General features: G+C 45.3%; 2 protein-coding genes across 2 annotated transcripts in view; one reads left to right on the top strand and one right to left on the bottom strand.

Moving 5' to 3' along the window:
- The window catches only part of LOC130127321 (transient receptor potential cation channel subfamily V member 1-like), an 18,757-nt gene extending 16,984 nt beyond the window's left edge, over positions 1-1,773 (bottom strand). Inside the window, exons 1-2 of the mRNA XM_056296926.1 lie at positions 1,658-1,773; positions 1-186 (exon numbers count right to left, since the gene is read on the bottom strand). The exon at positions 1-186 is cut by the window's left edge and continues 50 nt beyond it. Coding sequence (XP_056152901.1) covers positions 1-186; positions 1,658-1,660 — 189 coding nt within the window. The 5' untranslated portion in view covers positions 1,661-1,773. The remainder of the gene's footprint in view (positions 187-1,657) is intronic.
- A 21,081-nt stretch (positions 1,774-22,854) lies between these two features.
- LOC130127943 (phytanoyl-CoA hydroxylase-interacting protein-like) lies at positions 22,855-70,334 on the top strand. Its single transcript, XM_056297657.1, has 6 exons — positions 22,855-22,951; positions 57,655-57,851; positions 59,507-59,681; positions 65,944-66,061; positions 68,381-68,543; positions 69,960-70,334. Exons 1-6 carry the CDS (start codon positions 22,855-22,857, stop codon positions 70,332-70,334), a joined length of 1,125 nt encoding a protein of 374 aa, XP_056153632.1.
- The last annotated feature ends 1,755 nt before the right edge of the window (positions 70,335-72,089 follow it).

Raw genomic sequence — 72,089 nt, 5'->3', positions numbered from 1 at the left:
TTCCTGGTTGTTGGAGTCCATGGGTGCTTTTTGCCCCCTGAGGAGGCCACAGGTCATGGTAGACAACAGAGAGTCTCTCCTCGCCTTCTTCCTCGCTAACCGATCCCGATCTCTCTCCTCTGGCTGTCTGGGATCACACTCCATACGCCACTTACTTGGCATCGACTTGGTCCCTCTCAATCTCCTCTACAAACCGTGGCACATGAGGCAGCATGTTAAAGCAATACGGGAAAATTGAGAATTTTTCCAATCAGTCATGGCATACGTGTTTGTTACCGTGGGCTACATTGACTGTTCCAATTGCACAATTTACTCACTTTTAGGAGGTTGCTTGTATCTTACGCTCTAAAATATTTGTTGAGTTGGTCATTACATTTTTTTTGTTTATTTTATAATTGTCAGTTGTACCCGTCCAATTACCCCACTCCTCCGAGCCATCCCAGTCGCTGCTCCACCCCCTCTGCCAATCCAAGGAGGGCTGCAGACTACCACATGCCTCCTCCGATACATGTGGAGTCGCCAGCCGCTTCTTTTCACCTCACAGTGAGGAGTTTCGCCAGGGGGACGTAGCGCATGGGAGGATCACGCTATTCCCCCCAGTCCCCCCCGAACAGGCGCCCTGACCGATCAGAGGAGGCACTAGTGCAGCGACCAGGACACATACCCACATCCGGCTTCCCACCCACAGACGCGGACAATTGTGTCTGTAGGGACGCCCGACCAAGCCGGAGGTAACATGGGGATTCGAACTGGCGATCCCCATGTTGGTAGGCAATTGAATAGACCGCCACGCCACCCGGATGCCCTATTTTGACTATTATTGATGTCATTTATCTTGTGTTGATGTGGTACTGGGTGGCTATATTGTAATGGAGGAGACATGAATGTTACTGATTGGACATTGGTTTGGATCCAAAGCAAAATAGGAGAAAATATGGGCAAGTAAACTGGCAAGGCCTCTCCTATCCCCCAGTTGCTCTAGTGAAGTCAGTCTACGTGCAGTAAAGGTGCAGTTGCAAAAAGCGTACCCTAGTCGCCAGTGTGTGTAACTTGATGTGGTGTGTGAGGCAGGCATATTGAAAGCAACTGCTCCAGCCCTAATTGACTGCAGGAGAGAAGGGCTTTGACAAGGGCTGAGCTTACATGTGGCTCAATTCACAATATGTTCGCAACAATCTTGTGAACATCCAGCCTCGGTTAGTTCAACAAGCCATCTAGTGTGTGATAAACAGGAACTCTGTTTGTTGCTCCTATCAGCGTGATTTTTTTTCATTTTTTATTCCTATCCATTTCACACTCCTTTAAAAGGAAGATTTTAGACAGCACACTGACTTTAAATTGTTATGGAGGCAAGAACACCAACAATGGCATTCGTCACTGTGACCACACTTAAGTACTTTGTGGTAAAACAGTCAGCACTGGTTTCAAATACCTCGGAACAAGCTCCATCAGCATCTTATGTCATCTATCACAGAAAAGAGCTGCCTCTCTGCTATAATGAGTATGATAACAATAATAATATAATAATCAGCAGCAACAGCAAATGTCAGTCCGAACATTTCATACTATAGAGTGTTTAGTCGCACTTTGGCATACCACAGATAGTCAAACACTTGATGGATGCACAACTGACTAAAAAGTACTTTGGGATACTCACCATTTTACTTGTTACTCTTATCACCCTGTTTGCGCAGTCCGATTAAACTGATAATCAGACATATATGGGGTTTGTTGTGCTTCCTTAATTTCCCTATCTCTTCCTTTTGTTCTTTAGATGGACAGTCTGCGCTGAAGTGGCTGGTGACTGCAGTATCTCTGACAGATGTGTTGTGCCGCGTGTGTGCATGCAGAAATGGGGGCAGGCACAAACCGATGTAAGTGTGTGTCTATGTTAACTTATCTGCGTCAGTGCATCAAGCGGTCTTTCTGTACAACAGAAGTTAGCAAAAGCACTCTGAAGGGTTTCCAAAGAGCATCCTGGCACCACCCATCTTCAGATAAAGTTTTTTTTTTCCCATTATACACTAATGGGGGGAGATTGTGCAAGATAATGCAGTGGATGACTATATCAAAAGCCATCAAATTACTCTGATACAAGGCCCATTAAAGTAATGCATTGCATTCGAGTGCTGAATCATGGAAACAAAACCCTACACGGTTTTAGAAACTCTTCTGCGATTCGTTCTCTGAGTCCAGGGCCTAGAAATCTCGTTCAAAACCAATTGAAATCGTTTGAAACATGTGCGGTTGTCTAGATATAAATGATATTTGCTTTGAAAAGAGCTTTTTTTTAGATTAGAAATAAATAAGAGATCATTTTTTTTTAATCCCATCTCAATAATACCGACGTTACTTCCCCCTTCGTTGTTTCTATCCATTAAAACTGATTGTAAGCCATGTTTTCACCTGCCATTCATGGGTGTCCTGAGATCATTTGATGTTTGTTTTTCACTTTGGATGGCCAGAATGATTTTGGCTGAGCTTATTAATTACAGAGATGAATGCTGTTTGCACACCTCACAGAACTCCTGTTTTCTTAAGGTTTTCTCCTTTGTTCTGAACCTTTCTCCCTTGCTATCATTTATTAAATTAATTTGCATTTGGCCTACATCACACTCAGTAACTGTCATTGTTACATAGTGTTTCTGAGCTATCCTAATAATCCTGAGAAACAGGATTATTATGTTGATTTCAACATTTTCCGAACATTTTAACATACAAGCAGTCTGTTGATTAAGATGAGTTTGGTTATCAAGTTAGCTAAGTTGTGTTGTTAATACACAGCCCAGGTACATGTGTCCAAGGTTGTGGGGTGACAAGATTACTGACCCCTGACGGCTTTGTTTATCTTTTGAGCCTTTTCAAATTCCAGTTAGGAGGCTAGCAAGCCACGTTTAACCATATATAGGTGCTTTTGGTGCGCTACATTGTTTTGTAAGTGATGATAATGAAAAAATCATTAAAAAATCAGAACAATCTGCTTGTTTATGTTTTTCATTTCCTTACATGAATTATGAAATAAATAAACAAGGTGGTATGAGGCAGACCCGAACGCAGACACACACAGTGGAATTAAGTAATGTAAAAGGGGTTTAATTACAGCAATAAAGGGGAATGAGGATGGCAGGGAGCGGTACGGTGGCACAGTGGTTAGTGTGGTTGCCTCACAGCAAGAAGGTCCTGGGTTCGAGCCCCAGGGTAGTCCAACCTTGGGGGTCATCCCAGGTCATCCTCTGTGTGGCGTTTGCAGGTTCTCCCCGTGTCTGCGCGGGTTTCCTCCAGGTGCTCCGGTTTCCTCCCACAGTCCAAAGACATGTAGGTCAGTTGAATCGGCCATACCAAATTGTCCCTAGGTGTGAATGTGTCAGCCCTGTGATGGACTGGCGGCCTGTCCAGGGTGTCTCGCCGCCTGCCACCCAATGACTGCTGGGATAGGCTCCAGCATCCCGCGACCCCAATTAGGATAAGCGGCTTGGATAATGGATGGATGGAGAATGGCAGGCAAGGCAGGAAGTAGAGAGGCGATGGAGGATGGCAGAGCTGGACTGAGCTGAATGGTGGATAGCAAAGCTGAGCTTAGCAGGGCAGACGAATGAGGAAGTGAGTGTGGCTGGCAGAAGATAAGCGAGCAGACAAGGCAGAGGAACCGGGGAGTAGTGATCCTGGAAGCACAAGGAGACAACGACACGAGGAATAACTCTGAAAATACAATTGCAGAGTGGCGGCGGAGAACGAGCCACTACCACAGTGGTTGAAACAACAATCTGTGGCACTGAATGGATGGAAGTAGATATACTGTTGAGTTGATGAGTTGATGGAAGGCAGGTGTGCAGTCTGGGCAGGTAAGGTGAATGAGCTGCAAATCAGCAGAGAGCATGACATATTGGCCTTTGTGTGTTGTTGCTGGTATGATATGTTGCATATAGAATTGTTTTTCACCTAGAGTGGCAGAAGTGCGTGCACTTTGCATGACTCTGCTTGAACTGCTGATATTTATACACAAAAGGGAGCTCTCAGAAATTTATCCAGATTTGTGGACAGCTCTCAGAATTTCTCTTGCTCTTCCAGTGACCATAGATGAAGCAGGAAGGAGCTTTTCAAAGCTGCAGCTAATCAAATCCTACGTAAGGTCCACCATGTCACAGGAACGCCTTAGTGGCATTACTGTCATTTGTGTTTACCATGCAGTTGCTGGGTCGATTTCTTGTGATGATGACTTTGCATCAAGGAAGGCAAGAAAGGTTTCTTGTTTGAAGTGGAATAATGTATTAATCAGGGTCTCTTCTTTATAAGTGTATTATTCTATTTTTGTATTTGTACAATATAGGATTTGTGCACTTTAGTTGTTTTTTTGTAAACAATAGGGTAATAGTGTAATCAATTGATTCTCTTTTTATTTGTATTTATATACTATTTGCATCCATTTGTCTTTGTTACTTCTTTTTGATATTTATGAGTCTTATATTTTTACATTTATATAGTTTTATATGTTATGATTATTTATTTGAGTTGCTCCAAATGTCTGAATAAAAGTGACAGGCTCATCTGGTAGACTGCATACCACATAAGGCTGAGTCCTTACCACAGCGGCGTGGGTTTGAATCTGGCCCGGGCCCTTTGCTGCGTGTCATCCCCTCTCTCTCCCCTACCTTTCCTGTCTCTCTCTATTATCGCTGTCAGATAAAGTCGGAAAATGCCAAAAAAATAAATTACAGTTAGTGCAGAATGGTGCTTTCTTTGGGGTGGGGGGGTTGAATGAGGGTTCGCCTAGGGCACCATACAAACTAGAACCGCCACTGCCACATACACATATACACACGGAGACAGACGGGTCAAAACGGGAGACACCGACCGACCGGGGAAAAGGGAAACAGAAACGCAAGGGAAACAACTGGAGACACGGCCGGTGTAGGAATCTCCCACTCCCCTGCAGAATCTGACTTCCGGTGGGATGAGGTTAGCCTAACCCTAACCCCGCTAACCCCGCTAACCCCACCCCAAATCCTAACCGCAACCCGTTCACGCCCAGGGGAGTTCTGCGGGGGAATCGGACATTTCTGTAACAGTCCGGTTTTGACGGGGACACTCCGCTGGCGCGTGCTCTCACTTCTTTTTCTCTCTCTTTTTTATTTTATTTTTTATTTTTGGTTTGCCGTGGTGACGTCATTGTTTTCTCAGCCGCGTACCGCGCTGAACTGCTGCGTTTCATTTCTCTCTCTCTCTCTCTCTCTATCGCTCTCTCTCTCTTTCTCTCTCTCTCTCTCTATCGCTCTCTCTCTCTCTCCCTGGTTTTTTCTGCAGAGCTTGGATAAAAGGGGTCTTACATGTTTTATATTTTTTTGAGTTGTTGTTGAATGATTGTTTTTTGGGATTGTTAAAAGTTGCTTATTGAGTGTTTGTACTTTGACAAATATTGTTTATGTTTAGAAAGATTTCAAGTCTGTTTAAAATTAAATTCTCTATGCTCTATCTCTCTCTCTCTCTCTCTCTCTCTATCGCTCTCTCTCTCTCTCTCTCTCTCTCTCTCTCTCTCTCTATCGCTCTCTCTATCCTCTCTCTCTCTCTCTATCTCTATCTCTCTCTCTCTCCCTATCTCTCCCTCTCTCTCTCTATCGCTCTCTCTCTCTATCGCGCTCTCTCTCTCTCTCTCTCTCTCTCTCTCTCTCTCTCTCTCTCTCTCTCTTGCGGCGCGAATGTAGAAAACAAACATAGAAGACATGAGTACATCCGGAGTCACCGCAGGTTAGCGTATGGAAGCAGGCGGATAGAGGCGTGTGGTTTGCATGAGTGCACAGGATGTGCACCTGTTTCTCCACTCTTGGTTTTATCGACCTCGCCCAGGGCGCACATGGTGTAAAACACGCGCCGCCTCGCAGAGCTCTGTGCCACCCCATCATATCTCAGAGATGCAAGTGATATTTAGATATTTCAGTCATATTTGGCACATAGATTTTTTTTTTGCTTTTCCGTTTTTACAGATGTTGGATGCTCCGTCGTCTACTTTAAAACGTTGGTTCATGTGCTTGTGTCTCTCATGTCAAATATTTGACTTCAGTGTAAATTCCTAGTCAGTACAACATTACTGTTAATAAACTTGTCAATGAACTTGAACTTGATGAGATCTACCACAGCAGCAGCACATTAAATCAAAAAGAGCAGATGTCATTCTTTTTCCAAATATATAACTTAATTTATATAGAATTATATATAATACAGTTGAATTTTTGATTGTCGTGCCTCTGTTAGCAATCACGTGTTTCTGAATTTTTGAATGTGCACCTCTCCCTTGTCCATATATATATATATATATAGCGTTTTTTCCAAAACCGTCAATGGTGTTGTGAGTGCTCAACTAATGAGGAGCAGAATATCAACATATATATATGCAAACCACACGCTGTATGTGCTTTTTTTCATATGCTAACCTACAGTGACTCCGGATGTACTCATGTTTTCTACATTTTTTTTCTACATTCGTGCCGCAAGAGAGAGAGAGAATGAAACCACTCGAGTGGTTTCATTGACAGCTGATGATTGCTTATAGCATGAAACAGGCTTGTACTGTCTCATAGAGAATTTACTTGACTAACTGGATTATTTTGCTCCTTATTTGTTGAGCACTATCCCTACCGTTGAGTGTTTCTTTTAACAAAGTTATACATGTATATATATATTTATATATCCATTCATTGTCTGAACCACTTATCCTGCTCTCAGGGTCGCGGGGATACTGGAGCCTATCCCAGCAGTCATTGGGCAGCAGGCGGGGAGACATATACAAATCAATATAAATCAATGTAAATATCAGTATAAATATATATAAATTGGGATTTAATGCAAACATGCACAGCTCAGTGTACAAGTTATACCAAATTTGCGAATAATCTTTTTAAATTTACTCATCAGAATCAGAAGTATCAGAATCATTTTTAATGGCCAAGTATGCTTATGCATACTAGGAATTTGACACCAGTTTACAGTGACTTCTTGTACTGATATATATATCACTCAAAAGAAGAAAACAACAACAAAAAACAAAAACAAAGGAAATAAATAGGAGGGATAATAGAATACTGGAGGTAAGTATGCATCCACACCAATGTATGTCACAGCTCTACAGCGTGTTGTTATGGCTGAATAATTTATAACCAGTTGTATGTGTATTTACAACTGTACGTTTGTATTGCACATCAGATTTAAAAAGAGAACTGCACTTCAGAGGTATGTTAGTGGGAGGAGACAGTCAGTCTCCTGGTACTGGGCTGACTGGGTTTACTGGGCTGACTGGGCTATCTTCACACACAAGTGTACATTATAGTCTACATATTTACAAAGTGTCATATGTACATAACCAGTGTACATTATTGGTTAGTGTACATTATTGGTCCCCACAGGCCGTCTCTCTCCATGAGAGAGATGGCCTGTGGGGAAAAACTGGTCATGTGTCTGGTGGTTTCGGTGCACATTGCTCTGCAGCACTTGCCAGAGGGTAGGAGTTCAAACAGACTGTGACCTGGGTGTGGTGAGGGCTAGGATAGAGGACTGTGTTGGGATTGGGATCCCGCGGGACGTAAATGTCGTGAGAGCGGGCAGTTCTAACTTTGCTGCCGATGGGAGCGGGCCTTCAAAAAACAAACTGCGGGTCCCAGGATTTAGCTAGCGCTAACCAGAAAATTGGAGTCAACAAATGAAGTTGAAAAGAAGGTCAAAGCAGGTCATTATAATACTACAGCGTGCGGGAGGTGACATGGACGTAAGTTTTTAACTCACGCCCCCACTGCGGGCAAAACACGTAATTTTGCTATGTTACTACGGACAGGTATGCATCTCTAGTTTTACTACTACTACTACTACTACTTTTGGCTGCTCCCGTTAGGGGTCGCCACGGTGGATCATCTGTTTCCATCTCTTCCTGTCCTCTGCATCTTCCTCTGTCATAACAGCCACCTGTATGTCCTCTCTCACCACGTCCATAAACCTCCTCTTTGGCCTTCCTCTTTTCCTCTTCCCTGGCAGCTCCATATTCAGCATCCTTCACCCAATATACCCAGCATCTCTCCTCCACACATGTCCAAACCATCTCAATCTTGCCTCTCTTGCTTTGTCTCCAAACCGTCCAACCTGAGCTGTCCCTCTGTTAAACTTCTTCCTCGTTCCCGTCTTTTCATCAGTGCCTCTGTCTCCAGACCATATAACATAGCTGGTCTCACAACCTTCCCTTTAAGTCTTGCTGGTACCCTTCTGTCGCAAATCACTCCGGACACTCTTCTCCACCCACTCCATTCTGCCTGCACTCTCTTCTTCACCTCTCTTCTGCACTCCCCGTTACTTTGAATAGTTGACCCCAAGTATTTAAACTCCTATGCCTCTACTCCTTGCATCCTCACATTCCACTGTCCTCTCTTTCATTCACGCATACACTACCGTTCAAAAGTTTGGGATCACATTGAAATGTCCATATTTTTGAAGGAAAAGCACTGTACTTTTCAATGAAGATAACTTTAAACTAGTCTTAACTTTAAAGAAATACACTCTATACATTGCTAATGTGGTAAATGACTATTCTAGCTGCAAATGTCTGGTTTTTGGTGCAATATCTACATAGGTGTATAGAGGCCCATTTCAAGCAACTATCACTCCAGTGTTCTAATGGTACAATGTGTTTGCTCATTGGCTCAGAAGGCTAATTGATGATTAGAAAACCCTTGTGCAATCATGTTCACACATCTGAAAACAGTTTAGCTCGTTACAGAAGCTACAAAACTGACCTTCCTTTGAGCAGATTGAGTTTCTGGAGCATCACATTTGTGGGGTCAATTAAACGCTCAAAATGGCCAGAAAAAGAGAACTTTCATCTGAAACTCGACAGTCTATTCTTGTTCTTAGAAATGAAGGCTATTCCATGCGAGAAATTGCTAAGAAATTGAAGATTTCCTACACCGGTGTGTACTACTCCCTTCAGAGGACAGCACAAACAGGCTCTAACCAGAGTAGAAAAAGAAGTGGGAGGCCGCGTTGCACAACTGAGCAAGAAGATAAGTACATTAGAGTCTCTAGTTTGAGAAACAGACGCCTCACAGGTCCCCAACTGGCATCTTCATTAAATAGTACCCGCAAAACACCAGTGTCAACATCTACAGTGAAGAGGCGGCTGCGGGATTCTGGGCTTCAGAGCAGAGTGGCAAAGAAAAAGCCATATCTGAGACTGACCAATAAAAGAAAAAGATTAAGATGGGCAAAAGAACACAGACATTGGACAGAGGAAGACTGGAAAAAAGTGTTGTGGATGGATGAATCCAAGTTTGAGGTGTTTGGATCACAAAGAAGAACGTTTGTGAGACGCAGAACAAATGAAAAGATGCTGGAAGAATGCCTGATGCCATCTGTTAAGCATGGTGGAGGTAATGTGATGGTCTGGGGTTGCTTTGGTGCTGGTAAGGTGGGAGATTTGTACAGGGTAAAAGGGATTCTGAATAAGGAAGGCTATCACTCCATTTTGCAACGCCATGCCATACCCAGTGGACAGCGCTTGATTGGAGCCAATTTCATCCTACAACAGGACAATGACCCTAAACACACCTCCAAATTGTGCAAGAACTATTTAGAGCAGAAGCAGGCAGCTGGTATTCTATCGGTAATGGAGTGGCCAGCGCAGTCACCAGATCTGAACCCCATTGAGCTGTTGTGGGAGCAGCTTGACCGTATGGTACGCAAGATTGGATCCAACCAATCCAACTTGTGGGAGCTGCTTCTGGAAGCGTGGGCTGCAATTTCTCCAGATTACCTCAACAAATTAACAGCTAGAATGCCAAAGGTCTGCAATGCTGTAATTGCTGCAAATGGAGGATTCTTTGACGAAAGCAAAGTTTGATGAAAAAAAAATCTTATTTCAAATACAAATCATTATTTCTAACCTTGTCAATGTCTTGACTCTATTTTCTATTCATTTCACAACATATGGTGGTGAATAAGTGTGACTTTTCATGGAAAACACAAAATTGTTTGGGTGATCCCAAACTTTTGAACGGTAGTGTATGTATTCCATCTTGCTCCTGCTGACTTTTATTCCTCATCTCTCCAGTACATACCTCCACCTCTCCGGGCTCTCCTCAACCTGCACCCTACTCTCGCTATACAGACCACAATGTCATCTGCAAACATCATAGACCACGGAGACTCCTGCCTGATCTCGTCAGTCAACCTGTCCATCACCATTGCAAACAAGAAAGGGCTCAGAGCTGATCCTTGATGTAGTCCCACCTCCACTTTGAACTCATCTGTCATTCCAACTGCACACCTCACCACGATCTCTAGTAATACGACACAGTAAAATAACGTTTTTCCCTGCGGGACGGGAGAAGACACAAAATCAATGGAACCCTATTGTGCGGGCATGAATGGTCAGAATGTTTGCAGGTACGGGCGAGAGTTTAACACACATTGCGGGAGCGACCGGTAATGGTCAGAAATCCTGCGGGAGCGGGCGGGAACGGGATTAAGAAAACCGTCCCGCGCAGGGCTCTAGTCTGGGGCTCTAGAGGTGTACAAGTCCTGCAGGGAGGGCAAGGGAGCACCAATGATTTTTTTTCCGCTGTGCTTACTGTTCGTGGTATTTACAAGATTAAAATTGAATGAAGCATTGTAAAATGACTCGGGCACTTTGAGGAGGGACACACCTTTAGCAAAGCATTCTTATGCAATGTGCAAGATCGCCATCATTGTCAGGATCAATGGCCCGTCTGCCTGGAGAACCACAGAGAAGAAGAGAAGCAGAGAGACAGCTGATCGTTCCTCTGTCAAGTCATTATCGGTACATGACGAACATAATGATGCATACACCGACTGATTGCACAACCTATCATCTTGCCGCTGTGCACATTGACTTCAGATGGTTGGATGTTGATCTGGGCCCTCGACCTTGGGCAGGCCAGCACCGTTTCTTCTCCTCCATCCTCGCCCCATTGTTCACTTATCAAAGCATACAAGAAAAACACTGACATTTGCCTGTGATCTTTTCCTCTGCAAAATCAGTTGCAAGACTGCTGCTGCAGGTCTTGTGTTCTGAGCTGTGCTCAGAGAGGTGCCGCTGACCACATACTTCCTTTCATTGTTGCCTATCAAATGTTCCCACAGCCTCCGATCTGCACTGCAAGATCTACACACACAGTTCACACAATTACATTGGTTTGATGGCCAAAACATTAGAATCCATCAAACAGTGAGCCACAATAATAATATTTTTAAAAAAAAGACTGGCTAAGTTGGAAGAGTTAGAACAAAGAAGTAAGCAAGTAGCCTACGTAAAGTAGCGCCTTTCACAGACAGAGTCACAACGTGCTTCACATTGAGAGAAAACTGAACCTTCGACTCAATTCTTAGCTCTTCGATGTGTTTTTTCATTTTACATGCCACTGTTCTTCCTTTATGAAACAACACAATACCTTTAGTTCAGTGATGAATAGTTTTCATCAACACTACAAAAGAAGTATTTTTCCACGTGCATCTCACCAAAAATGTCGCCCTTATGGGCAATGTTCTGTAGAAACCGAAACTTATCAGACGGTTAATGCAGAAAAGCAAGTGTGTGCAAATGTATTGAAAAGGCCGAGCCTTCGATGCCACTTCCAGGCAGCTATTAAATCCTCTTGGTGGCAGCAAAGCATCACTGCTATGTGTCTGTAGCTTGTGGTGACGGAGAGGTAGGCATCCATGGACACTTACTCTCTCTTCTAATTCAAAATTAAATGCTTCTTTTTGGCTATAGATATAACTCAACAGCCTCTCGTGAACAGAATCAACAAGGATAATGTCAGGATGTCCACTACGATGAATATTTTTCTGGACGTGAACATGGCTGCTGCAAATAAAGTAGAGTGACCTGAAGCACCAGGCTGCTGATTAGATTTTGCTAAGAATGAAGCCATGGAAGTCTGGTGCCACGGCTGTCGTCGGCACGCCGGCTGAGACTGAAGAAGATGATGTGTGTTCCCGACGAAGACCAAAGCTTTGTGATTTTCATGCCCTGTCCACGAGAGAATTCAGCCCTTTGAAACCTGCAGCTACGAGGGAAGGAGCAGCAGGAAGTGTGTTGAGAAACCGCCGCAGTCTCCAGTGGACGAGTTACTGAAATGTAGTCGCTGAAATATTTTAGATGTGTGTCCATTCCTGCACTTGACTTTAAACATCAATATACACACTGTGCTCTGCTTTCTTCTGTTGTGTTGTGTTGTGTTGTGTTGTGTTGTGTTGTGTTATGTTTTTGTCTATTCTGGGTTGTTTTTCTTCTCTGTTTCACTCTGTTCTGTTCTGTTCTGTTTGGGTCTGTTATCTAGGCCGTAGACAGACGGTTGTTAATTGAGACGCAGTCAGGCAGTCAACTTCTCAGGTCTGCTCTGTCAGGCACTGTCGGCTGCCTGACACACACATAGATTTGGACACACAGAGGCATCTGGCCTTTCACAGTTTTCCTGGCTCTAAAGGCTTTGGTCACACACTGAGTTAGAAACACACACACACACACACACTCACACACACACACACACAGAGGATTTGTACTTGTTATTCCGCTAACAGGGAGGTCACATTTTCCCTTCTATTCTCTCCCTTTTTTGTCTGTTCTTCTACCGTGTCGCACTGGTCAGCAACTTAGCCAGTCTTTGTTGCTTGTATGCTTGTAGAGTTGGAAAGACACACATACACACATACCACATACAAAAACTTACATTTGCACACACACACACACACACACACACACACACACACACACACACACACACACACACACACACACACACACACACACACACACACATAACTTTGTAGGGAAAGTGCTCAGCAAATAAGGAGCAAAATAACCCAGTGAGTCAAGTAAATTCCTTATGAGACAGTACAAGCCTGTTTCATGCCATAAGCAATCATCAGCTGTCAGTGATTACTGACAGCTGATGATGCTTGAATGAAATGAAATATCGTTTCTCCCAGCCAACAGCAGTGCATGTACACAAGTACATGAAATAAAATGATGGGGCAATCCCGAGCAATGGGCACATCAGATCGAGCATGAGAAGCTAGAGGAATACCAAGGGCTGAGGGACGAACTAGATCGGATGTGGAAGGTGAAATCCGCAGGAGTCCCAGTGGTGATAGGAGCACTAGGGGCTGTGACCCCCAGACTGGGAGAGCGGCTCCAGCAGATTCCAGGAACAACATCTGAGGTCTCTGGCCAGAAGAGTGAGGTCCTAGGAGCAGCTAAGATCCTGCACAGAGCCCTCAAACTCCCGGGCCTCTGGTAGAGGAGCCGAACTTGAGGAAGACACACACCACCCCACTCGTTTACCTTCTTCCCTATTGTATTCTGTCACAGCCCAGCCAAAACACTGTCAGCCCTTTCCCCAGAGCGTGCCATCATCGTGTTCTGAGGACAGTCACACTCCTTTCAAACGAAGACACACATACATACGTGCACACATACACACACTGGCAGACATGGGTGGAGGTATGAGTTTAAGCACACAGGAGAACAAACGTGAACATCATTATCAATTTTCAGTCAAATTGTCACCCTTCACACACCCACACGCACATACACACACACGCACACACACACACACACACACACACACACACACACACACACACACTGACATGAAAAAAAACCCAGTACATAGTGTCAAGGTTTCAATTGAAAGAATAATTCTTCTTTTTCTTTTTATTATTATTTTTCTTCTTTCTTTTTTCTTTTTAATTCTTTGTCTTCATCTTCATCATCTTCTTCTTCACCTAATACATGTTAGGTGATCTAAGGCTCATTAGGAGTTTTCATAATCAGTGATAAAAATTAAAGCCAGGCCCATCCATGCTTTTAAAAGTCATTTGCAGGATCTAATATTCATTATTAAACAATCAGTGAAGCGATGCAAGAATCAAGCTGACGTGATTCCAAAAGCACAAATTAGAGATTTAAAAGCATGGAATGACTTTCTCCAGATTCCCGATGTTCATGTTGGTTTGAGCCGAGAGACTGTTGGTAATGAGGTAAACATATAACGTTCTTTACCTGAGAGTCAGCATCCAGCGTTCCTCCCACATGTGTGCATGAGCTGATGTGAAGATGAACTGATGAACTGAGCTGATGTGAAGATGAACTGATGAACTGAGCTGATGTGAAGATGAACTGATGAACTGAGCTGATGTGAAGATGAACTGATGAACTGTCCTCTTGTCTGTCTGTCTACGTACCCATCTATCTGTCTACGTTATATCTAGCTGCTGAGTCTAGAGTCAGTTTCACTTCACATTTTAAGCTTGGAGGATGGGCGTCCGGGTAGCGTAGCGGTCTATTCCATTGCCTACCAACACGGGGATCACCGGTTCGAATCCCTGTGTTACCTCCGGCTTGGTTGGGCGTCCGTACAGACACAATTGGCCGTATCTGTGGGAGGGAAGCCGGATGTGGGTATGTCTCCTGGTTGCTGCATTAGCGCCTCCTCTGGTCGGTCAGGGCGCCTGTTCGGGGGGGGGGGGGGATAGCGTGAGCCTCCCACGTGCTATGTCCCCCTGGTGAAACTCCTCACTGTCAGGTGAAAAGAAGTGGCTGGTGACTCCACATATATGGGAGGAGGCATGTGGTAGTCTGCAGCCCTCCTCGGATCAGCAGAGGGGGTGGAGCAGAGACCAGGATGGCTCGGAAGAGTGGGGTAATTGGCCAAGTACAATTTAGGTGAAAAAGAAGGGATAAAATCCCCCCCCCCCAAAAAAAAAGCTCAGAGGAAAGCGGGTACATCTCGTATTACTTTATACCCAGAGTTCCTTTGTGTTACTAGACAAAAGGAGAAACAAGGGCAAATAAAGATGTGTGCTTATATTTCCGCTGGCAGTGATGTAAATGTTCAAATATTACAACAGGGTTTCAACAGGGCCCTGTGGTTGTAAAGACAAATGTTCACGTCAGCTTACCAGAAAAAAAAAATCTTTATAAACTGCAGGTATGTACTTTCTGCAAAACATCCGTAAGAAAATTTATTCTGACAGTGTGAATTATGTATTACATTGTCATCATTTATTTTCAAGAGTCGCTCACAAGCGGAGGACCGCAGAAAGGCAGGAAAAAGAAAACAAGGGTAAGATAGAGAGCAGAGAAGAAAGACAGGCAGCAGATAACCGGGGTTTTGAAATGCAAAATCTGGTTATTATGAGTTCCTGACTCGCCTGTTACCCAAGTCTGCGTTGTTGAGGTGGTCTGAGGCGGTCTGAAATCTCCAGAGATTTAGCTTTGACTGGGACTACATTTCATTGCTGGGAGTGTGCTTGCTGACCGGAATAACAAATGGTGCCCAGCTTTACTTTACGGAGTTTTGCTTCACCATAAATCACATAGCATGCAGTTTATCAGCCGAGCAGGGTGACTGGTTAAAATAAAGAGTTTTTTTCCACCGTGCTATTAATTCAAATAAAACCACAACCAGGAGGCCGGTTAACAACATTTCAGGTTTTTCTCCTTTTTATTTGTTCTTATTTGTGTACAGTGCATGACGTTTCAAAATGAAATGCAGGTGTACATCTGAATCAGTGGTGCATTGGTTGTATTAAAGCTATACATTGATGAGTATAGTGTTAAATTAACACTGTACTCAATGTTAATAATGGGTATGAGTATTTCAGTGGCGCCGATGATCCTCAGCTGCAACTTGAGACATAGATAAACAGATAGATAGAAAGACAGACAGACAGATAGATAGATAGATAGATAGATAGATAGATAGATAGATAGATAGACAGATAGACAGACAGACAGACAGACAGACAGACAGACAGACAGACAGACAGACAGACAGACAGACAGACAGACAGACAGACAGACAGACAGACAGACAGATAGATAGATAGATAGATAGATAGATAGATAGAAAGACAAACAGATAGATAGATAGAAAGACAAACAGATAGATAGATAGAAAGACAAACAGACAGATAGATAGATAGATAGACAGACAGACAGACAGACAGACAGACAGACAGACAGACAGACAGACAGACAGACAGACAGACAGACAGACAGACAGACAGACAGATAGATAGATAGATAGATAGATAGATAGATAGATAGATAGATAGATAGATAGATAGATAGATAGATAGATAGATAGATAGATAGAAAGACAAACAGACAGACAGACAGATAGATAGATAGATAGATAGATAGATAGATAGATAGATAGACAGACAGACAGACAGACAGACAGACAGACAGATAGATAGATAGATAGATAGATAGATAGATAGATAGATAGATAGATAGATAGATAGATAGATAGATAGATAGATAGATAGATAGATAGATAGACAGACAGACAGACAGATAGATAGATAGATAGATAGATAGATAGATAGATAGATAGATAGATAGATAGATAGATAGATAGATAGATAGACAAACAGACAGACAGACAGATAGATAGATAGATAGATAGATAGATAGATAGATAGATAGATAGATAGATAGATAGATAGATAGATAGATAGATAGACAGACAGACAGACAGACAGACAGACAGACAGACAGACAGACAGACAGATAGATAGATAGATAGATAGATAGATAGATAGATAGATAGATAGATAGATAGATAGATAGATAGATGGCTGTGGCTCAAGGTCATAGGAAACCAAGCCTGCGACCTTCCGGCCTCCAGACCACCCTGCAGCTCAAAATGGAAACTGTTTTGACGAGTCCCAGAGAAAGAGAAATCCAAGCTGTGAAACTTTTTTTGGTGTCTCTGTGCATCAGCCCCTGACGTCCCAAGGTTGTCTGCCTGGCGCTTGAGCCAAATCCAGAACGCTAAGCACTCTCCAAACCGTTTCAGTTGACGCCAGTCCAGCGGTGACATGAATATTAAATCTCTGAGCCAGAGGGACCGTTCCTCTCCCCAAAGGATCAGACCACCGGGAAAAAAACAGTCGCACTGTTGATTCCCGTGACCTTGGACAGCTCGATCAATATTTGTGAACCTTGGTGTTTCTGTTGGAGAGTCAGAGGCCAGGAGGAAATATGAACCTAATTTCTGACATCATGAAGAGCCTCTTTTTTCTGCTTGTGATTGTTTCAGTTTGCTTCTTTCTAATGCAAAGGACTTGGAGCTGCACTTCATGTATAAATGGTGTTATATGAATAAAGTTTATTATAATTGTCACTATTATATCGTTTTTGGGGTTGTGTCAGGGAGATTAAATTGGAGAATTAAAGTTGCCACCCTGAGATCTGCACCAAAATGCTTGAGGAAAACCCTTAAGAGAAAGGCTAGAAAACGCTGAAGAGGAGGATGCTTGAAGTTTCAGTATATTTATTTTGCATTGCTTTGCCATCACTGTGTGTGGTCATTCGGTGTCTCATTGAGTGTTTATTGTAAATCTATTTACCTCATGTCTACTTGGCCCACTCAGCACCTGTTGCATGCCTTTCTGGCCTGGACAAGGGACCCCTACTTTTTTGCGCTCCCTGCGGTTTTTTTTTGTATCCCATTTTTCTCCTGAAAGGGTTATTTTGTGGATTTTTTTTCCTTATCTGAATTGAGAATCAAAGGAAAGGGGGTGCTGTACATTGTCATTTACTCCTTACCTGTTTTGAAGAATGTAGCATGAATGTAAAGCTCTCTAAAGCCGGGATCAGGCTACACGATATTTAGGCGATCATAGTGCCATAAATTCTTGCCGTGTCTTGGCCGGGAGACTGGCAACACTACAAGTCATCATCATCAGCAGTCACTCGGGGTCGAGTATGACAGTACTCTCTCTGGGTCCCTGTGGGTCCTGGAGACATCTTCCACCAGTTCTGCCGCTGAGATCTTTTTTGGAGCTTTGTTGGATCGTGCTTCTTCTGGAACCTCCCCTTTCACCTTGGGTGACCCCACCAGGAGCCAAGCTTCGGATAGTATAGCTCTTGGAATCATTGGTACATGCAAGCTTCTCCACCACAGCAAGGTGGCGATCCAGGAGAACACGACAAGCAGGAACCCGACCAATCATTGTATGCTGCATTTCATGAACTTGTGTGAGTTCATAGGCCGTCGGGGAGGAGGGTCAAGAAATTGTCGATCATGGCTACAAAAACTGCGTGATGCTGGCAGTCCCGTGTTCCGAAACGAAAAAGAGAAGAAAGAAAATAAATTGTGGATGCTGTTGCAGCTATAGGGGCGGCACGGTGGCGCGGTGGTTAGTGCGGTCACCTCACAGCAAGAAAGTTCTGGGTTCGAGCCCCAGCTAGTCCAACCTTGGGGTTGTCCCGGGTCGTCTCTGTGTGGAAACGGTGTGGAGTTTGCATGTTCTCCCCATGTCTGTGTGGGTTTCCTCCGGGTGTGCCGGTTTCCTTCCACAGTCCAAAGACAGGTAGGTCAAGTGAATCGGCCGTACTAAATTGTCCCTAGGTGTGAATAAGTGTGTGTGTGTGTGTGTGTGTGTGTGTCTGGGGGGGTTGCTGAAGCATCATGTGATGTAGGCTGAAAGGTACAGGCTACCAATTCCTTCATGCGTGACACACCCCAGATAGGCCCCTCCTCACGGTATTGACCGGACTTCACTTGTGGAGTTGGCGTAACCTGGACAGCACTCAGCTGGCTAAAGCCTAACGGGACCGCAGACTGGTGGTTATAAAAATCCCACACAACCCTGGCTTATAAGTGCCTAACAAGTGGGCAGTCCGGACTCCCAATCCGACCATCACTTGGGTGCAACCTGTGGCGGACCCCATCGTCTTCACTCTTGTGTTGCCATGGAACTAGATCCTCCCAGGCCAAGTAGTGTGGACCAGCATGGCGACCTGATCACCACTTTAATCAAGGCTTTAGCGAATGGCTCCAAGTTTTTAAGCACACGCCTTAATCTCTTGGAATGGATCCTCAGACACGAGAGAGGCCAACGACGACGACGTGTGTGTGTGTGTGTGTGTGTGTGTGTGTGTGTGTGTGTGTGTGTGGGCCCTGTGATGGCCTGGCGGCCTGTCCAGGGTGTCTCCCCGCCTGCCGCCCAATGACTGCTGGGATGGGCTGCAGCATCCCCACGACCCTGAGAGCAGGATAAGTGGTTTGGATAATAGATGGATGGATGGACATTGTGGCTAATGCTACTGGGACATGCTAACCAGCTACTCACTGCGTTGCTGAAGTGCCTCCGCTATTTCTTGCCAACATTTAGCCTATGTTTTTTGACTCTATCGTGGTCCTCCTATTCACAGAGGATTGGGAATGTTTGCAATCACAGCACTGTAAGACGACGACAGATGTACGTCCCCACCGACACAGCGGCTGGGGAAGGGGAGAAATCCCACATTAAACAGGCCCTGGTTACGTGTGGTTATCCTAACTGGGCCCAAACAGTGCACCAGCTGATCGAAGGGAGGAGAAGGACAACAGCTGGCTAAGCGTAAACCAGTGGTGATTCCATATGTAGAGGGAGTGCCGGAAAAGTTGAGATGCGTATTTTCCAAACACCGTGTCTCAGTTGCTTTCAAACCCCAAAACACGCTGGGCCAGAAGTTGGTCCACCCCAGGTTCGGGTCCCCCGGTACAAACAGAGCAATATAGTGTACGCTGTTAATTGCCAGGGGGACTGCCGTGACTTATACATCAGGGAAACCAAACAGATGCTGGCCAAGAGGATGGCACAACACAGGAGATCTAACACATCAGACCAGGACTCCACAGTCTACACCATTTACAGTCTACACCCATCTACAGTCTACACTATCTACAGGCCAGTGGCCACGCTTTCAAGGGTGAGGATGTGCACATCCTTGATAGGGAGGAACGCTGGTTTGAATGAGGAGTCAAAGAGGCCATATACGTGAAGAGGGAACAACCATCCCTGAACCAAGGGAGGGGGCCTGAGAGTCCATCTGTCACCATCTTACAATGCTGTGATTGCAAACATTCCCAAATCCTCTGTGAATAGTGCACATGGCCATGAAACTCTAGTTAGTGGTCACGGTAATTTGCATATGAAACTGGTCATCGGTTTCGGTCGTTATGCCACTGCGTTGTTTATAAGGGTGGGGATACCTGCAGTCAGTTGAGACTGAAGAGGTCTCTTAGATGATGATGAAACGTTTCCCTCAATAAACGTTGTGTCCAGATGAACTGATTCAACCTTTGACTGTATTTCTGTCGAGGCCGCTGATGGTTGGTTGCCTCTGCTGAACGACCATCCAGCAAGCGAAAACTTATCAAAACGTACCTCCGATCGAGTATGAGCAACGACCTTGCGACCCAATTGGCAGTAATCTCAGTTGAAAGCAAATTGGCACGGCCAAATTTGTTTGATGACATACTTGAGAAATGAGCAAGTGCAAAGGCAGGACGTGTCACAATTTAGTCGGCGACTAGAGTCCGTCCCGTAGGTCCAGTGAGAATGGGCAAAAACACACCTAAATCTATTGTAAAATATATACAGTAGTTGTTGATGGCTGCTAAATACTAGTGCATTGTCATGAAATGTAACTTAATGATTAAAATAATAATTACTTTGATCTGTTGCTCTGCCTTCTGTACATATATGACTTCCTCCGTGCTGTTCTGACGGTACTGAGATTTGACGATGGGTGGTTACGCTCCTGCAGAGATGACATTTTGATGTTGGTCAGCTAAATTTGCATTTCTAAGGCTTAGCCTAGTTGGGTCTAAGTAAATCTGGTACAACATCTTGTATTTTTTTTCTTTTACGATGAGCTAAACCGGATGTTCTGAGAGAAACTTGTTATTACGTTGTGAACATGTATAATCATAGTACAAACATACTGAGGTTTCAGACCGGCTGCACATCCTGACGGACTTGGTCAGGTCCGGGGCAACAGGACGTCACACCCAGCACACAGGGACGGTGCAAGATGTGTTATGGATGGTAGACCCGTTTGTTTGTGAGCGTTGGGAAAGAGAAACATATGCTAGATGTATGTACCATACATTAAAAAATATGCCTCCAGACTATTCAGGCCTCTTCTTAACCAGCTCTCCTTTTGATTTGGAGTAGATTTAGATCACATCTTTGGGAAAACTTGAGCTGTTGCATCAGCTTGTACACCAAGAAAAAGCGGGATAGGGATATGATACATAATATATTATATATCATTTCCCTATCCCGTATATGACATATAATTACTTAATTATATTATATATGTTATTATTAATTATTATTTCATGTATATAATAATTTTAATATTAATTAATAATTCATATTACTAAGAAATAATGATTATTTGATATATTAATGATACATATATATTATATATAATATAATTATACAGTAATTGTACATTTTATTGTTACACGGTCTAAATGTTTTTTGAGAGAATTCCACTAGTTTTGGTCTTGCGGACATTTACTCTGAGCACTTGTTTTAACAGAAAGTTTAAGCAGCAAATCATCTAAATGCTGTTTCAGTAACTTCACTAGCATTGGCCTAAATGTGACTCTAAAGTCTTGTCGCGTCTCGCAAAATTGCAGAAGATGGAGCTAAAACTGACAAGAAGGTGAGAGTTAAGTGGAATGAAAAGGCCATGAGGGCCCGCCTGCCGTCATGGCGTTAGATAGACACGGAAGGCCTGCAGCCAGCAGGTCGAGCCTCGGTGCAGTGCTGTCGACCCACACACTTCTGCTTATACCCACATATTAGACAAGACTACGATATTAGAGGGCGATCACAGAACCATCAAATTCAACCTCTCTATAGGATTACTATGGGAGAAAAGGCACTCAAGCACCTGTGTCATTCCATCTGTGTGTGTGTGTGTCTGTGTGTGTGTGTGTGTGTGTGTGTGTGTGTGCGCGTGTGAGAGAGGTTATAATTAAATTGTTCGGAGCTGAGAGAAGTCTGGGATTACTGCAGGAGTGAGAGTGTGCATGTGTGTAAAAGAGAGATAATGGTGGATGTAGGGTTTCTATAGTTCTGTGGGCAACACATTAATAATAATAATAATAATAATATATCATTATATTCAGTGTGTGTAGGCCTGCATGTGCAACTAACTCGAAGGCGAGTCAGTGTGTGCGTAATGTGTGTGCAAATATGCTTGTGTTTGTTTGTCAGAATGTGTGTGTGTACATTTGCCTCCTGGTGTGTGTTTTGTGCTTTTGTCCGTGTGTGTATGTGTGCGTGTGTGCGTGTGCGCGAGTGTGCACGTCAGCTTTCAGTCAAAGGTCTACATTATCCATGCCCATGCTCGTTGGACACACTCGGGGCTTTTCCCTCTGGATAATCTTCTTATATAAGCGCTCGTTTAATTCACTTTTCACTCCTGCCCTAATCCCCCTGCCCCCATCCCTCCCCGTTTTGCTTTCCTCCTCCTCTCCTCCCCTCGGCGTTCTCCCCTTCCTTCCATCCGCAGAGGATGAATAAGACACTTGTGGCTTTGACTCGCCCTCATTTATTATTCATCTGTAAAGATGAATGCAGGATGCACGCTGCGTGGTGGTTTGAGTTGCAGGTTTTGCAGGACAGTTCTCTCCCGCGCTCCCTCGCTCCACCCCACCCCCACCCCCACCCCCGCCAGCGATGCATGCTTGATCCATACCTACCGCCTTTGGGCATGACGTTGTCGTACTGACGAGAGAGAGAGAGGGGAGGGGGGGGGAGGGAGAGAGAGAGAGGGGGGGGGGGGAGGGAGGGAAGGAGAGGTGGAGTGCGCACCAGCGGACTGCCTCAGTGTTCGTCCGTATGTTCAAGGTGCACATCGACGACCGCTGCGGCACCACCCGGGAGGGGGGTAAAACACCTCGTCACCAGAGAGAATAGCGGATACGTGTAAGGGAGGGGGGGGGAAATAACGTTGTTTTGTTTTTGTTTGGTTTTTTTTAACGGATTAGACGAAATATGGAGGTTCCACACGTGGAACACAACCTCGCCAGTCCCACGAGTCCGTGCGTGGACCTGAAGACCCTGGACAATCTACAGCTGTGCGATAGAGAAGGTAAGTGCGCGTGCGTGTGCGCGCGAGCATGCGAGAGCGTGTGTTATGTGTGGTATACTGCCCAAACATACTGCTTTGGCTTCATCACTGATCTCTGGGTGAAGAGGAGAAGCTTGCCAACTGACGGGAAAATAAAGTCCCTCTTCTGGAAATTGTGGCAACACTGTCTGATGCAACCATGCAGACACGAGCCCTCGCCGGCATGGCGTTGTGGATTTGCTGACTCCGATGAAATTAGGCGATTGAATCTGGATGGTGTTGTGTGCACATGGAGGGAGAGAGCCGATGTGGATGAAGCGGCCAACGCCGCAAGGCTCAGGGGTTTCGTCCCTTGTCCATGCTGCAGGTAGACCTTTGCCCCCCCCCCCCGCCGCCTCGCCAGGGCCGCGGCAGACACAGGTAACCACGTGCTATGGAGTACCGAGCGTATGCAGGTTTCCCTTCTAACCAATCACTACGCCAGCTGATTCCACGCGTTAGTCTGTCCTCTCAGTTTATGGGCCAGATCCCCAATCACTGAAACGATCTGATGCATAGCACAAATGTATGGTAACCATGACCCTTAACCCCGCACGTGTTGGGACCACCTGATAGGTGGGGTGAACACCAGCACAGGGGCTGGTGACCTTTTATGTTTGAGAGCGTTGATCATAAATCCGAATCCCCACGGAAATTAGCCGCGTTTCTTCCCGCTGGTCTCGGCTGTTGTCTCCTAAACGATATGAGCAGAGGGTAATGATGAACAAACACCCACAGTGTAGTGTGACAGAGAGTTGTCTTTGTTAAGCGGCCAGGCAAAGTGACAGCATGGCATCGTGGCACGGGGCTTGGATTTGCTACTGGAGCATGTTGGAGAAAGGCTATTGATGATATTGCGATGGATGCATTTGTTTTCCTTTCCTTTCTTGCCGTAACACGTCACTTAAGAATAAAAGGGGCTTTGGCGTCGCTGGAACAACGGCCCCGGCCTGACGCAGAGTGCTCTGGCAGGACGGATAAATGGCCTTAAATCCTCTGTTTGGTATTCCTGACACCCTGTTTTATGGTTGCTCTCGCTTTCTAAAATTCTGGAATGGTCACACGTGTACAGACACCTCCTCAAAGGGAAACGAGCAGGCGAGAGGGAAAGGGATGGTGGGGGGGGGGGTTACAGATAATTCTGCATAGTCATGGGAGAGCCTCGGAGCAGCCCCTCGTTTAATAAAGGTTTTCCTCGCAGAGATCTCTTACAAGTCATAACCCCCAACCCTATTATATTGATTATATTGCACCCAAGCTTCAGGTTATACGGTTAATTAAGCTTCACATTCAAATGGCAGTCGATGATGCCCACTATCCTCATCAGGGTGAACAAGGCGCTTCAACCAATAACATGAACTGAAGCTCTTATGATTGGTCTGTAATATCTATGGAGAATGGAGAAACATGGTTATCTCCAGTGTCTTTATGCATGCTCAATAATCCAGGTAAGAAAATCACAGGAAGTTGAATCAGTTCCTCTGGACACAACGTTTACCCAGGGGTTATCTATGATGTTTCTCCATGTCTGGAGAGAGCTCCTCGAGCAAGGTAAGATCTGCCATGTTGCAAAAAAATTGCGGCGTCTCAGTGTCTGTGTTGTTGCCTTTTATATGATTTAACAACGTGTCTACATTGTGGCATTGCAATTACCATCCTTTCTAATTGAGATACTTGTCAGTTATTCAATCGTGCTTACATGGTTTTGTGCATTAAGTGAAGTACCTAAGCAGCTACAAAACAAACAAATAAATAGATTACCAATGTGTTGTCATCCTCTTTTCTGTACAGTTTACTCATATCTATCCCCTTTCCACTTGGTGGATGGCGTTTCTTTGTCAGTTCTCCTTTTCTTTTTGGGTGGCACGGTGGTCCAGTGGTTAGTGCTGTTGCCTCACAGCGAGAAGGTCCTTGGTTCGAACCCCAGGCCATCCCAGGTCCTTTCTGTGTGGAGTTTGCATGTTCTCCCCGTGTCTGTGTGGGTTTCCTCCGGGTGCTCCGGTTTCCTCCCACCATCAAGACATGCATGTTAGGGTTAATACTCCTGCCTGTGCCCCTGAGCAAGGCAATGGAAAGAGGACTGGTGTTGGTCCCCTGGTGCTGCAGCTGCCCACTGCTCCTATACAAAAGGATGGGTTAAATGCACAAGATCTTGTGCATGGTCCATAATGGCTGCATAGTTTCAGGTATAAGTGCAACTGATAAATTACACACGGTTTCGAACACTCCCAAGCAGCAACCCCTGCTGATATTTTTGCACCTCTAAAATATGGGGTGGTCAAGTCAATACAAGATCAACCTCATTTCTGGTTTTTCAGCAGCTGACCTCCCAGTCCTCCAGATTTTGACTAAAGATTTTGGGATGAGCAAGGTAAATTTGTCAATTCTCGAAATGATCTCAAAACAGAATTCAATGTATGAAGAGTGATAATAATGTTTAAAAATATCACATCCAGTATTGAAAATAAAAAGTGCCTGAAGTTATTTTGTTAGTCATGCGCTGAAGTTATCGGTATCCTTTTCACGACATCATAGTTTTATTTCGTACTGTTAATTGATTGGTCAGATTCTGTATCCCGTTAAATGTTTGAAACTTACAAAATCAGGAGTGTCAGTCTGCCTGCATGTAAAATACAACCCATTTCCATCACAGCGTTTCACATTTCTCTGCTCCTTTCTGTAATCTCTATTTTTCTTAATTCACGGAAAATTCCTGCTAACAGAGGCTGTCTTCTGCTCCTGGAGGAGTTGCATTCAGAAAAAAGGGTGAAGAATGAGTCATTTCAGGGACGAGCTGGAGTTTTCTGCTGTTGCTTAATTCATAGATGAAACAGAAATCTCCCAGGTTTGGATTTACATAAACAGCTTCTAGCACCATGGAAACTATTTCATGCCTCAGAAACTTGGATAAATAATCTCCTTTTCAGTTTGACGGCTGTCACTTGGATGCTGTGGAACGAGATCAGGGAAGGGGTGCAGGTAAATAAGCTGCAGAGGAGTTATGAATCCCCCTGAGGATGGCAAAGTTCAGGCTAAGATTGGAGGGAGACTAGTATGTCGTTTTCATCAGCCTCAAGTTTCTTCAAGTGGACAAAGACCAAGACAACTGAAATGCTGCTTTGACCCCAGACTTGCTGGCTATGATCACAGGGCTTTCCTTTATTATCGCAGATTAATGTGGCAAAAAATGTTGCACATCAAATTGTAAATTTTAAACTGAGATTTAAAAAAAAGTTGTCAAATGTTCTGCAAACCGGGGTAATGTACTTCAAGAATCGAATAATTTACGATCAGTGTGGCAGAGTGGGGGGCGTGCACCAGCTGTCCTGAGTTGGTCTAATTAACTCAGGGCAGATAAATTGGCTCCACGCCTCCTAATAGAGACGCCAGTGAAAGGACTTTGAATGAACGTTTATTTTTTAGTCTTTTTCACGTGGCTTTAACTCTGGTGTTTATTAAACGTTGTTTTAATAAATGGGCTGCTGTGCCATCATTGACGATATGTGCGCGTGTCTCTGGTAATGGCAGCGACCTTGCCACAGTATCTACACTTAATAGAGACGGCCGTCAGTGATTTTATGGCCCTCCTCCTTAAGATGGGAGCATGGCAACGGGAGCCCAGCCTCACGGACAAAACGTTTGTATGAAATCCATTTGCAACTCCCAAAATGTTATAGCAAAATTCAGGGGGCAGTCGGGGAACTGCCACAGTCGGGACGCGAACCCACATCCACCGCTCCGCAAGCGACAACGTTAACCAGTCGATTAAAGGCTCTAACTCGTTAATTAAGGACCAACATGTTCACTTATCCATGCACGTTACGTACGGATGACAGCGGATGTACCGCCCCACAACGGTTCTTGTCCAATCCGACCTGAGCAACGGTTTCTATGTGAGGGAGGGCCGTCAAGCGTTCAACAGACAGGAAAACGCCGAAACGTTCATGGGACCTCCGACTCGTAAACTATGTATACGAAACGTTTGGAGGGGGTCTACTTTTCTTTCCTTTCCCGAAACACACAACGCAAGAAGAGCGACGTCGGCAGTGGATTAAGCCGTGTGGCAGACCCCCATGTCAGCCTGTTCCATCCAAAATCAGCAGAAATACGTTCGTCTGTCCCAAGGTAAGCTCGCTATTAGCTATTATCGATAGCTAATATAGCCAACGTATGTTACTTTTACTCACACAATGATTATTACCATTATCAACAAATCAACGTATTGCTAACAAAATAACTTTATCAAGGTACATAATAAACGTAGCTTAGTCTCTGGCCAGAGACATTTAATCTAGCGACAGCTAGCCCACTAACTTTATAACTTCGTTATCCTAGTCACAAGTTAGCCAGGCTCCAAACTCTCATCTCGGAACACAAAAGGCCCGCGGGGAGGGGGGGGGGGGTCGGCCAGTCTGCCCTCTCCCCATATCCGGCCTTTTCTCCCCCTCTGTGAGCTCCAGGCGGGGACTGGCCGTTCGGCAAAGTCAACACACCCGCGGAGGCCTCTCGTCGGCCTTATTTGGCCAAAAATCCTGGTTAAATAAAACGCAGGGCAGTTCCCCTGGCACTGCAGCGGGTCCCCGACCGACCGGGAGACCATACAGGACCCCCTGAGTAAAAGCACGCCGCGGTGTACCCCTGCCAAAGTCAACACTATTATAAGATGATGGATTATGAAAAAGATTCCAATAATAGCTGACATGTTGAACTTGCCCTACAATGCAAGAGCACGATTGGTCCACAGTGTTATTATGGGTGTGTTTCAGAATTAGTTGATGGGGTTTCTCATTCTTTGAGGCCACCGGTAAACTTAATCCTCAATTACAGTCCCACGGAAGTCACCATTAATGTATCTGTCCACCGCAAACTGCAACCCCTTTCTGCCTTGCACAGGATGATATTAAGGATGACTTACTCCTAAATACATCCCTTATTTTCTCTGAGAATGCTCTGATTCTTCCTTCATGTTTTGGTGTTTTCCAGCTTCTTCCTGGATGGTTCTGAAAAGCTTGACGGGCGTAGCAACAGTAACTGGGGCGGGGGGGGGGGCTTTGTGAAAGGTCAGTTGAGGCCACCCATTCAGATGTACTTTAATCTCAGTTTGTACTCAATGTCTATAATAACGCTTAATGACCGACCTCCCAGATCCTTACCCTGACCTTATCCACACCAAACCCTTACCAAAGCTTAACATCTCTAACCCAATATCTATGCATAACCGTTTCTAACCTACTACCTAATTCAAACCTTACATCTAAACTTAACCATCTTCACTGTAATACTTTAGCACCTCTTATCTAGTATTATTAAAACAAATTATGTGAGTGGATGTCCTCAGCTACATTCTTATTCATCCATATGTTGAAATACATTGTATGCATGTGACAGAGCAGGATTTGATATGTTTACATGCCAGACATAAAGTATAGACCTGTGTTCTTGTCAGAGAGTGGTGTAGTCACATCTGAACTTGAGATGCATCATACTGTATGTATGTGAGAAAACGCTGGCAACCAACATATTTTGGGAAAGGCAAATAAGTTGTATATGAACATGACACCTAGTTGTGCAGTGGAGGCCAGTCAGTTTGGGCTTTAAATCTCTCCCTGGTTGCTAGCTTAGTCTGTTGCTTTGAGGGTGGTGTTAGAGATGTGGGGGCTAATGCAGGTTACCCTCGATCTGAAGCACTCTCATGGGGTTTGAGGTTCTCAATCTTGCCCTGTCTGGGCCTTAATATTGACTTTTTCGACCGGCGATGTGGTCTAGCGCTTTTGAAGAAGGCACGGTGATATAAATTAGCTGAGAGGTGAAACCCTCATATGAGGCTGGAGGGCTGCACTCTCCCCTTTAGATCTCCATCAGGTCTGTAGGAGCCAGCACAGTGGCACTTCCTCCAGGATTTAAGAAGTCGCTTTAGGCCTGGGTCTGTCTCCTGCCTTGATCTTTGAGAGAAAATAGGTAAATGGAGGTTATTCCATAAGGTCTCTGTTGGGACTTGGAAGCATTCAGGTTCCTTAAAGACAATGTGAAATGACATTCAGAATGCACCTTACTTCCATGATGTGATTTACTCTTTTACAATGTAAAACAATTTGTGTTCCAGACACAAGGCAATGCATCACTGAAGTTGCTGGCATTGACAGCTTGTGGGCTTATACCCTGTATGTTTTTGCTTCTTCCAAGCTGCTCTGATGTGCTAAAAATATTTAAGCTAGTAGCTAAATTTTAATTAATCAATTTATGTGTAATTTACCAATTCCTATGTTGTTTATGTCACCTCTTTCTTGCCATTGGTGTTTGATAGGTCACCCATATCCCCCAAAATTACAGCATATTTCACCTTTTTAAAGCGCTTTGTCTGCCCATAATGCTGGCTCCCCCCTGTCTGCTGCATCGCTTGCTCTCATAGAAAATGAATCAAGTCTGGTAATAAGTTGGCGGAGTTGCTTCATGTCTTTAGTCAACGTCTTGGTCCACAGGTCTGAGAAGGGGACAGCGTTTTGAGGGTTAATTGCAGGACTGAACTGCTCTCTTTGGCACATGAAGGTCTCCGTGTCCACTTCGGTATCTGGCCTGGCCAGGATAAAGTATGCCGTGGAAAATAAAAACAAAAAAAAAAAAAAAAAACAATGGAAAAGTATGAAGATTATCCCGGTTCTTATATGATCCATTGTGACTTGAGTCCCTTTGTTGTTCTCTGCTTTCAAACAACAACCTCATCCAAAGCATGGTGATGAAGCAGGATGATGGAAATTTCCCCCAGGAGTGCAGCAGCCCCCTAGGGGCTCAGAGTCCTCTGTTTCCCCTAAATCCAGGGGCATCAGCTGGAGGAGCCATGTTTTAGTGGTGTTTAAAATACTGACCTTCAGGCTGGAGGGAGAATTCATTACACACTAATGAGAGGAGGGGAAAGAGCATGCAGAGTGGAGAGGAAAATTGAAGAGTAGAAGTGGAGTGGTTCATATGAGAAATCCAGGATTTTTCATCACAAAATATAACATTTACTCACTGAAAGCAGCGAAAAAGCACTCACTGCATCTGTAGTTTGACATCCTTCACATTTGAACTAGAAGACCGCAAGGTGAAATACCATTAACACGCTAATGGCAGTTCCTAATGGACACTGAAGCAGACTCACTATGTAGTACAGTCTGAGGTGGTTGGTACAAATTCTCTCGCACAGATCTTTTTTTTGGGGGGGTCCCCCCCCCTTTTTCTCCCCACTCCCCCATTATCCTACTTTTCTGAGCTGTCCTGGTCACTGCTCCACCCCCTCTGCCAATCCGGGGAGGGCTGCAGACTACCATATGCCTCCTCCAATACATGTGGAGTCGCCAGCCGCTTCTTTTCACCTGACAGTGAGGAGTTTTGCTAGGGGGACGTAGAACATGGGCGGATCACGGCATTCCCCCCAGTCCCCCCGCCCCCAAACAGGCGCCCTAACCGATTAGAGGAGGCGCTAGTGCAGTGACCAGGACACACGCCCACATCTGGCTTCCCTCCCACAGACAGTCAACTGTGTCCGTCGAGACACCCAACCAAGCCGGAGGCAACATGGGGATTTGATCCGGCGATCCCCGTGTTGGTAGGCAACGGAATAGACTGCTACGCTACCTGGATGCCCCCTCGCACAGATCTTTAACCATACACGTTTTCTTATTTTCTAATATGTTAGCTGACAGATTCTGCTGACAAATCTTGTGTGCTCTTCTTGCAGCCACATGCGTTAGTGGTAATTTTGTCAGGGATGGTGATGAAGATGATGACAGCAAATGTATTGTATTGTTGAGACCCTCATATCAAAGATACAGCATGTTTTAATCATAATAAATGCTTTTCTGTGAATTAGGTAAATGAGAGGAATGCTTATTCATTTGCAAAATAACTGCCATAGGACTTTACAGTAGATTAGAAGAGATTACGATAAAGCAGGGATAAGATAGTGTCATGTGTATTTGGACTAGTTCTTGCATAACCTATGCTTGCTTGCACTGTTAAGAGCAAAGCATTAAACTGCTCTAGAAGAGTCAAACAAAAAAGTTTTTTTTAACCCCGTCTGCTGTTTTGGTACATATGTAAATGCGGGCCATTTATGTAACAGCACTGGAAGATGATGACTGGTTTGAGTGGTTTGGGTTGACTGGGAATATAAATTGCAGTCAGACAGAGTGAAAAAGAGCAGAGTGAAATAAATGAAAAGGAAGTTAGTTCCCTGTTATACAAGAGTAATCCTCTCCAGTGCCCTAAAGCCAAGATAGCAAGGAACAGCATTTACCATTTTAAGAAACATTGTACTTATATTATAAATTAGGAATGTGGTTGATGCCCCAATCCAGAGTTACTGGATAGTAACTTTTCACTCACATTTTTACTTTTCACTCATATGTGTGCAACTTCCAAATTACAAACAGAACTGAAAATGCTCTCAAGGCTCCTAATTCCTGTTGAATCTGTCCCTTAAGGAGTCCCTTTAATTATAGATGGCCACTATAGGATTGTGTTTCATAGAAAAGCTTCTATGTATTGAAGGCAAGGCAAGGCAAATTTACTTGTGTAGCACATTTCAGCAAACAAGGCATTTCAAAACGCTTTACATCAAACATAAAAGGCATTAAGACAAAATGTAAAAGCAACATAAGGCAATAAAAAAACGTTTAAATACAAATAAAAAGGTAGAGTAAAAGTTACAGTGCAGTGTAAGATGATAATCAAAAGGTCTTGATGCATGCTCAATAATCCAGGTAAAGAAATCCCAGACAGTTGAATCAGTCCCCCAGCTGACTGCAGGTATCCCCAACCTTATAGACAGTACAGTTGCATAATGACTGAATCTGGCACAGCTGTGTCACAACCGAAACCAGTGAACGGTTCCATATGCAAATTGCCGTGACCATTAATTTGAGTTAAAATGACCACATGTACTATTCACAGAGGATTGGGGAATAGTAACAATCACAGCATTGTAAGATGATGACAGATAACAACAATAATAATAAATAATAAGTAATCATTACATTAATATAGCACTTGTCTAGACACCCAAAGATGTACTCTTAGCCCCCCCCCCCCCCCCACACACACACACAGTTTCTGGCATCTATTCTTAACCCGTTGGGGGGCAGTAATGACTTATCACATTCAGAACACGGTGGATTTGTGGATAAGGTGAGGGACATTGGAGGGGATGAAACAATGGTCTCTTATGATGTTATGTCTCTCTTCATGTGCGTTCCTCTTGATGAAGCAGTGGAGGTAGTCCATGTGAAATGACAGGACGACCCCACCCTTGGCAATAGGACCACCCTTAACGCTGACCAAGTATGTTTGCTCCTGAAACTGTCTTCAGTCCACGTACTTCACATACAGGGGGCAGTAATATAGGCAGAAACATGGGTGTCCTATGGGTTCGCCAGTTTCATCTATGGTTGCCAACTTGCATATGGAGGAAGTGGGTTTTTTTGGGTGGGGGCAAGTATAAAAGCACTAATAAATTGATATGTAAATAGTAATTTTGTTTTGTTAATTAAATGATTGTGTTCTGAAATGTATCATATTTAAAAAAAACAGAAAACAAAAATATGGGTTAAATTTGATGTATTGTACAGAAGAAACCCGTGACCTGTCCTCCACCTACAGCAGTGATTTGCAAGATAAAACGTTATGCAAAATCATGTTAGTTCCTTTACAGTCAGTCATTATGTACAAATGATATCAAACCCCAGAGGCCAAACATGTCACCTAACAAAGGGGGGAAAAGGAAGGAGGTATTAAAATATGGATGGTCTTAAGTAAATAAAGGCTCTCCAGCTGCAGAGGCCAAACATATCATCCTACAAACCACAAAGGACACAGGTTTGTTTGTAACAAAGGTACTGAGCTGAGCATGGTCTTGTCTACCTCACTGTGTAAAGCAAAGTATTAACAATGTCCACAAAGGCCAACTGTGACAAAATGTATGCACAGTCTGATACCATAGCATGCAAAATACTTGAGAGAAGCATATACATTCTGCCATATGTTTGTAAAAAGGAATTCGTAGATTTTCAGAATCAGTCATGTTTGTTGGCCATGTAGATTTGCACATACCTGGAATTTGATTCCGGTTTCATGGCTCTCGGTGTACTTAACATAGAATAACAACACTAAAACACAACAATCTTCAGATATATACACAAGGATTGATTATATACAGGTGAAATAAGAGGTGAGAAACTGCAGAGAGTATATCAGAGATGTTGAAATAAATATTAGCAGATTACTTGCCTGAGGTAAATGGACATGACAGCTTGCTGGTATACATAAAATGTACAGTATATACAAGATGGTTGGATTTATTTGACAATGTTAAGCATTCATTTAAGTGACAGTCCGTGGAAAGAAACTGTTTTAATATCTGGTTGTTTTGGGGTACAGTGCTCTGTAGCACCTACCAGAGGGTGGGAGTTTGAACAGGGTGTGATGGGTCTGCAGTGATGTTACCTGCCCGTTTTCTGACTCTGGAGATGTATAAGTCCTGAATAGAGGGCAGGTTGGCACCAAGGATTTTTTTCTGCAGACTTAACTGTGTTGTAGTCTGTCCCTGTGTTGTTTGGTGGCTGATCCAAACAAGACAGTGATGGATGTGCAGGACAGACTGGATTATTGCAATGTAGAACTGAATCAGCAATTACTGAGGCAGACTGAATTACCTGAGCTGAAGGAGAAAGTATATCCTCTACTGGGCCTTTTTGATGACTGTCTATGTTGGATGCCCATCAGGTCCTGGGAGATTGTGGAACCCAGATATCTGTAGGTTTTCACCATAGACATTGCTGTGCTTTTGAGTATGGTGGGGGGGCAGTGTTGGCAGGGGGGCTCCTGAAGTCCACTATCATCGCCACAGTTTTGAGCGTGTTCAGCTCAAAGTTGTTATGGTCGTACCAGAGGGGCAGCTGTTCAACCTCCCATCTATATGCAGACTTATCACCATCCCGGATAAGGCCGATGATGGTTGAATCGTCCGTGAACTTCAGGAGTTTAACAGACGGGTCACCTGAGGTGCAGTCATTTGTGTAGAGGGAGAAGAGTAGAGAGGAGAGCACACATTCCTGGGGGGCTCCAGTGCTGATTGTCTGGGTGCTGGATGTGTTTTTCCCCAGCCTCACAAGCTGCCTGCTGTCTGTCAGGAAGTTTTTAATCCACTGGTAGGTGGGGGCTGGTACAGTTAGCCAAGTGAGTTTGGAGTGGAGGACATCTGGGATGATGGTATTGAACGCTGAGCTGAAGTCCACAAACAGCACCCTTGCGTATGTCCCTGGAGAGTTGAGGTGTTGGAAGATGTAGTGCAATCCCATGTTGACTGCATCCTTCACTGACCTGTTTGCTCAGTAGGCAGACTGCAGGGGGTCGAGCAAGGGGCCTGTGATTTCCTTCAGGTGGGCCAACACCAGTCTCTCAAAGGATTTCATGACCACAGATGTTAGAGCAATGGGCCTGTAGTCATTTAATCCTGTGATACGGGGTTTCTTGGGGACCAGGATGATAGTGGAGCTTTTAAAGCAAGAGGGGACTTCACACAGTTCCAGTGATCTGTCGAAGATCAGTGTGAATATGGAGGCCAGCAGGTCAGTACAGACTTTCAGACAGGAGGATGACACGCCATCCAGGCCTGATGCCTTCCTGGTCTTGTCTCTGGAAGAGCTGGCGCACATCATCAACACAGATCCTGAGTGTGGGTGGGGGGTCGGTGGAGAGGGGAGAGTGGCGGGCAGGGAGTGCAGTTGGTTGTGTATTGTTGCTGGATAGGCTGAGGGTAGTGACAGTTTGCTCATCAAACCTGTAGTAAAACCCATTTAGATCATCAGCCAGTTGATGGTTGCCTGGTGTGTGGGGTGTGGTCTTCTGTAGTTGGTAATGTCTTTCAAACCTCTCCAAACTGATGCTGGGTTGTTGGCAGAAAACCTGTTTTTCAACTTGTCAGAGTAGCACCTTTTTGCCACTTCGATCTCCTTTTTCAGTGTGTTCCTGGCTTTGTTGTACTGGATCCTATCTCGACTCCTGTAGGCTTCCTCTTTGGCCTGGTGTAGCTGCCTGAATTTTGCCGTGTACCAGGGCTTATTGTTGTTGAAGGTACAGAAAGTTTTAGTTGGCACACACATATCCTCACAAAAGCTGACGTAAGATGTCACAGTGTCAGTAAGTTCATCCAAGTCTGTAGATGCAGCCTCAAAAACACTCCAATCAGTGCAGTCGAGGCAGGCCTGGAGCTCCAGTTTTGACTCATTGGCCCATTTCCTCACAGTTTTAACCACAGGCTTTACAGATGTTAGTTTTTGCCTGTAGGCTGGGGTAAGATGAATCAGACAGTGATCAGCGAGTCCCAGGGCTGCACAGGGGACAGAGAGATAGGCGTCCTGTAGTATTGTGCCGCAATGATCCAGTGTCTTTGTCCATGGTTGGACATTTAACATGCTGTCTATATTTTGGCAGTTCATGGCTGAGGTTTGCTCTGTTAAAATCCCCAAAGATAATGAGTAGGGAGTCTGGATTTTTGTGCTCCATATTTGTAATTTGATCAGCCAGGTGTTTTAATGCCTCTTTAACACAGGCCTGGGGTGGGATATAGACATCGACCAGAATAAATGATGAATGGTGGAGTGTGCCAGCCACGAAACTACAGAGAAGGTGTCAACTGAAAAATACCTGTCAGTCTGAAAGCCTGAGATGAAAGATCAACTTGGAGGAAATAAGAATTTTCAGCAAGCTAGCTAACATTGTTATCTATCCTGTTAGATACAGTAATGTAACCAATTTGACAACTTGATAGGTAGATAACCTAGCATTGTTGGCTAACATTAGCTAGATAATTGACCAAATACTCATTCAGAGTGACAGACAACTAAGGTAACATTAGCTAGCGAGCTAATTTGAAAACATCATTACATGCGATGATGTCCATCTTAGTACATGGGCCAGACCTGGAAATTTCATGTATCGGTACCATCTTAGGTGACAAAGGTTAAATGGTCCTACATTGTTCTTAAAATTTCAATGAACAAATTGATATATATCTATATAGACCTGTCAAAACAGTAGCTAAATATATTTTACAAGCCGTAATAGGTCAGCTCATTTACGGAGAACAGTGGCAATAATCTGGATGTAACGTGTCCCTCAACAAAATACACCAAGTCTCTCAATCTCTCTGTTCTGAAGAGGAGAAGAGGGTAAGGCTGAAGCATACAGCGAAAGCGGGCGATTGAGACACTGGTCCTGGCCAAGAAGAAAAAATAAGGACAGAGCCTTCTAGCCCTGCCCCCCCCCCCGACCTATAGCAAAGCATACTCTTTCATATTCACATTTGTAATTTTTCTTTTCACATTTTAACATGATTTCTGACACAGAGCGGGTATGGAAAGTAATAATTTTGAAGATAATTGTGCACCTGGTGGGGCTGCCCTTTGTTAATTTTCTTTGTAAATATGAGCATGTCATATGTAAAGGTACATTTGCACTTTTTGCTCAGTCTTGTAATTCTGTTAGCTTGTGACCAGCACCAGAGTAATCCTAAAAGACATCAGAAATGAGCTTATTTTAAAAAATAAAAAAAAATCTCTGGGGGAGCATACCCTCGGACCCTCCCTAGCGGATCCGTATTTTTTTCTGCTCATGCATTCTTCTCACCTTTTTCATCCCTAACCAGTTTGTATGCCTTCTGTTTGCAAAATAAGGGGACAACTTGAGGTTTACTGTGTTCAGTCCCACCATATTCATAGCAAAACCTCAACAATTGTAGGCCTCATCTCCAACAAGGATGAAACCCAGTACCGCACTGAAGTAGACCAAGCTGTCACTTGGTGCGCCAACAACAACCTTCTCCTCAATACAGCCAAAATCCAAGAACTCATTATTGGCTTCCAATGCATGCCGAATCCCAAAACACCCATACAAATGAACGGAGACCCCATCACCACCACCAACTCTTTTAAATTCCTTGGAACATACATCAGCAGTAACCTAAAGTGGAAAATTAACACTGAACACATCATTGCAAAAGCTCAACAATGACTTTACTTTCTTAGGCAGTTTAAAAAATACCAGATCAAACATCAACTGCTTGTTCTGTTTTACTCAGCCATTATCGAATCCATCATAACATCTTCCGTTACAGTATGGTACGGCGGCACGGACAGTCAAACACGGAAAAAACTACAGCGGATTGTCAAGAAGGCATCCAAAATCATGGGCAACCCACTCCCCTCAGTTGAATCTCGACATACTCACCGGACTGTAAAGTGAGCAGAGAAGATCATCTCCGATCCCTCACATCCCACTCATCACCTCTTCCAGCTCCCTCCCTCAGGGTGGCACTACAGGTCACTGTCCACTAAGACTAAACGCTTCACAAACAGTTTTTTCCCCTAGCCTTCAGGACTCTTAAATTCCTCCCTATAGTCTGCTCCTCACACACCAGGGGTCAGGAACCTTTTTGACTGGGAGAGCCATAAAAGCCAAATATTTCTAAATATATTTCATTGAGAGCCATATAGTATTTTTAACGTATAATAAATTAAATATGTCTTACTTTTAATGCGACTTCTGGTGCTGCATGGTTTTGCTGATGGCCTTGTAGTCTGGTTCATACGTGGTGAGGTTGAGCTTCATGCAGGTGTTGAGGCTTCCATCAGTTAAACGTGAGCGTAGGTTGGTCTTAATGTTCCTCATATGCGAGAATGACTGCTCACATGCATATGTAGAGCCAAACATGGTCAATACGGCAATACTCACATGCTGCATTGTGTGGTATGTCACAGGAAGCTCGTTCCAAGTTTTAAGAATCAGCTGGTTTTCAGGTTGAAGATTTTTTATTTCTGTCCACTTGTGTTCCCTCGCCAGCTCTGCTCGCTGTCGCGCAAGACTTTCCAACTCTCCATTAAGTGACTTGAACTTACTCATCCACATGTCTGATGCCTTCAGGTCAGCAACTTCCAGCTCAAAGTCTCCGATAGAGACCCCGGGGATGCATGTCAGGTCGATTTTGTCCACTGCACACTCATGTGGATGAGTGATGAACTTGAAAAGACCAGTACGCGCGCGAAATTCTCCAAAACGTGCTTTGAATGACTGCAGGAGATTGGACGTAAAGCCAGCTAGCTGCTGGAGATCCAGATGTTGAGTGGAGTCACTTGCTAAGCATGCATCTCTAAATTGTTGCAGTCTTTCAAAGTGCAGAAGACGACCTGTTTCAATGTCCCTGAGAAAGACTCCCAGCTTGCTTTCAAATGCAAACACTGCTTGTTGAAGGGATGAGATTGTATTTCCAATACCTTGCATTTTCACATTGAGCTGGTTCAGATGGCCAGTTATGTCCACGAGATAGTGAAACTGCAGGAGCCAGTCAGTGTTGTCTAGCTCAGGATGCTTGACGCCTTTCATTTCAAGAAAAGTCCGGATTTCACTCAGGCAAGCTGCAAAACGGCTGAGCACCTTCCCCCTTGACAACCAACGCACGTTGCTGTGTAAAAGCAGACCGGGATAATGATTCCCAACTTCTTCTAACAGAGCTTTAAACTGGCGATCATTTAAAGCTCGGGCAACAATAAAGTTGACCACTCGAATGACCAGAGACATCACCTCGCCAAGCTCCTGGCCACATGTCTGAGCGCAAAGCGCCTCCTGGTGCAGGATGCAATGAAAACTTAGGATGGCTCTCTTTTCATGTTCACGGAGAAGCGCTACAAATCCTTTGTTCTTCCCCAACATACAGGGTGCACCATCAGTACAGACAGAAATAAGTTTATCCATCGGTAGTTTTTTTTCTTTAGCAAACTCCATGAAAGACGCGAATAAATCCTCTCCTCTTGTTGTCCCTTTCATTGGCAAAACAGCCAAGCTTTCCTCACGCAGTGTGTCACCTGCAGCATACCTGGCAATGATACTGCACTGAGATAGATGGCTAACGTCTGTTGACTCATCTAACGCGAGAGAAAAGTATGTCCTGGCGTTTATGTCCTTACTTTGTGTTTCCTCGACTTGATTTGCCATCATGATGCTACGATCGTGCACAGTTCTTGCTGACAGGGGCATGACTTTTATTCGTTTGATTATCTTGTCTTTATTCTGGAAGTCATCAAACAGTTCATTGGCCACATCAAGCATGAATGTTTTGGCATACTCGCCATCTGTGAATGACTTTCCATTCCTTACTATTGCCAAAGCCCCCGCAAAGCTAGCGGAATTCCCGTCACCTTGCTTGGGCCACACACGTAGTTGCTGCTGACTCGTCTGCACTCTCCGCTGTAGCTCCTCGCGTGCCCTTTTCCTGCTGGCCCCCGCTGGAGATTTCCATGCAAATGAAGCATGGTGCGTATCGAAGTGCCGCTTTGTATTTGACCGTTTCATCGATGCAATGTTATCATTGCATATTAGACATACCGCAGATCCTGCTCTCTCCACAAATGCAGATTCCTCTGACCACGCAGCCTGGAATGCACGGTAATCATCGTCTTTTTTTCTTTTCGCCATCTTTTCCGTTACAAGGGTTGAAGCGGATAAACTAGTTGGCTATCTGATAAAATTGATTTTTTTCACCTTTACAATGACCCGGACATGCTCGCAAGCCATTGGTTCCCGACCCGACCCACGGGTGACCCGTGACCCGAAATATCACAAGTATTTTAAAATCAGTTCCAAACTGATTTTTTTTTTAAAAAAATTTTCAACTCAAAATTGTCTGGGAGCCATATGCCGTCACCAGAAGAGCCATATATGGCTCGCGAGCCATAGGTTCCCGACCGCTGTCACACACCATGGGCATGCGTACTATCAGTCCGCTAATTGTGCGTAATATGTTTGTTTGTGTTAGTCTGTAACTGTATTGTTCATGATAATATGTGGAGTGTCTGCTGTTGTCCATATATGTATTGTGCTGCAGAGTTTAATGTGTACCAAAAATAAGTTCCACCGGCTTTGGTCATGTGGCTAATAAAAAAATCTAATCTAATTAATCTAATCTAACTGTTCCTCATGTTCTTTCATGTAGCACAAAAAGGTCAAGGTCTTAATTTACAAATTGACAAAGCAAAATGGACTAGCAGGGTATCTATCCTTTAATCCCAGAGTCCAACACCTATGTAAGCAAACATCTGTTGGGCTAAAATTTGTTTGAGCGAAAAAATGAATCCAAACCGCTTCAAGGTGTGCTTTGTTATAGTTCAACTAACACTCTGACCTCTCTTGGGCAGGGTATGGGTTAAGTATCACATTATGATGATGATGGTAATGATGAAGATGATGATAATTATCAACTTCATTGTTATCCTTTACCTTTTGTAGATATTAAATGGTGAGCATCAGGTTGTTTCCTTTGTTTTCTAATAGATGGTGTAGCATGATTATCAAGTTATAAACCACTGTATAAAGAGCTCAGACCTGCAAATATTCCATATACTACTACTACTACCACACACACACACAGTGATTAAGACTTTTTTATGAGGAAAATAAGGGAGACCATCTTCCTCTTCCCCCATTTTTTCCCCATTTTGTTCTCTTCCTCAGTTACTATGCTTTTGGTGCCCAACTGCCTCTCTCGCTTTCTCTCTCTGTTTCTGTCTCTCTCTGGCTTTTTCTCTCTCTCCTTCTATTTCTCTTTCTCCTTCCATTTCTGTGTTTCTCCCTTTCCCCATAATGCATCGTCACATTATGGCTGGTGCATGGAAATAGGGTTATTTATGGCTCTGCAACTCCAGAGTCATGAAAGTTTAATGTCATGCCTGAGGGAGTGAGAGACAGTGTGTGTGTGTGTGTGTGTGTGTGTGTGTGTGTGTTTGTCTTGAGTGTACATCTGTATGTGTGTACATGTGCACTTTTGTGTTAGTCAAGTCCTTAGAGTTTACACAGTGACTTTGGATGTGACACAAAGGGCAGAAGCAACAAGGAGCACTGTAAGTGTGTGTAAACAAAAACTGCTGTGTGTGTGCGCGTGTGTGTGTGCGCACAACTGAGTAAGCAAAACGCTGCACCATGTGTATGTATCTATGAGTTAGCAAATTACTGCATTGAAAATGTGTGCGTGCAATGCATATGATCGAGTAACAAAATGCACGACGTGTGTGTATTTGTGCACGCACACCTGAATATGTATTCAAGAGACAAAGAAAATTCTGTCTCTTGATTTGTGAGCTGTAGCAGAAAGGCATGTGCCTGCTAGTTATTCTTGCATTTGCAATGATGTTTGCTTATCTCGTAACATGTATACGTATACGCATATACACGTTTTGTGCACTTGCATTTCATTCGTGTGCTTGCTCGTGTCTGCAGGTGCACGCCTACGCTTGCATATTTGTTTGCTGATGGGCAGCGCCATCTGCACCCTGATTGCCAGTCATTAACCATGGGTCATTACACTTTCTTCAATCACACCTGCCATCATAATCTCATTAGCATATGATTGTCTGAAAAAAAAGCTGCTCGTTAGTACCAAGAATTATGGTAACTGATAAATGGTCGATGTTGCTTATTGGCTCTACAAATGATCAAAACTCTGATGACTTGTCCATTATTTCATCCATTAGCCAAACCACTAATCCTGTTCAGGGTCACGGGATGCTGCAGCCTATCCACTGATCGACTATCGACTGATGAATTGTAAATATCAAAATGATCTTGGTCTTCGGCACATGAAAAAAACCCATTTAAACGTGAGCGGCCAAATACTACAAAGTGGCAACATTAGTCAACTCCTCTCTCATATATTATCTATAAGTTTATTGATAAGGAATATTCAATCAATATTCTATAATGATGACAAGGATACATATGGGGAAAAAGACACACAAATCTGTAGATGCAAAAAAATTCCATCCATCCATCCATTATCCAAGCCGCTTATACCAATGGGTGTCGCAGAATGCTGGCGCCTATCCCAGCAGTCATTGGGCAGCAGGTGGGGAGACACCCTGGACAGGCCACCAGTCCATCACACTTGATGGTGTTTTAAGCCCCCAACATACTCTTCAAGGCAGCGCTGCATGGAAGGCACTCCCCGCCCCCTACAGTTTCGGCCAATCACAGCACTGGCGCTAACCCTAACCAGTGCTGTGATTGGATGAAACTGTTGGGGGCGGGGAGTGCCTTCCATGCAGTGCTGCCTGGAAGAGTACGTTGGGGGCTTAAAACACCATCGAAGGTCCATCACAGAGCCGACACATTCACACCTAGGGACAATTTAGTATGGCTGATTCACCTGACCTGCATGTCTTTGGACCGTGGGAGGAAACCGGAGCACCCGGAGGAAACTCACGCAGATCAGAATCTGAATCCAAATACTTTATTCATCCCCGAGGGGAAACTGGGTATGGGAAAACATGCACACTCCACACAGAAGACAACCTGGGATGACCCCCCCCAAGCTGGGCAATCCCGGGGTTCAAACCCAGGACCTCTTGCTGTGAGAGGACCGCGCTAACCACTGTGCCACCGTGCCACCGCAAAAAATTTCCATTCTGTAGGTTTCGACCATGTGTTCGACCAAGACAAGAAAAGCACCTCTCGCATTTTTGTACTGTTTCCTATGGAAAGGTACTACTGTAAGATCTCTCAAACCAATGCAGGGACTTGGCCTCTTTGTAGAGCTCTCCATCTCTTTCCAAAGCTGAAATCTTTTAAGTGTTGCTCTATTGCACACCTCATCAAGTGCACAGAGGGCTGAACACTGAGCCGTTAATTTTTATGTTCTGTTTGAAATTGTTAAATCTTTTGGTAATGTCATTATTTGCATTTTAAAGCTTCGCTGAACACATTCAACTCGACAGCCCTGCTAGGATTTTTTTAGTTTCTTTGCTCCCCCCATTCCCCTACAAATTTAACTGAGTGAGAGAGTGAATGAGTGATAGAGCAAGCGAGTGAGTGGGTGAATGAGTGTGAGAACGAGTGAGTGAAAGCGAGTGAATGGGTGAGAGAGCGAGTGAGTGAATGAGAGAGCGAGTGAGTGAATGAGTGAGTAAATTAGTGATCGATAGGGCCGAACAATATATTGTTTCAGAACGGACATTGCGATATACATATGTGCAATAGTCACATTGCAAAGGTTGCAAAGTGCAGAGGCAGAGATGTGATGTGATGAAAGGAAAATTGGGCCCCATCATTCATGTCAGGCTAAACCTCTTATAGCCTGATAGAAAACAAATTCTTACAAGGTCCACTTTTTTATGACTGCTATTGAAAAAAACAAGTTCCAGTGCATCTGACAAATGATATAATTTAGTCTGGTTTAAAGACTTCTCTACCAACAGCCTCATTTCTCCTCTAAAAGCAGCCTTGTCATTGCTAGAGTAATGAATTCTTTGCTAATGGAGCTTTGAAAGTTAAAGGTACAATCCAAAGTGGCTTGTGCCGGCTATGTGGAAAATTGCGATGATACGAATGCCCCATTGACAACAATAAACATGACATGTCTCGCCGTCAGGTCAATATTTTGTATTTGTTTGAGAAACGGAAACAAGCGAACGCATCAAAAGGAAGTGCTTGTGATGCCACATTGGCTGGTTTCCTCATTCGCAAGTAATATAAAGCAAACAACGTTTCGAACAAAGTCTGACCAAACAACCAGAGGAAGTGGGGCGGACAGCCGCTGTGTGCATCAATTGTGGAATTGCGGACTGTACCTTTTAAAAGCTGCATGCTCATATAAATATATATAAGGAATATATGTTGTGAAACTGTGTAACTCCTTTTCCTTCTTTTAATATTGCAATATGAATTGCAAAAAAAAAAATCAAAAAAATCGCAATTTTGATTTTTTTTTTCTTCCCCAGTGCTGTTGAGCCTGTGTGTGTTAGTAAATGAGTGAGCGAGCGAGCAAACGAGGGAATTCCCTTCCAGGTCTACAAGCTGCTTTGCAAATTAGAAAAAAGGAGTAAAAATGGCGGTAAAGTATTATGTTTCTCACTCTAATGTGGTTGTTCGCTGATGGTGTTCAGTCTGCGGCACTACAGCATGGGGACGGGACATTCAGTCTACGGCGTGGGGACGGGACATTCGGTCTACGGTGCTACGGCGTGGGGACGGGACATTCAGGCTATGGCGTGGGGACGGGACATTCAGTCTACGGTGCTACGGCATGGGGACGGGACATTCAGGCTATGGCGTGGGGACGGGACATTCAGTCTACGGCGTGGGGACGGGACATTCGGTCTACGGCGTGGGGACGGGACATTCAGGCTACGGGATGGGGACAGGACATTCAGTCTACGGTGCTACGGCATGGGGACGGGACATTCAGGCTATGGCGTGGGGACGGGACATTCGGTCTACGGCGTGGGGACGGGACATTCGGTCTACGGTGCTATGGCGTGGGGACGGGACATTCAGGCTACGGTGTGGGGACAGGACATTCAGTCTACGGCGTGGGGACGGGAAATTCAGTTTACGACGTGGGGATGGGACATTCGGTCTACGGTGCTACAGCGTGGAGACGGGACATTCAGGCTACGGTGTGGGGACGGGACATTCAGTCTACGGTGCTACGGCGTGGGGACGGGACATTCAGTCTACGGCGTGGGGACGGGACATTCGGTCTACGGTGCTACGGCGTGGGGACGGGACATTCAGTCTACGGCGCTAAGGCGTGGGGACCAGAGCAACACTGGTGAATTTTGATATATTTATTCCACGCACGCTGTCCCAGCACTGAGGACCAGCCCAGAGTCTTGGTAGATAGTTGTGGCTAATTAATGGAGAGAAAGAACAACAGCACGTCCTCTCCATTCACTGACGGGATGGAGGGATGAGGAGGGAGGCGGGGAGGGAGGCAGAGAGGTCAGCGGGTGCCCTTTCTTCTACTCTTTTATTCCTGTCATGCTGTTTTCTTCCATTGTGTTCTCTCTGGGAGGATTTTACAGTTTCGCTATTCCTCTGCCCTTCTCCTTCCTCCAGTCTTTCTCTCTGACTGCCTTCCTTTGTCCATGAACTTCTAACCCTTTACTCCCTCGTCTGTCTGTCTGTCTGTCTGTCTGTCTGTCTGCCCCCCCCTCGCTCTCTATCTGTAGTTTTATAAGCGAGTGTGAGGGCTCTCTTTCTCTTCCCTTCTTCTGTCTATCTTGTCTGTTTTTTTTGTCTCTCTAACCGTCTTCTCCTGCTGTTTCCCCCCTCTTTATCCTTTCTCTGCTCCTTTTCCCATCTCTGTCTCCCTCGCTTTCTCTCCTCCCTTTATTTCCCCCTCTTTGCAATCCCCCTCTGTTTCACCCATGACCCGTCTCAAAAGGGTCCTTGTACAGAATGTGTGGTCTCTGTGTAGCCACTGCTTCTACTGAACGAGACTGGTGAGAGAGAGAGAGAGAGAGAGATGAATACCTACATAAGAATGAAAGAATGAATGGGACAGAAATAAATGTACACGCAGTAAAGAGAGCAGAAGAGCAAGACGCATAAGAAGAAACCGAGTCAGAGCTTGAATGCGTACCATGGAAGAACAGAGAACACAGAAGAACAGAACGAAAGAAAAAATGGCAAAAAGAGGTCATGCACATGTCGAGGAATAATGGAGCGATGCTAGAGAGAGAGATGAGGGAAGACATAGAGGTCACTAGAGGTCAGTGGTTGCGGCCCATTGACCAGATGGTCAAAGATCTCCCTCATCTTTACCACTCACCCCCATTAAACTTTCCTGTTACAATATCATGAACTGGCTTTTAAGAGATAATGCAAATTTCAATATGCTAAATGTATCCATTTTGGAAAAAGAGCCAATTCCTCAAGTTCATTATTTCGTACACCTCGTATAATTCTGTCAGCTCACATCAACTGTTAGGGGATGTCTGGGTAGTGTAGCGGTCTATTCCGTTGCCTACCAACACAGGGATCGGCAGTTCGAATCCCCGTGTTACCTCCGGCTTGGTCGGGCGTCCCTACAGACACAACTGGCCGTGTCTGTGGGTGAGAAGCCGGATGTGGGTGTGTCCTGGTCGCTGCACTAGCACCTCCTCTGGTCAGTCAGGGCGCCTGTTCAGGGGAGAAGGGGAACTGGGGGGAACAGCGTGACCCTCCCACGTGCTATGTCCCCCTGGTGAAACTCCTCACTGTCAGGTGAAAAGAAGCAGCTGGTGACTCCACATGTATGGGAGGAGGCATGAGGTAGTCTGCAGCCCTCCCTGAATTGGCAGAGGGGGTGGAGCAGCGACTGAGACGGCTCAGAAAAGTGGGGAAATTGGCCGGATATAATTGCGGAGAAAAAGGGGGAACCCCCCCCCCCCGAAAAAAAATAAATCCACATTTTGTCCCCTGATCATACCGGTGACGGTGCCTTCCAGATTTATTTTTTTGTTTGTTTTGTTTTTTAGTTACCTGGTCCCATTCCAAACATCCTATGAAATACCATTTCTAACAAGCGAGACACGCCGTTGCTGTGATTGTTGTTTATCATTAATATTCATTGTTTTGCTGTGGGTTCCTACAGACCGAGTATAAACTATTGCAGACTACATCCTCGGTTTAGGTAATCTAACTAAAAATAAACCCAATTAAGGTTAACAATCAAATCGAAGCATTTAATTGAATTAAACTAAACAATGAATTCTATCAGTAACTGTGTCTCATGCAGAGAATCCCTGTGGGGTCGATGTTTCGCTTTGATGTCCGACACGAAAATCAGTTGTTGTTCGTTACTTCATCAATGACAGTAGCGCCATAAGCACTAGCAGCAGTGATAGACTGCAGCCAAGAGGGATTTTGGCTGCGTCATCATTTCTGAGCCTCCAGGGGCCAGGCACGCACACACACACACACACACACACACACACACACACACACACACACACACACACACAAGCATGAAAACACATGGTATTTGTCTGTCAGGTGTCCAGATCCCGGTGTGAGAGAGAGAGAGAGAGAGTGTGTGTGTGTGTGTGTGTGTGTGTGTGTGTGTGTGTGTGTGTGTGTGTGTGTGTGTGTGTGTGTGTGTGTGTGTGTGTCAGAGCAGGTTTTGGGAGCAGTAAGTGCACCCTCTCTCTCCCTCTATCTATAATAGAGGTTGCTTTCAGGCCAGAAGTCAGAGACGGATTAAGCTAAGTGTGGGCGTGTGTGTATCATCACAGAAGACTTAAACACATGCACACACAGACACACACGCACACAAAATCATTTGCTCCCTTGCAGTTATGTTCACATAAAAAAGATTTCAGAACGAACTGAGCTGCTGAAACATTTTCAGTCGCAAGAAGCCTCTTGATGAGTAGTTGGTGAATCTGTTCATAGATGTGCTTGTATTTAATGTCTTTTCTCTTACCGTCTTCACACTACCATCATTTATCGAGATTATCGACCTACTTTTGCTACTTCTTCTAGTACCACTGTACATTTACAGATTCATCGCTGTGCAAAAACGACACAGACGTCCTCCAAACACATTGAGAGACTGGTTTCTGATAGACCAGAATCTCTAAGTTCCTGAACAGTAAACGGCCAAACGGACTCCTGTGCCCAGTGCGTAAAGAAAATCTCACTGAAGTTGCTGTAGATTAACACGGGGCGGCACGGTGGCGCCGTGGTTAGCGCGGTCGCCTCACAGCAAGAAGGTCCTGGGTTCGAGCCCCGGGGTAGTCCAACTTTGGGGTTCGTCCTGGGTCATCCTCTGTGTTGCATGTTCTCCCCGTGTCTGCGTGGGTTTCCTCCCACAGCCCAAAGACCTGTAGGTCAGGTGAATCCACCGTACTAAATTGTCTCTTGGTGTGAATGTGTGTGTGTGTTGGCCATGTGATGGCCTGGTGGTCTGTCCAGGGTGTCTCCCCGCCTGCCACCCAGTGACTGCTGGGATAGGCTCCAGCATCCCTGCGACCCTGAGCGCAGGATAAGCGGTTTGGATAATGGATGGATGGATGGATGGCTGGGTGGATGGATGGACAGATTAACATGGTGCCAAATAGGAATGGCAAATATTGCCCTGGTGTCACCGATCATTGATCACAACTGAGAAGCAAGAGGCAGAGGCTGGTCACAAATGGTTAGTGGGGGGATTTTCATGACAACAGGCTCCGTCTGTGTTGTGTATCTAATTGTGTTAAGTGGATGTGTGCATGCGGACGTAAGCGGAGCCGCAATTGCAGTTGCTGTCAGTGAAAGAGAAAGGCTGGAGGGTTCCTGCATCATGATCACTGTGATCGACTCATTAGACCCCCCCCTGGCTTTGCAGACGTCGGGACAGAGACGAGTGTCCCTGTGCAGTTTCACTTTCTACCAAACTTTCTCAGTTAATCTGGTTTTAGGCGTGCGTAATGGCACACGTGAGCCGCAAAGACATTTAAAATGCTTGATTTGCATCTGTTAATTAAATTATAATACCGGCAAACGGTCGTTTAAATATTTGCAAAGTAACAGTGGGATTTGAGGTATTTGTGAGACAAAAGAAAGCATTTCCTCCCCAACGCTGCGCACCCACACACGCACATCCAGTGCCTCTGTACACTGTCCGAGTTAATCCTAGGAAGGTTGTAATCTTAAATCATCTGTCAATCAGCCTCCTCCTCCAGCCGACATAGAAAGGGAAAGGTCAGGGCGAGAGAGAGAGAGAGGGGAGAGGAAGAGAGTGGGAGGTTGAATGACAGATGGAAATACAGTGTGGCGATAGATGGGGGATTGATGGTAAGAGACAGACAGAATTAATGAGGGATGGAGGGAGGTATGCAGCGTGAGAGGAATCGGGAACAATTTATTGTCATTTCTATCATGTACTCGCGTACACGAAGGAAACGCAATTTCATTTCCCCCAGCCCACAGCAGTGCAACACAAAAGATAAAAACACACATCCAAAAGTCCCCCAAAATTGGCACCACCAGAAACAACAAAAACAGAACAAAGCAAAAAACAAAACAAAAACACACAAATGGTTGACAACACAGTCCACTCAGTGCAACACAGTCCAAAAAATTTCACTGTCCAGAGAACGAACACCAGCCAAAAACTGCCAGTCTGCATGGGCTAGCTGTTAGCTTAGCCTGCCCCGCTTCAACATCCTGTCAGACGGCCCTCGGTGTTTCCTCTCGGGTGCAGCTCCAGGCAGGGCCGTGGTCCCTGGGCCCACCAGATGCAGCAGACCAGCCTCCCCCAGCCGACCCAACACTAGCTCTGCAGCCAGGCACCCTCGACACACCTCCCCGCACTCCACACGACACAAACGCAGACAAAAACACTGCGCAGTCCACACTAGGCGAGGCCGCTGCCAGACCACCTTGGTGCTTCCTGTTCGGGTGCAGCTCCAGGCAGGGCCGTGGTCCTTGGGCCCTCCAGATGCAGCAGACCAGGCTCCCTCAGCCGATCCAACAGCAGCTCTCCAGCCAGGCACCCTCGACACACCTCCCCGCACTCCACACGACGACACAAACGCAGACAAAAACACTGCGCAGTCCACGCTAGGTGAGGCCGCTGCCAGACCACCTTGGTGCTTCCTGTTCGGGTGCAGCTCCAGGCAGGGCCGTGGTCCTTGGGCCCTCCAGATGCAGCAGACCAGGCTCCCTCAGCCGATCCAACAGCAGCTCTCCCAGCCGCTAAACGAAAAAAAAAAATCATAGCTCAAAATAAAAACTTTACACACAAACTTAGACACTTAGACACAAACGTATTCGTGGACAAAGACACTGCATAGTCGATACTGGGTGAAGCCGCTGCACACGTGAGTTGGCGCCGCCATCTTCCCACACCGGAAAAAGAGGGAGCGTTAAGAGAGGAGCACAGAGAAGAACAGCGAAAGGAGGAGCGTGATGAGAAATGAACAGAAAGGGGAAGAGAGAGGGAAACCTGAGAAGGACGGGGAGAGAGATGATAACAGCAGGAAGGGCAGAAGAGAGAGGAAGATGGAGAGAGACGACCCAGATTGACCTCTGTGTATTTTAAACATCTTTTAATCTCATGTGCACACCCAGCCCAACTTCCAGTACTCCTGTTTTGTTGTTTCCCACACAGCCGCTGAACTTTGTGTATTCATATTCTATTCTATTCTATTTGATCTACTTCTAGATGTGAAGCATCTCATGAATCTGGCTTCTGACCCCCCCCCCCCCCCCGCACTGACATTACTGTCCTACTGCACCACCTGCAAAGGTTCGGGGGGGGGTGTAACTCCTCCAGAAATGTTTTTGTGTGCGTCTGATATGCTATTGCAATATGTTAAAAGATTTTTGCGTTATTTTATTCATATTATGATATTGATTGGTAAGAAATTTTGCAAAACATATTTTTCTGCACCCGCGACCACTATTCTTTCTTAGCCTCTCCCTCATATTCCCTCCCTTGGTATTTCCCATGCGGTTTCATTCGAGGTAGGATTTCATAAGAAACGCCGTTGACACAGATGCACATGAAGGCCTCTGCACACCAAGTGAATGCATTTTTTTCTTTAATCTGTCATCGTGCTCCGACAAATATTAAAAATGTCCGAGAGCCTAAAGACGGATGTAAAAATAACGTGGAAACATGTGAAAGCAGATATTCCTGGAGCTGGTGTGCACACGTAATGGACGAAACTTGTGGTCGCGTTGTATTTTTTTTGACGTGCAACATTTTTGGATGCAAATGTTTTTGTTGTGCACAGGCTTCATTTCCTTTAACCCCCTCAAACAAACCAGTCTTCTGGTTCCAGATGAATAAATGTGGGGAACTATTTCTTACATATCTCATAAAATATGCAGAATTTCACCACCGAAATTTATTGAGCTGTTCCTCCATCCTTGGCCTGCCTGCTCACAAGATGTGCTGTAAATCTATCCGTGTGTCACCCCCCCCCCCATGTCTTGCTGAGAGACAGACAAAAGCAAAAACATCTCCTCCCGTGGAGAAGTAATGAGCCTGGTTTTATAAACCCTGATTGGCCATGATGAAAAGAGACCACAATTGCAGACTATCATTTCTTTTATTTCCAGATACGTCCCTGTCCATTACTGATAAACACATTAATCCACAGATTATATCCTGGTGACGGTAGTCAGATTTATTTTACATTTTACTGAGTTTCAGATTATGGGATAGTCTGGTCAGATTGCATGTGAGATTAGATCATATGCATTTGTTGTTGTTTGCCTTTTGTTTGTTGGGGGTGGGGGTTGCCTCTTAAGTAGCCCCCCCACCTCCGATCCCGATTCGTGCGGCTTTGTATACGACCCCCTCATCTGCCTGTAGATTATCGTGAGAATCATGGTATTATCTCCATCTGATTACCTGGGATTTGTTGTTCATTTTTTCCAGCTGTCAACCATTGCAGTCTTCTCTCAACCGCGGAGGCCACGTTACTCGATACCTTCCTGCTTCAGTCCGTCTAACGGAAGACTTCTGTAGTCTGCTGACAGGAACAACCACACCAAGAGGTTGTTGGACACCGGGCTGCAACAGTCCTGCTTGTGTCATTTCATTGCACAAAATGGAGGCCAATAAAGACGGGGCTAAGCTTGCAGTCTGTATTTTCGTCACAGTCATCTCGGTATGAAACCCATATTAATAACTAACGGCGGCCAAATGGAGCCCATCGTCTCAAATTGAGGTCGTGTCCTGTACTGTTGGAAGAAGAAGTGTCTGTGGGTCTGAGAGCTTTACCGGGAATATGTTCCTGCAGCATTTCACTGATGCCGACAGGAGAGAGTCTGTTAACAGACTCAAAGATCGATAAAAGGGTCTTAAAAAGTATCCTCGACCTTGGCAGCCATTGACGAGATCTCACAACAGGAGTGATGTGACTTTTTTTTCTTCTTTTGTCCCTGACGGTACGCTAGCCATAGAGTTCTGGACCAGGCGTAACTGTCTTGTTGTTTTCTTGGGCAGCCCTGACAGCATTGGTTGATTACGATTTGATTATTTTAATATGTTTTCAGGGAGGTGGATGAGAGAGAGTCTCACAGGGCCAAACCTCAAGACGATAAAACGACTTGGATGTCTGGGAGAGAGTCATCTCAATCTTTATCATTTCCTCTCTCCATTGGATTCCAGTAGCAGCATTTTGATTGGCTGGACTGGCTTGTCAATCACTGGCACTTGGAAATCTCATCATGGGGGGGATTACATCACCCACCACATGCGCCAGATGATGTCGCAGGGCAGCTTTTTGGGGGGGGGGATTTTCCCCCTTTTTCTCCCCAATTGTGTCCGGCTAATTACCCCACTCTTCCGAGCCGTTCCAGTCGCTGCTCCACCCCCTCTGCTGATCCGGGGAGGGCTGCAGACTACCACATATCTCCTCCGATACATGTGGAGTCACCCCGAACAGGCGCCCTGACTGACCAGAGGAGGCGCTAGTGCAGTGACCGGGACACATACCCATGTCCAGCTTCCCACCCGCAGACACGGCCCGACCAAGTCGGCGGTAACACGGGAATTCAAACCGGCGATCCTCGTGTCGGTAGGCAACTTAATAGACCGCCACGCCAGCCGGACACCCCGCAAAAGTTATTTTTACAGTATTTAATAAGAGGTAGCGATGTGTTTCCATGGTTTTGATTTGTCAACCTTTTTTTGGTTTTCTGTGCTTCCTTTGTGTCTGAAGCGAGTGGAGGAGTTCAACAAAGTCTGAACACAAACCCCGGTTGAGGTCGAGGCATTTCAGCATCTCCGAACAGGACATAACATCTGCAGGGAATGCAGGGTAACGCAGTTTTCAGACGGCTGTTTCCCTCCCATTAAACTATGCAGGAGTTTCGTAATGCCTTGTGAAGAGAGGGACCTGCTGTAGTCCCGCTGAGGAGGTGGTGCTGCTCAGACTTGAAAGGGGAGGTTATCCGCATGGAAAACGTGGCTCAGCGCTTTTAGACACACACAGGCACTTACTTCTGGCTGGACCAAAACACTCAGACTCACGAGCACAACACACACACACACACACACACAGGCACACAAATTCACACATGCACGCAAACAGAATGACTGTGCCGTTTCACATTCGTGCAAGTGCATACACAAGACTTATTGATGTGCACACAGTAGTACACACAAACACATCCTCACACCCAGAATCCTGAAACAGTAACTGCACACTTTAATGGGTTTTGTGAGCGAAAAACCCGCCTGGCTCCTCCTCTGTCTGCCTCTTGCGACCCACCATTTACAATATTCCTTCTATTATCTTTGTTCATATGCCATTCAGCTGCCCGCCACCCGCCTGGCGGCCTGTGTTTTACACCTATTTCATATGCAAATGCAGTCGAGAGAGAGAGAGAGAGAGAGAGAGAGAGAGAGAGAGAGAGAGAGAGAGAGAGAGAGAGAGAGAGAGAGAGAGAGAGAGAGAGAGAGAGAGAGAGAGAGAGAGAGAGAGAGAGAGAGAGAGAGAGAGAGAGAGAGAGAGAGAGAGAGAGAGAGAGAGAGAGAGAGAGAGAGAGAGAGAGAGAGAGAGAGAGAGAGAGAGAGAGAGAGAGAGAGAGAGAGCATTTTAATCCAGCTCCCCAAAAAACACTGGAAGTGTTGATGTCTATGCAGACACAGGTGCACAAACACAAAATGTACGCTCTCAGGTTTCTGTTAGAAGATCGATTTCGCAAGGGCGGCACAGGCAAAGTCGCCTGCAAGGTCTTCTTAACATGACTGTCTACCACCTGACCTTTTTTTAATCCCTCCATTTCTTTTACCATCCTCCAGCATATATCCTGGGATGCTTGCCTTCATGCCATCCTCAGTAACTGTCATCTGTCCCTCTCTATAAGACGCCACCTGGAACCTGTATCTGTAGACACTACCTGGACAAGATGCAAGGTGTAAACGGATGCCGTTTACTCACCGACCCAACATCTGCATGAATCCCTCTCACCACGGTGAACCGGTCGCTGTATTTATATTCATATTCAGCTACAGATACGATCGTAACAGAAACCCTCGCTGGTTCTGATGCCTCCGAGGCACCAACCTGACCCTTTCAAGGACAATTTTTTATCCTTTTGTTTGACTCTTTTCCCCCCTTTTCTGCCCAGTTGTATCCAGCCAATTACCCCACTCTTCTGAGCTGTCCCTGCTCCAGCCCCTCTGCCGATCCGGGGAGGAGGGCTACAGACTACCACATGCCTCCTCCCATACATGTGGAGCCACCAGCCGCTTCTTTTCACCTGACAGTGAGGAGTTTCACCAGGGAGATGTAGCGCGTGGGAGGATCATGCTATCCCTCCCCCCTTCCAGTTCCCCCTCCTCCCCCAAACAGGCACCCCGGCCGACCAGAGGAGGCACTAGTACAGCGAACAGGACACATAGCCACATCCTGCTTCCCACCAGCAGACACAGCCAATTGTGTCTGTAGAGATGCCCAACCAAGCCGGGTGATAGGGTAGTTTATTATCTACATAACGTACCTTCTCCTGGATCACCACCTTGCCGTGGTGGAGAAGCTTGTATGTACCAATGATCCCAAGAGCTATGCCGTCCCGAGCTTTGCTCCTGGTAGGGTCACCCAAGGCAGATAGGTCAAGGGGGAGGTTCCAGACGAAGGGTGATCCAACAAAAACCTCAACGGCGGAACTGGCAGAAGATGTCTCCAGGTCACAACGGCAGTGAAGGTGGATGAAGGCTGCAACAGAGGGTGGGCCCCAATCGTCTTGGTTCTCCATGCTGTTGGACTCTGGACACCCTCTGCCAAGGACCGTGTGGTGGCTGCAGGTGCATCAGCCATTCCTTGTAAAAAGCTGTCATGCGCAGGCGTCCTCCCATTATGTGGTTCCAGGATCGACCGCTACATCCACTTGAAGACCCAGAGGGACCCAGAGGGAGGACGGTCATACTCGACCCCGAGTGACCGCCGATAATGATGACATAACATATCCAGATACAGATGGCTTTATAAAACCAGGTGCAGATGAGCATGGTCTTCTGCTAGTCTCAGAGGAATGCTAACAAAGCACATCCAGCTCAGGAACACTTGGTTCTCATGTTATGTATGACTTGTTGCTGCTGAAGCAAGGATGAGCGGCCATTTTGTTGAGTTTTTTTTTTTTTACATTTATTTTGAGGTGAGATGCTTTTACAGCAGTCATTGTTTTTGGTGTGCTGTTGTTTTGTTCCCTCTAAGCTGAATATGAGGTTCTGTCTTCATTGCATAAAGTGCATCAGTGTTGACGAGTGTCATCATGTTAACCCATACGAGATGAGACGAGCTTGTTAGCGCTCGACAAAGCAAAACCCCAGCAGGTTAGCTCGATTGGGCTGGACAAAGATTTTGACTCAGATTAAACGCGTCCCCACGTGTGTTCTGGAGAAGCGGTGTTATGCTGCGTTAGCATCTCACTGTAATGTTCAATTAAACAGGCTGAGGTTGGACTACACAATGTTATGAAAAACTGTTTTCGTTTTGTTTTGGAGGAGTGTCCAGACAGAAAAGAAAGAATGAAGCTACACACAGTTTTTTTTTCTGTCCTATCCAGAGCAAATGGTAAATGGACTGCCTTTATATAGCGGCTTTCTAGTCTACCGACCACTCAGAGCGCTTTACAATGTACACCTCACATTCACACACACATTCACACACTGATGGTGGAGGCTCATCAGGAGCAGTTAGGGGTTCAACATCTTGCTCAAGTGCATTTCGACACACTCTCTGGAGGAGCTGGGGATCGAGCCAGTGACCTTCCAACTACTAGACAACCGGCTGTACCTCTTGATTCATGCTGCCCTGTGTGTGTGTGTGTGTGTGTGTGTGTGTGTGTGTGGCAAGTGAAGCCACCTACCTTGTGGGGACATTTTATGGGTCGCCATGAGGAAAAAGGTCTATTTTAGGGTTAGGGTTTGGTTTTAGGGTTAGGATTAGGTTAAGGTTAAGGTGAGGGTAAGGGTTAAGGTTAGGCATGTAGTTATGGTGGTTAAGGTTAGGGTTAAGATCTAGGGAATGAAGATCGTCAATGAGGGGTCCCCACAAGTATAGGGAGGTGATGATGATGATGATGATGGTATATGTGTGTGTGTGTGTGTGTGTGTGAATTGTAAAATGTACTGCATTTATATAGCGCTTTCTTTTCTAGTCTACCAACCACATCTGCCCATTCACACACACATTCATACACTGATGGCAGAGGCTGCCATGCAAGGCACCAACCTGCTCATCAGGAGCAGTTAGACGTTCAGTGTCTTGCTCGAGGGCACTTCGACACACTCTCTGCAGGGGCCGGGGATCGAACCAGCAACCTTACGATTACTAGAGGACCCGCTCTACCTGCTGAGCCACGCCGCCGAGAGCAGCTTATGTTGAGGAGGCAGACAGACTGTCGTCCTAAAGGACAGATGGACATTTCACTGATCGTACAGCTATAGTCTCCTTAGTTTGTCACTTGAGCTCCAGGGCCTGGGCCATATGGTTGCATTAACTGAATTATAACTGTTACAGTGTGTTTTCTGGACCCTCCTTGCAGGCATTGTGTGGTTACATGTTTACTGTTGTTGTCTTTGAGCTCACCGAAGCAAATTCCAAATCAACTGTGAAGTCGATATGGTAAATGATTGAATCATGAATCTATTTCTGCTGCGAGGATCGACCAGAGGACAGGGTTACGGGCTACTTCTACTCAATAGGTCAACCCTCAGCACGTTATTTGCTATTCATAGTGGTTTTGAATTCTTGTTCGTCGCCCTTCCCTCTATCCTACCCGATCACAGCTGCAACAAAGAACAGAGACCCAAAGTAATGCAGACCTGCAGCCTTAACAATACCCGTGTAATCTCATTTCCATGAAGTGAAAGAGAAAATTTTCTTTTCTTGTGTTGTGATTTGAGAGATCGAGAGGGAAAGTCTCATTTTTACGTTGTGATTCAGTCAAGACTATCTGCTGCTGGCATACAAAGTGGACTTTTCTACTAGTACAATATGCAAGCTATGATTGATTATTATGGTCTGTGTAAACGCCTTATAAACACTAAGCTAGCACTTATTGATTCACTGGTTCAATTAATATTTCTTTCACTCCATGCATTGATCCCTCCATCCATCACTCAGTCCGTCAGTCGCCCGCTCCATCTTATTCATTAATATATTCCTCATTAATATGTTAATATATTCCTGTATTCTTTCAAACGCTCATTCAGTCTTTTATTTATTTGCTGGTTCGTTTCTAAACTCCTGGTCACATTAACCTGTTGGCCTATAGCACTCTCCTGCCAGACTTTATACACACACACACACACACACACACACACACACACACACACAGACTACAGGAAATGTCCATCGATCTTGCCTGTGGGTATAGGTCACTCATTTAGCAACCTAAATATGAAAGTAAAGCCTGTGTGTGTGTGTGTGTGTGTGTGTGTGTGTGTGTGTGTGTGTGTGTGTGTGTGTGTGTGTGTGTGTGTGTGTGTGTGTGTGTGTGTGTGTGTGTGTGTGTGTGTGTGTGTTATTGGCATGCACTTTAACAAGAGATATATATATTGTCTTTTATGGATTATACTCTACTGTTGTGCACTGATAAGACAGTGTTCACTGCACGTGTGATGTTAGAATTCATGTACATATGCTGTACATACTCTGTATACACAAAATATACAAAAATGACACAGTAGCTGCTTTCACAGATACTACAGCAGTGTGATTTGTATTGATTTGCCCTTCTGTCCTCTCTGTCTTTCTTCATTTCTGTCCATTGTGTGTGTGTGTGTGTGTGTGTGTGTGTGTGTGTGTGTGTGTGTGTGTGTGTGTGTGTGTGTGTGTGTGTGTGGTTGAAGCTCAGATTAGCTCATAATATCCTCTTATTCCGTCTTCTTTCAGGTACCAAGTCTGCAGACAGCGGTATCGGGGAGCTGGATGACCTGCCAGTGCCCCAGCAGATCCGGATCTGTAACATCACATGTGACTCCTTCAAGATCAGCTGGGACATGGACACCAGGGGGAGAGAGAGGATCACTCACTACTTCATAGACCTCAACAAGAAGGAAAACAAGAACTCCAACAAGTTCAAACACAAGGTGAGACCGAGGGAACTGGTCCCTGTAAGACTTCATGCCCAGGTCGGGACATTGAGGCCCTGCTGTTGGGCTTATGAGGTGATTTCAATTGAGTTTCAGTCACAGTGACTGAACTTTAATTGATATGTGTCTCCTGAAAGCCCAGGAGTGATCTGTCATCCTGTGTTTCTATGGGGGAAGAAACTCATCTGCAGTATTATCAAAGGGAAGGTGGAAATGTTTAAAAAAATCTGCAAACAGTATATGGAGTTAATTAAGATATTGGTTGGCAAAAATCAAGTGAGATGCATCGATGTTACCCAGAGAGGAGGTGAGTTATGGAGTACAGAGATGGGAGTGACGGAGTAGAAGAAAAACTGTTACTTTTCTATGTCGTCATGAATGTGTGTTGTAAATGTTCTTGTGCTGTAATTGCCCTGTTACAATGCCTATGATTTTATTTTTGTATATGGTTTTTATTTTACTGGGGTTCAAGGTGGAGGTGGATTACATCAAGGATCGGCTCTGAGCCCTTTCTTGTTTGCAATGGTGATGGACAGGTTGACGGACGAGATCAGGCAGGAGTCTCTGTGGACTATGATGTTTGCGGGTGACATTGTGATCTGTAGTGAGAGTAGGGTGCAGATTGAGTAGAGCCTGGAGAGGTGGAGGTATGCACTGGAGAGAAGGGGAATGAAAGTCAGTAGGAGCAAGACGGAATGGTGAGGATGCAAGGAGTAGAGGTGATGAAGGTGGAGAAGTTTAAATACTTGGAGTCAACTGTCCAAAGTAATGGGGAGTGCGGAAGAGAGGTGAAGAAGAGAGTACAGGCAGGGTGGAGTGGGTGGAGAAGAGTGTCAGGAGTGATTTGTGACAGAAGGATACCAGCAAGAGTTAAAGGGATGGTTTACATGATGGTAGTGAGACCAGCTATGTTATATGGTTTGGAGACAGTGGCACTGATGAAAACACAGGAGTCAGAGCTGGAGGTGGCAGAGATGAAGATGCTAAGATTTTCATTGGGAGTGACGAAGAAGGACAGGATTAGGAATGAGTATATTAGAGGGACAGCTCAGGTTGGACGGTTTGGAGACAAAGCAAGAGAGACAAGATTGAGATGGTTTGGACATGTGTGGAGGAGAGATGCTGGGTATATTGGGAGAAGGATGCTGAATATGGAGCTGCCAGGAAAGAGGAAAAGAGGAAGGCCAAAGAGGAGGTTTATGGATGTGGTGAGGGAGGACATGCAAGTGGCTGGTGTGACAGAGGAAGATGCAGAGGACAGGAAGAGATGGAAATGGATAAACAGATGATCCGCTGTGGCGACCCCTAATGGGAGCAGCCGAAAGTAGTAGTAGTAGTTAGTCTGTGTGTTTCCCTCTCTGCCCATGCTCAATGTGTCTATCAGCTAATTGTTTCTCTTTTCATTGACTCATGTTGTCACCACCAATTTTTATGCTTTTCTCTCTCTCTTAAAGGTTCTAATAAATGTGTTGTTAGCAAAATTATTGACAGCTGAAAGACTAAAATGTAAAATGATCAGTTGAACCCAACAAGTTCAAGTTCACTCAGCCAAAACTCTCATCTTGCAGATCTAAAAAGAACGGGTTTAGAAAGCGTGTTGCAGCTCATTGCTAGTGTTTGTGTGTGTGTGTGTGTTTTTTTTTGTGCACCAGGATGTGCCGACTAAGCTGGTGGCGAAGGCAGTACCCCTGCCCATGACCGTGCGAGGACACTGGTTCCTAAGCCCCAGGACAGAGTATACTGTGGCCGTACAGACGGCTGCCAAACAGCCCGACGGAGACTACGCCGTGTCCGAGTGGAGCGAGATCATCGAGTTTTGCACTGCAGGTCAGATAGAGAGCTCACCAGTGCACTTCTTTGTCAATCACTAGTAAATCTGATGGTTTATTGCATTTTTTTTCCTCCATACTAATGTTCTATAATAATGGGCTGTCTTTGTATTCATATAAGTAAAACTTAAAAACGAGTCCTGAATTTAAACACATACTGCTTTTACCCCCAATACTGCCAGGTTAAAGGGACATTTTGCCAATTTTAAATCTTATTTCCAGGTATAGTAAGTCGTAGAGGTGTCGTCTCTGTTACATATACAGTACTTACCAATGTTGTCCGTATTGCCGTAGTCTGTTATAGCAAACTAGCTTATTTCCATCATCCGGCAGCCATACCAACATGTACCGAATGACGGAAGCTAAGCAGGTGTGGGCTTGGCTAGTATTTGGACAGGAGACCTCCCAGAAAAACTGAGTTGCGGTTGCAAGTGGTGTTGGTGGGCCAGTAGGGGGCAGTCTTCCATCTGGTCCTAATAAAAAAAAAGTTTAAAAAATCCCAATGCCCCAGTGGGGACACTGTGCTGTAACAGATGCTGTCCCTTCGGATGAGACGTTAAACCGAGGTCCTGGCTCACTGTGGTCATTAAAGAACACATGGCACTTATCGTAAGGCATAGGGGTTCCCTGGTGTGCTGGCAAAATTCCAACCTGGCTCTCTTCATTTGGCCACCTAATCGTCGTCCGCCCCCATGTAATTTGCTCAGTGATTCCTCCCTCTCTACCTCAAGCTGATGTGTGGTGAGCGTTCTGGTGCAAAATGGCTGCTGTGCATCACCAATCACCCAGGTGGGCACTACACATGGGTGGTGGTTGAAGTGAGTTACCCCCTTCAGTGTGAAGTGCTTTGGGTGTCTAGATAAAGCCCGATATAAATGGAATCCATCATCATCTCCATCATCCATTGATATCAGTGGATGGTGGAAGAACTACAAAGCTGATTGGCTGAGATGTTCATTTTCTAATCTGCTGCTAGAAACTCTTGTGCAATGCATACTGGTCATGTAGGCAAAGTAGAACAGCTCTCTTTGGCAGCTGACCATGTATTTCTCTGTTATAGTTTTAAAAGACTTGATAGGCCACCAGCACTTACTGGAAGTGCAGATCATTAGTGCCAAAATTTCCCTTTACGTAGCTCCATTTGGTGAATAGCTAAGTGAGTAAAACATGACATGATTGCTACACCTATATGAAAAGCTTTCTTGAGATGAGATAAACTTAGAAAAGGAAGAAGATGAGTATGACTATGAATATGAGGGAAGATGGATAGAGAATTGAGGTGGCTTGGAGGAGAGGGGGTAGACAGCTGCTGGAAAAAACAACAAGAGTGACCACATATCCACTAAAATGAACGAAGAGAGGGCATGGAGAGAATTCGGAGATGGAAGGAGGGAGGAGGAGAAGAGGCAGCAGCCGCTAAACGGACAGCTACCTCCGTCCCATATTAACACAGCGTGAGACCACAGTTGTAAACATCAAAACAAAATCCAAGCCTGAAGAATGAGAGTAGCGAGACACAGAGACAGAGAGAGAATGGGGGAAGGAGGAAGACAGGCTGCTAAAAGGTGCATGGTGATACCCAGATCAACCCACTGACATGTCATTCACTCAGGTCATCTCAGTCAGTCTAAGCCTGAACTTGTTTTAAGGGGTCCCAGTGGACAGTCAGCATCAGGAATCAGGAACAATTATTTGTCATATTAATTCCATGCACCTGCGCACATGAAATTAAGCAAAATATAATTTCCCCCAGGTCACAGCAGTGCAACACAAAGACAAAAACACATCCAAACTACAAGAACACATATCCAAACTACAAAAAAACTACAAAAACACATATATCCAACATAGCAAAAAACAACAACAACAAAAATCACTGTCCAAGAGAGCGAACGCCAGGATGACTGTCGGAACTGCCGGTCTGTATGGGCTAGCAGTTAGCTCTCCCTGCCAGACACCTTCGACACAGCTCCACATGATGACACCAAAAACACAGTCAACGCTAGGCAAGGCCACCGCCAGACCACCCTCTGTGTTTTCAGAATTGCTGTCTGCGTGGGCTAGCAGTTAGCTTAGCCTGCCTCGCTTCCGTGTCCTGTCAGACCGCCCTCTGTGTTTCCTCCTCGGGCACAGCTCCAGGCAGGGTCGCGGTCTCTGGGCCCACAGGACACAGCATACCAAGGTTTCCCAGCCATCAAACGAAAACATAAACTTAGAAGCAGACATGGACAAAGACATTGCATGGACGGTCATGGGTGAAGCCACCGCAAATGTAAGTTCGTGCCACCATCCTCCACACCGGTAGTGGGTGAGGCCACTGCAGACATGAATTCGCACAGGCATCTCTCCTCACCGGAAGCTGAACATAAATGATCCTCACATTTAAACAGAAGACTCAATGGCAGCTACATGGACAATGATGGCGTTATATCTACATATACTTTTCCTGGATCGCCACCTTGCCATGGTGGAGAAGCGTGCATGTACCAATGATCTCAAGAGCTATGCCATCAGGAGCTTGGCTCATGGTAGGATCATCCTACCATGAGCCAAGTGATTAGACAGTGGTTAGCGGTGCTTTAGGGCACAGCTAATGGGGATCCTGATAAATATACAAATAAACAAATCCAAGGCAGATAGGTCAAGGGGGAGGTTCCAGAAGAAGCACGATCCAACACACACCTCAATGGTGGAAATGGGGGAAGACAATGTCAGTGAAGGTGGATGAAGGCTCCAACAGAGGGTGGTCGCCAATCACGTTGGTTCTCCATGCCATTGGACTCTGGACACCCCCTACCAAGAACCATGTGGTGGCTGCAGGCACATCAGCCACTCCATGTAAAAAGCTGTCAAGCACAGGTGTCCTCCCATTATGTGGCTCCAGGATTGGCCTCTATACCCACCTGAGGACCCAGAGGGACCCAGAGGGAGGACGGTCAAACTCGACCCCGAGTGACCACTGCTGATGATGTATCCAAATGGAAGGAGACCGTGAAGTACAATAAGTTGGGGGAAAAGAAACAGAACAGAATGATAGAGCGATGTATAAAAGAGAAAAGAGCAATGAGGATGAAACAAATAAGAGGAAGAGAGATGAGTGGAAATTAAAAAAGGATAGAAAGAGGAGCTGTGGGGTTCCCAAATGAATCAAGCATACTTTATTAAGGATTTGTAGTTGTAACTAATTACTTTATTGATGACTATTGCCTGATCAATATACATGATAAATCAGTAATAAGATGTTAAGACACAGGAATGAGAAGACTTTTTGGGTTGCCAGGCTGGGAGCCGACATTTTATCAATACAAGCAAGTCTTCATAGACAAGCTCTGCAAGGACTGATGATGCACAGCGAGCGGCATTCAAATAACACGACTTGAAACTGTTGTACAATGTTGCACAAGGCAGTGACTGCAGTAATAATGTTTAAGGTGAAGTTTAGGGTTAGGTTTAGATAGTGGTCTGGCTATCTTGGTCTAATCATGTAGTTTCTGTGAGAATGTGCATGGAGACCAAGGTAATTTATAACAGTATGAATGAGTTATTATAACAATGATGGAAGTAATTCGTAACCACTTATAAATCCTTGGTAAGTATGTCTTATTGTAAAGTGCTGGTGGCACGGTAGTGCAGTGGTTAGCACTGTCGCCTCACAGCAAGAAGGTCCTGGGTTTGAACCCCGGAGTTGTGCAACCTTGAGGTCATCCCAGGTCGTCCTCTGTGTGGAGTTTGCATGTTCTCCCCGTGTCTGCGGTGGGTTTTCTCCAGGTGCTCTGGTTTCCCCCACCATCAAAAAGACATGCATGTTAGGGTCAGTACTCCTGTCTGTGCCCCTGACCGAGGCATGGCAAGACCAACTGGAGTTTGTCCCCGGGTGCTGCACTGCCCACTGCCCCTAGCAACACAGCTAGGATGGGTTAAATGCAGAGAAGAATTGCCCCACGGGGATCATTAAAGTATATCAAATGGGGAGAGTGAAATAACCCTTACACACCTCAGACGTACTCTATCTTAAATGTATTTATCAGTGAAAATGGACGAAAGGCAGAAGTGGAGGAGGGAGGAGAAGTGAGTCTTGCTTACAAGTACTCTGGCTCCCTCAGCCCCCTGGGACCACAGCTGGAAGGGTTTCAACCATGGAGGCTGAGAGGGGTGAGAGATGAAGTGAGAAGGAACGGGGTTTGGATAGGTTGGCAACAAAACATGCATCACTGGAACGAGACAGAGAGAGAGGAAGAGAGAAAGAGAGCGAGAGAGAGAGGGTTGGAAAAGGTGAAGGGATATAAAAAAGTGAAGTAGGTAGAGGGGCAATGAGAGCAAAGTGCATTGAAGAGGTTTAAAGTGGCAGGTGTGTGAGAGTGAGAGAGAGAGAGCAAGGGGGGGTCAGAGGGATATGGGGATAAAAGGCGGTAGTAAAAGAGATGGAGAGGACAGAAATGGCAAGACACACAAAAGACAGAAGTTCAGTTTTCACCGAGCTGTGTTGAGGAAGGAGCAGGTGTGGAGGAGGCTGACATGAGGCAGAGAGAAACGGGGAGAGAGAGAGAGAGAGAGAGAGAGAGAGGGGGCAGGTGTGGAGGTGATACAGACAGGAGTAAAGGAAAGGTAAATTGGAGAGAGAACTTTTTTGTTTTTGTTTTTTTGGATTGTCCCCCTTTTTTCTCCCCATTTGCACCTGGCCAATTACCCCACTCTTCCAAGCCTTCCCGGTTGCTGCCCCACCTCCTCTGCCGATCCGGGGAGGGCTGCAGACTACCACATGCCTCCTCCCATACATGTGGAGTCGCCAGCTGCCTCTTTTCACCTGACAGTGAGGAGTTTCACCAGGGGGGCGTAGTGCTTGGGAGGATCATGCAGGTTTTACAGGTTTTAGTATAGATTGAGAAACAGCAGAGCCGTCGTGGGTCAGATCAGAACGAGGTTAGATGGCCTCCAGGAGGACAAATGAGAAAAATGCAGTGATGAAACACCAAAATAAGGTGGGAACAAGGACACATGCAAACTGTTGCGTGACTTTGTTGTGTACAGATAGATACAGGATTATTGTGTACAGTTTGTAATTGGAAGGTAGGGATAAAATAATTGCTTTTGACCTTAAATCCTGTGAGCCTGAACCCACTCTCGGTGCTGACGGTGTGCGTTTAAACCCGGCAGCCGTTATGTCATCCTCTCCTCTCATATCTGCAGTAAAGGTAACGCGGAGCTGACCAATCAGAAGTGTTGTAGCTGGAGGAAAACTTCTGGATGTTGCTATCATGGTACAGTGACCCTCATAAGACTCTTAAGGATGACCTTTTCTAGTGCGGTCTCGCCTTCTCTCTTTTCCTCTTTTCAACCCCCCTCATGAAACAATCTCTTTATTGCTCAGTGTGCATTCACACGTTTCACAACACACGAATCGGTGAGTCAAACTTCTTTGTGCGTTAAAATGCAACGCAAAGCAACGCACTTCACATGAATTGAAAGTGATAAAAAGAGGTCATGGTAAACAAGGATCGCCGAAGCGGGTGCACATGATATGTAAAGCACCACCCCATCGGGTTCCTTAGCTTTGTGATGTATGAAACCCCGCCTGTCTGAGTCCGTTTTGTTGAGACTGCTTTTTACACCGAAGTATCAAAGCAGATATGCTCAGCCATGGCGTTGACTGCTTATTTTGCCCCTGATGTCTTGTAACATTACAATGTTAATGTAATGTTACAATGTTAAAACCTTGTTAAAATCGCTTGTTAAAAACTGATTGTTGGGGGCGTTCGGGTAGCGTAGTGGTCTATTCCGTTACCTACCAACACAGGGATCGCTGGTTCCAATCCCCGTGTTACGTCCCTACAGACACAATTGGCCGTGTCTGCGGGTGGGAAGCCGGGTGTGGGTATGTGTCCTGGTCGCTGCACTAGCGCCTCCTCTGGTCGGTCAGGGTGCCTGTTTGAGGGGGAGGGGGAACTAGGGGGAATAGTGTGATCTTCTCACACGCTACATCCCCCTGGTGAAACTCCTCACTGTCAGGTGAAAAGAAGCAGCTGGCGACTCCACATGTATCGGAGGAGACATGTGGTAGTCTGCAGCCCTCCCCAGACCAGCAGAGGGGGTGGAGCAGCAACTGGGATGGCTCTGAAGAGTGGGGTAATTGGCCAGATACAATTGGGGAGAAAAAGGGAGGGAAAAAAATCCCCCGTCCAAAAAAAACAAGGTTAAAAACTTGATTTTCGCCGGAGGGGGTCTTTAAAAGAAATTAATGCATGAAATCTAAAACTCTACAGACTACTCTACAGTCCACCTGAACCAGCTGCTGCAGAAAGCGGAGGCGATCGCAGGCCGGATGCTGCCATTCACTGTCTTCTACAGAAACCAGCAGAAAGAGTACTTCTACCAAGCCAGGTAGGAAACTGTGTGTGTGTGTGTGTGTGTGTGTGTGTGTGTGTGTGTGTGTGTGTGTGTGTGTGTGTGTGTGTGTGTGTGTGTGTGTGTGTGTGTGTGTGTGTGTGTGTGTGTGTGTGTGTGTGTGTGTGTGTGTGTGTGTGTCTTATTGCACTGCTGCAGAAACAGTGTTGCAGGCCCTGCAGTGTTGTTACTGTAACATGACACTGTTTATTGATGGAGTCACTCTCACTGTGAGACAGCAGAGAGCCGGGAGAGTTTTCCGGAGACGGGCTGGGTTATTTATTTCCTCAGTGAAATCTCTCTATCTATTTGATATTTGAAATCTCTGTTTGAGAGAACCGCAGTGAAAGCACAAGGGAAGACTATGAAAGAGCCTGAGCCATGGATAAGGCTAATAATGCCTGTAAGAGGTTGTTTTAACTTGTAAGTTATGATTAACTTTGTTTGCTAGAATAACGATTTAAACTTTTCATATACAGCAAAAAGTGTCAATCTCAACAAGTCATTTAATCTAAATATATATATATTCAGTGGGGAAAATATATCTACTTCTGTACATGTTACTAATCTACTATACTATATAATACTAATTGCTGGCGGCACAGATGGCGCAGTGGTTAGCGCTGTCGCCTCACAGCAAGAAGGTCCTGGGTTCGAACCCTGGGGTTGTCCAACCTTGGGAGTCATCCCACGTCGTCCTCTGTGTGGAGTTTGCATGTTCTCCCAGTGTTTCTCCGGGTGCTCTGGTTTCCCCCACCATCAAAAAGACATGCATGTTAGGGTCAGTACTCCTGTCTGTGCCCCTGACCGAGGCATGGCAAGACCAACTGGAGTTGGTCCCTGGGTGCTGCACGGCGGCTACCCACTGCCCCTAGCTGCGCAGCTAGGATGGGTTAAATGCAGAGCGTAATTTCCCCACGGGGATCAATAAAGTATCTCAAAATCAAAATCATACGTAGCCATTGTCATAACCATTGATACTAACAATGTGTGTAGTTAGTATCTTTACTGTGTGTGAGACAGGTCTTCTCAGGTCTGCTGCCGTGGGAACAGTATTCTACCCATCCATTATTTAAATGTATGCATGAGGTTTCACCTGCAGCGGCTTTTAACAGCTTGAATGGGGCTTTTAAGGGCACGGCTATTTCCTCCGGACTGCATCATCACACATCAAATTATCATTAAGTGGGCAGCGAAGCCTGTTTTATCCATTTATTTCTCTATTTGAACATCCCGTCCCACAAATGTCAAATCAAAATGGCATCACTTAAGAAGATTAGGCACATTAAGTCGGTACTTCTTCCTCATGGCGCTGGACAGTCTTAGAGCACAAAGAAACCCTTCATGCTATTTCTTCTGATTTAACACGTTTCTATTCACGGTACTCCTGCTTATTATGTCGTTTGACAGCTTCAGTAATTGTCCGTGAGTCTGCTGTAAGTGTCTGTCTTTCTGCCTGTTGTCATCGCCCGGTGTTCCGCTGAAAGGCCCGACAGCTGCACCCCAACTGGCCCAAGTGCTTAACTTAAAACCAAAAAATTGTCATTTCATTTCATTTTGTTACAGACAGTATTTATTGCATCTACAAATGGCATTACAATAATGTAAAAAAAAAATTAGTTGTTAATCATTTCAAGATTTTAGAAATAAAATTTGCCCGTGCTTAGCCATGTAGGGTGTGGTGACGTCATGTCCGACATAGTAGGAACTAGTAACGCAGACGTCTTGATGGATGCTCAGTAATCCAGGTAAGGAAATCCCAGAAAGTTGAATCAGTTCATCTGGACACAACTTTTATTGACAGAAATGTTTCATCAGTGACTTCTTCAGTCTCAAACTGCAGGTGTCCCCACCCTTATAAACAATACAGCGGCATAACGACCCAAACCAACGGTCGGTTTCATATGCAAATTGCCATGACCATTAACTAGAGTTACCGTGGCCATGTGTACTATTCACAGAGGATTGGGGAATAGTTGCAATCACAGCATTGTAGAATGGTGACAGATGTACTCTTAGCCCCCCACCCCCCACCCCTCCCAACCAGCCCCGGTTCAGGGATGGTCGTTCCCTCTTCACATAGATGGCCTCTTTTATCTGTCTATCTAGCTATCTGTTTGTGTGTTAGCGTGCCTGTCCTCCTGTCTTCTCTGCATGTCTGCATTCTCCTTGTTCTAATATCTGCCTGTCTCACTCTCTGTCTGACTGTTAGTAAGACCGCCTGCATGTTTTGTCCTGCCAGCTGACATGTCTGTCTGCATGTCTGCATGTATTAACTGTGGCCTATGTTGTGAACAGCCCCTCTTATCGTTCCAGAGATGCTCAGTGCAACCGTATGCTGCCGTCGGTCAAGGACAACAGCGGCAGCCACGGTTCGCCCATTAGCGGCAAGCTGGAGGGGATCTTCTTCAGCTGCAACACAGAGTTCAACACAGGGAAGCCCCCACAAGACTCCCCATATGGACCTTATCGCTTCCAGGTACGAGTCAGTTTTTGAATTATTTGAGGATAATTCATGTGGACGACATTAACGTTCCCGGTGGTAGTCGGGAATTTGACTTTGCCTGCTCGGCCAGTCATTACACACAGTACATTCCAGTCCAGGTTGGGGGGGGGGGCGGTTTTAACCCAGGGACATGCATGTGTGAACATCACTCGTACCAGTAGTCTGTAAACAGCTACAGATACTACACAGCTAACCATTTGACTCTGAAATGCTCAGTGACTTGTGGTGATAAGACCCTCCTAATGGAGAAGCCGTAGTGAGAGTCAGTAATAGTTAGAAACATTAGGATTCTGACATATTCTCTGCACCATTACACTTTATCACCTTTATTTCACCTGTATAAGCCAGCCCCTGTGTATCTATCTGAAGATCGTTGTGTTGTAGTGTTGTTGTTCTATGTTAAGTACACCAAGAGAGCCATGAAACCAGAGTCAAATTCCATGTTTGTGCAAACCTACATGGCCAATAAACATGCTTCTGATTCTGATTCAGATTAACTTGATAGTATTTCAGAGTACAGATGCAAACTAACTTCGGACAGAATTCTTACAATGGAGGGCGTCTGGGTAGCATAGCAGTCTATTCTGTTCCCTACCAACACAGTGATCGGTGGTTCGAATCCCTGTGTTACCTCTGGCTTGGCTAGGCGTCCCTACAGACACAAGTGGCCGTGTCTGCGGGTGGGAAGCCGGATGTGGGTATGTGTCCTGGTCGCCATACTAGCGCCTCCTCTGGTCGACCGGGGCGCCTGTCTAGGGGGGAGGGGGAACTGGGGGGAATAGCGTGATCCTCCCACGCGCTACGTCCTCCTGGCGAAACTCCTCACTGTCAGGCGAAACTCCTCACTGTCAGGTGAAAAGAAGCGGATGGCGACTCCACATGTATCAGAGGAGGCATGTGGTAGTCTGCAGCCCTCCCCGGATCAGCAGAGGGGGGTGGAGGAGTGACCGGGATGGCTCGGAGAGTGGGGTAATTGGCCGGATATAATTGGGGAGAAAAGGGGGGGAATCTCAAAAAAAAAAACTCTCATGAAACATATGACATTATGTTTTTAATGTGTAAAGTTTGTCCAAATTCTGGCTCAGACTGTAATATCTGTACCAGGAGTAGATGTAGTAGTAATATCAGAAGTATTAAGAAGTAGTCACCGTAGTACAATCTGTGTGACTACCTGCAGTCAGTTGAGACTGAAGAGGTCGCTTAGATGAGTGATGAAACCTTTCTCTCAATAAACGTTGTGTCCAGATGAACGGATTCATCTTTAGTATAATATAGTATATTATGATATAATAACAGTGCTGTACTAGTAGTAGTAGCAGTATGCTAGTTGTATTAGCAGTGGTATTGCATTATTACAGTGTGTAATGTTCTGACCATGACTTCTTTAAGGTCCAAGCAGACGTCCTCTTCAACCAAAACACCAACTTATACTTCGGTGATTTTTACTGCATGTACACGGCCTACCACTATGTAATCCTGGTCCTGGCTACTGAGGGGTCCAAAGGAGACTCGTTCTGCAAAGGGAGGCTACCGGCCTTCGATCGATCTGACAACCGCTTCCTCACCTGTGTGGAAGCGGAAGACGGGTCGCTGTCTTTCCATCACGCGCAGGACGTCATCTTGGAGGTTATCGTCACAGAACCGGTGGACCTGTCGCTGGGGACGGTGGCGGAGATCAGCGGGCACCAGCTAATGAGCCTGTCCACCGTCAACGCCAAGAAAGATCCCAGCTGCAAGATCTGCAACATCAGCGTCGGACGCTAGTCGCATTGCCACCAGCTAGCGTCTCCCCGGCCGACGGTGGACGGCTAACTGACGATGGCTAATGAGCGAGCCTTTGAATATAAGCTGGCTGTGTGCTGACTAGATGCTGAAGTACAGGCTGACTTTGTAGCTGCATTATTGGCCCTGGGCAAGAGGCCAATTGGCAAACCTGTTAACATTAGCATAACCCCCCCACCCCCACCTTCCCTCCCATCATCCCAGCTACTTTTTCACTGCAGCACTAATTATAATGCAAAGGATTATGACTTGTATAATTAGCTCTTTCTGATGCCAAAAGTAGCACGGTAGCCTCTTTACTCCTTTTGACTAAAGGTGCAGCTCTCTAAAAACGTTAGCTGTAGCTCCAGGTGGAGAGTTGTTCCCAACCCCGATATCATTTGATGAACAATAGCACTGGAAACTGACTTTACTGATAAACCGCTCGTGGAAGATGTTTGGGAGGCGGGTATATCAGTTTCCAGTCCTTATTGATGATATTTAAAGTGTTTAAATGAGACTGTGGGATCTTTCAGGGCCCAACCAAGAAACACATTTTATTGACACTGGGCGTTTAAATCCAAGTTTAAATTTTATGGATTTGCATCCTACATTTAGACTCTTCAGTGGCTTTCAACCAAACTACATCCCTGACGCACACAGAAACATGCACAAAATTGAAAATAGATCTAAAATCACTGCATGTGTAATTCTGCACTATTTTTCGAGGGTTTGAGGGATTCGGGGGGGTTGGGAGAATTGGTTGCGGGGGTGGTGACTGTTAGGTTTTGAGAAAGTGTTGTGGTTGAAGGATCATTTGTGTTCATCTACAATGTGTGTGTTTTTAACATGCGGGGGCTTCAATGCCGCTCTCTCTGAGAGATCACAATATGGCAGGACTTAGCGTCTTAAATCTTTCATGGCTCGTCAGTTCTTGTTAGGATCCACTACATTTCTAGATAAACTAGAGATGCACTGCGGCAACGAGTCAGGACGACATTACTCTCCACCTATCTTCATAACGGTGACTCTGTGTTTTTTATTTTAATCCTTTCAAACCGAGAATGATGTTTGAAGAGAAAGTGTATGACTTTCATTTTGATTTTTAAGCGTTTTAGGGTACATTGTGTGGCAGAACAAAAGACTCCCGCACAGTCTGTCCTCTATATACTGGCAGTCGGAGATATTTGATAACTGATAACGATGTTTCGGTACCGAGGGTGGTGTGCAGGAGTCTTTTGCTCTACCCTTGTTGACCCATGATCTCCTTCCAACATCTGCAGATGTGCAGAGGATCTGCTCTGAGGCTGCACTTTCTGAAATCCCTTGGCTGTGAGGAATCGGTACAAGCGAGATTCGAGGTACAACCTACAAAGCCAAGACTACTTTAACATCCCACATGTCAAAAACACTCATATTGTCTTTTGCAAAAGACAAAAAAAATGCTCCTCTAAACACCTTTATTTAACAAATTGTGGTTTTTTTTTTTACCGACTGTTGAGCTGACGTTAACCCCCCCACCCCCAAAAAACGTTTGCTAATAGAAAGCAGGTGTTAACAGCTTCTTCTTCTAGGCAAAAATAATTTGCATTTATTTTATCATGTGATGATGCAGTATGACTAAGTGCACACTACAGTTTTGTGATGACTTGATGGAAAACCTATATGTGGGGATCGCATATCTAGAAGTTGGTATACACCATTTGGGTGAAAAATCCCAAACTAAACTTTGTTTCTCGATATCTTTTTTAAAAAGTA

Source organism: Lampris incognitus, chromosome 17 (assembly GCF_029633865.1).
Source record: "Lampris incognitus isolate fLamInc1 chromosome 17, fLamInc1.hap2, whole genome shotgun sequence".
Lineage (NCBI taxonomy): Eukaryota > Metazoa > Chordata > Actinopteri > Lampriformes > Lampridae > Lampris > Lampris incognitus.
The sequence above is the reverse complement of the archived record's forward strand: the minus strand, read 5'-3'. Positions and strand labels throughout refer to the sequence as shown.

Coding starts and splice junctions, on each gene's coding strand:
- LOC130127943 (XM_056297657.1), top strand. CDS start 22,855: ATGGAGGTTCCACACGTGGAACACAACCTCGCCAGTCCCACGAGTCCG. Junction 59,682..65,943: donor CATCGAGTTTTGCACTGCAG/GTCAGATAGAGA, acceptor AAAACTCTACAG/ACTACTCTACAGTCCACCTG. Junction 68,544..69,959: donor ATGGACCTTATCGCTTCCAG/GTACGAGTCAGT, acceptor GACTTCTTTAAG/GTCCAAGCAGACGTCCTCTT.